The following is a 60,948-nucleotide window of genomic DNA, read 5'->3' as shown; positions in this document are numbered from 1 at the left end:
ATGCCCTCTGAGGGGCTAGGCGTCACCTTGGAGGTGGTGGCCAGGAGAGGGGACAGGAAGACAGCTAGCTCTTTGGAAGGCATTTTAGGCACCAAGAGGGGAGCCTCCGTCTCCTCCTCTCCTTCCTTCACCGCCTTGCTGAGTCGTCACGTGACTGCCGCTAGGATGATGCTGCCCTGGGAACGTTCACTACCCGCCAGGCGTTATGTTAACCGTGCTCTCGCCAACCCTCTCAGCAACCCCATGAGGTCCGTACAACCTCTTGAAAAAGGTCATGTAACCTCCCAGGGCATGCAGCTGGGAAGGAATCTCAGTCTGCCTGACTCCAAAGTCCATTCTTAGCCCCTCTACCCGCCAATGCATCCTGACCTGGGGCTCCCCAAACTGAGACCCGAGGTGGGGTCCAGCAGGGCCCCCCAGTAAGTGAAGGTCAGATACACCAGTGGGGTCAATCTTGTGCTCCAGAAGAAAGGAAAGCTGAATGTGGAGTGGGCAAATCCTGTACCCAAGTTCGCTGTGGCTCAGGTCTCGGGTTCAGGGCCCCCAGGCTGGTGAGTCCCCCTGTATCTCCTCCGCCCAGCCCTGAGCCCTCAGGGATGCTTTTAGAAGCTGTATTTTAGAGGATGTGGCTGCTGCCTGGGTTGCTCCACCCTGCTGTCCAGCAACAATCAAACCCACAGGATGCCCTGACAAGGCACAGGGGAGGGATTCTCCCAGCCCGACACTGGCACTCCCATCAGACGTGGGGCAAGGCTGGGGGCGGCACCAGGCCTGAAGGGGTCTCACCCAAGGAAAGCACCAGTGGTTCTCCAACACAGACAATGTGTCCAGCCTCATGCATGGACCACGAGTGTCACAGCCACTCATCTGTGCGGCCGCCCTTGGCCAGCAGCTCCACTTCCTCCTGCCATGTTCAGCCTCCTCACCTCACCTCCCTTGCTCTCCACGCCCCTGGACACTGCTTTTGCTCTGCCGTTGTCTGGTTGGGTGCCATTGAACAGAACACTCAATCTCTCTTTTCCTCTATTTTTTCAACTCGAAAATGGAAAGAATGGTCACCATCTTCCTGGGGGAGGAGGGGTGGGGTGAAGGAGTCATTAGAAAGAGTGGTCTGGTAAAGATTCAAAACCCACTCGTTATTTGCAAGAAAAGCTGCTGCATGGAGAAGGTCCTTGACCCAGGACACATTTTGTACAATTCTTTGAGGTCAGTTTTGTTTATTTTCCTGACTCCCCATCCCAAAAGGTCAGGGTAAGCCAACAGGCAGAACTGCCCTTTGCAGGGGTCCTCTCCACTCAAATTAATCTGACAACGCATTGGTCCAGCAGATTGGGAGGGAGTGTGTAGCCTTGAGGCTCATGGTGGACTCCCTGCAGGAGAGAGGAAAGGGAGCTTGCCCAGCAGGGACAGGTGTCACCCCCCGAGTGGAAAAGCCTTCTCATCCCTTTATGAGGTTGATGACACCTATGCTGCACTGTCTGGTCTTGTACACTGTCTGGTCTTGTACACTGTCTGGTCCGAGCTTTCCAAGAACCATGGGGGCCAGCCAGAGATCCATAGAAGGAAACAGACTTGATTGAAGTCACAGGCATCATAAGCAGGACGAGATCTCAGCCTTCCGTCTACATGATTCATGAGAATCCAGTGCATACCTCAGTCCTACACAGAGCTGCTGCACAAATCAAATGGAAGGGTGCATGAGAAGGCCCTCTGGAGGGGACGAAGTGCTGCACTATGCTGCCTACTAGGAATATAATGTGAGCCACCGTATCATTTTTTCTAAATTTTGTAACTGGAAGTTTGTACCTTTCGACCACACCCACTCATTTCTGCCCCTCCCCCAACCCTTGCTTCTGCCAACCACCAATCTGTTCTCTGTATCTATGAGTTCTGTTTTGTTTTTAGATTTCATATATAAGTGAAATCATACAGTGCTTGTCTTTCTCTTGTCTGGCTTATTTCAGTAAGCACAATGCCCCCAAGGTTCATCCATGTTGTCACAAAAGGTAGATTTCCTTCTTTTTTTGACTTAGTTGTGTTCCATTGTATATATATCCATTCGTCTGTTGATGGATACTTGTATTGCTTCCATATCTTGTCTATTGTAAATAATACTGCAATGAATGTAGGGGTGCATATATCTTTTCAAGTTAGTGTTTTCATTTTCTTCAGATAAATATCCAGAAGTGAAATTGCTGGTCATATGGTAGTTCTATTTTTTTTTAAGATTTTCTTTTTGATGTGGACCATTTTTTAAATCTTTTATTGAATTTGTTACAATATTGCTTCTGTTTTATGCTTTGGTTTTTTGGCCACAAGGCATGTGGTATCTTAGCTCCCCGACCGGGGATCAAACCCACACCCCTTGCATTGGAAGGCGAAGTCTTAACCACTGGACAGCCAGGGAAGTCCTTGGTAGTCCTATTCTTAATTTTTGGAGGAACCTCCATACTGTTTTCCATAGTGGCTACACCAATTTACACTCCCACCAACAGTGTAGAAGTGTTCCCTTTCCTCCACATCCTCACCAACACTTGTTATTTCTTATCTTTTTGATGAGAGCTAATCTGAGGTGTGAGGTGATATCTCCTGGTCATTTTGATTTACATTTCCCTGATGATGAGTGATGACGCTGAGCACCTTTTCACGTGCCTGTTGGTTATTTGTAACTCTTAGGAAATTTTTAAATTTTCTGGTAACTACATCTAAAAATGTAAAAAGAAAGGGATTTTAATATATTTTATTTAACCCTGTATATCTAAAATATTATTTCGACATGTAATCAATATAGCAAGATTATCAATGAAATATTTTACCTTCCTCTTTCATACTAAGTCTTTGAAATCCAGTGTTGTATCTTGCATTTCCAGCACATCTCAATTAGCACTTGCCCCATTTCAAGGGGTCAGTAGCCACATGTGGCCAGGACTGCTCTATAGGACAGCTCAGCATTATCCAATAGTGGTACAAGTAGCTCCTGTAGACCTTTCTAATCTGGGACAGCTATGAGCTTAAATAAGGCCAGCTCGGAGGACTTGCAGGACTCCTTAGGCTCAGAGAAGGTGAGAAACCAAAACAACCCAGCACTGACACTACCCAGAGGACTCCAACCTTGATTTTTCCACCAGAAAATTTTTCACAACAAAGATCTGATGTAAACCTCACTATAGAAAAGAGATCAAATTAGAGCTCTCCAGATGAAGGGGGCAAACCAGCCACCAAACTTCTCCAAGGTGTCCCCCAAAGCAGGCCCTCAACGTTTTAAGACCTGTACTCAGAAAACTGTAAGATACTGATGAAAGAAATCAAAGATGACACAAACAGATGGAGAGATATATCATGTTCTTGGATTGGAAGAATCAGTAGTATCAAGATGACTGTACTACCCAAAGTAATCTACAAATTCAATGCAATCCCTATCAAATTACCAATGGCATTTTTCACAGAACTAGAACAAAAAATTTTACAATTTGTGTGGAAACACAAAAGACCCCAAATAGCCAAAGCAATCTTGAGAATGAAAAATGGAGATGGAGGAATCAGAATCCCTGACTTCAAACTATACTACAAAGCTACAGTAATCAAAACAGTATGGTGCTGACACAAAACCAGAAATATAGATCAATGGAACAGGATAGAAAGTCCAGAGATAAACCCATGCACCTATGGTCACCTAATCTATGACAAAAGAGGCAAGAATATACCATGGAGAAATGACACTCTCTTCAATAAGTGGTGCTGGGAAAACTGGGCAGCTACATGTAAAAGAATGAAATTAGAACATTCTCTAACACCATACACAAAAATAAACTCAAAATGGATTAAAGACCTAAGTGTAAGACAGGATACTATAAAACTCTTACAGGAAAACATAGGGAGAACACTCTTTGACATTAATTGTAACAAGATCTTTTTTGATCCACCTCCTAGAGTAATGAAAATAAAAACAAAAATGAACAAATGGGACCTAATTAAATTTAAAAGCTGTTGCACAGCAAAGGGAGCCATAAACAAAACAAAAAGACAACCAACAGAATGGGAGACATATTTGCAAACAAAGAGACCGACCAAGGATTAATCTCCAAAATATACAAACAGTTCACGCACCTCAATATCAAAAAAACATAAGCAACCCAATCAAAAAATGGGTGGAAGATCTAAATAGACATTTCTCCAAAGAAGACATACAGATGTCCAAAACCACATGAAAAAGTGTTCAACATCACTAATTATTAGAGAAATGCAAATCAAAACTACAATGAGGTATCACCTCACACCTGTCAGAATGGTCATCATCAAAAAATCTAGAAACAATAAATGCTGGAGAGGGTGTGGAGAAAAGGGAACCCTCCTAAACTGTTGGCGGGAATGTAAATTGGTACAGCCAGTATGGAGAACAGTATGGAGCTTCCTTAAAAAACTAAAAATAGAGATACCATATGATCCAGCAATCCCACTCCTGGGCACATATCCAGAGAAAACCATAATTTGAAAAGATACATGCACCCCAATATTCATTGCAGCACTATTTACAATAGCCAGGACATGTAAGCAACTTAAATGTCCATTGACAGATGAATGGATAAAGAAGGTGTGGTACATATATACAATGGAATATTACTCAGCCATAAAAAAGAATGAAATAATGCTATTTGCAGCGACATGGATGGACCTAGAGATTGTCATACTGAGTGAAGTAAGTCAGACAAAAGGACATATATCATATGATATCGCTTATATGTGGAATCTAAAAAAATGGTACAGATGAACTTATTTACAAAACAGAAATAGAGTCACAGATGTAGAAAACCAACTTATGGTTACCAAGGGGGAAAAGGGGGAAGGGATAAATTGGGAGATTGGGATTGACATATACATGCTACTATACATAAAATAGATTAACTAATAAGAACCTACTATATAGCACAGGGAACTCTGCTCAATACCCTGTAATGGCCTATATGGGAAAAGAATCTAAAAAGAGTGGATATATGTATATGTATAACTGAATCTCTTTGCTGTACACCTGAAATGAACACAACATTGTAAGTCAACTACACTCCAATAAAAATTAATTTTAAAAAAAAGAATTCAATTATCACAGATTGAAAAATGCCAATGGACCCCAGCCCCCCACCCCACCCCAGCGTGGTGGTGACTTAGGGGCAGGACCACATAACTCTCTAACCTCTCCTCCATCAGCTCGAGGGCTTGGGGTGTAGTGCTGACAACCACCACTGAGGGTCCAGGGCTTTGCCAACCTGCACTTATGGGGCCTCACAACTCTGTAAAGTGTGATGATTGGGCTCATTTTGCAGAGAGGAAACTGAGGCTTAGAGAGGGAAAGTTACCTGTTTCAGGTCACAGAACTCGAAAGTGGAGGTGGGCCCTGACATCGACCTGTCCCATAGATTTCGCACTAGACCGCTGTGTTAGCCCCAGACAGCCCACATGGTTAGAGTGCAAATGCAGGTCAGGCCATGGCTCCCGATAGGACATTAAGATTTTTGAGTCTGAAAAAACACATGCTTCATAGGCTGTGTCATCCAGGCTTTGAAATAAATACATTTGCTCTGTAGTATCTAAAGCATTACACAATTTTAAAATATTATTATTATTTTTTAATTTATTATTTATTTATTTATATATTTTATTTATTTTTGGCTGCGTCGGGTCTTAGTTGCTGCACGTGGGCTCTTCATTGTGGCGCAGGGGCTTCTCCCTAGTTGTGGCGTGAGGGTTTTCTCTTCTCTAGTTGTGGCGCACAGGCTCCAGGGCGCGTGGGCTCTGTAGTTTGCAGCACACGGGCTCTAGTTGAGGCACACGAGGTCAGTAGCTGTGGCACATGGGCTTAGTTGCCCCGTGGCATGTGAGCTCTTAGTTCCCCAACCAGAGATCGAACCCCCATCCCCTGCATTGCAAGGTGGATTCTTTACCACTGGACCACCAGGGAAGTTCCCTTAAAATATTATTCTAAAATGTCTCATATGGACAGATATAGTTTATGAGGGACATAATTTAAATGCATCTACAGCCTAACACTATGTTATGAAGGAGTGTGGATTCATCTAACATTTACTGAGTGACTATTTTGTGCCAGAAATTTCAAAAATGTTATACCATGCTGATGCTAATTTGGAGAGAAGGGTAATGAAGCTCAGAGAGGGGAAGTAGCAGACAAAGTCTGAAAGCCAGGAAAAGAGACAGTCAGGCCAGCCACTCCTGTTGCTGTACTTTTGTTTTTTAATATTTATTTATTTATTTATTTATTATTTTGGACGCGCCAGGTCTTAGTTGCGGCATTCGGGATCTTTAGTGGCGGCATGCATGCGGGATCTAGTTCCCCAACCAGGGATCGAACCCAGGGCCCCTGCAATGGGAGCGCGGAGTCTTACCCACTGGGCCACCAGGGAAGTCCCCTGCTGTACTTTTTTTTTTTTTTCCAATAAATAAATAAATATTTATTTATTTATTTGGCTGCGTTGGGTCTTCGTTGCTGTGAGCGGGCTTTCTCTAGTTGCGGCGAGCGGGGGCTACTCTTCGTTGTGGTGCTCGGGCTTCTCACTGCGGTGGCTTCTCTTGTTGGGGAGCACCGGCTCTAGGCGCTAAGGCTTCAGTAGTTGTGGCACATGGGCTCAGTAGTTGTGACTCACGGGCTCTAGAGCGTGGGCTCTGTAGTTGTGGCGCACGGGCTTAGCTGCTCCGTGTCATGTGGGATCTTCCCAGACCGGGGCTCGAACCTGTGTCCCCTGCATTGGCAGGCAGATTCTTAACCACTGCACCACCAGGAATTCCCCTGCTGTATGTTTTGAAGGTGACTTTTCCTCCGATGCTGGGCTGCTTGTCCCTGAGAGGAGATGCTGTTTTCCCCTCCCAGAGATGGCGTTCTTTAGACACATGTCCCCCTCTCCCAGCGACAGGCAACGCCACAGCGTATCTCCGTTGTGGGCACTCGGAGATTCACCCCAAATGGGAATGGCAGCGCAAGACACCAAGGGCCACTGGAGGACAAGGGAAAAACAGCTTTTATTTAAAAAAAAAAAATCAAGAACATTATTCATGTAAAACTGGGTGTTAAACTGACCAAACTAATTTTTCACTCTACACCAAATAAGCATATGAAAAGAAGGACCAGTGTGTAGCTCAGGAAAATGGGCTCTTTGTAGCTTCTGTGCTCTAAGGAAAGAAAGGACACAAATGTTTTGGGAATCACAGCTCAGTGAATTTGATGTTATACAAGAGGAAGCATAAAGATGTTTCAGAATAAATAGATTTCCCTTTCAGGACACCACTGCTTTGTTGAGTTTGAAGGATAGTATGACCTCTGCAAAATAATCACGCATGTGCTTGGAACTCAGGTGAATGGGAGCTTGAATACCAGTTTGGTCACTTACTAGCTGAGTCACCTCGGAGAAGTTACTTAGCACCTCAGTTTCATGGTCTGTAAAATGGGATTAATAATAATACTAACTTCACTTGTAGTATGGTAAGGATTAAATGACATAAAAATAAAACACCCAGTATACCAGTTGGCTGGCATATGTTAAGTGTTTAATAAATGATAACTTTTATTATATTAATTCAAACGTACCAGAGAGCTCTTGCTGTCTCGACCACAAATGAGGAGACCACCCCACTGCCACAGGGAAAATGACATCTTGCCCCCCACAGCTGTTCCATCTGAGAGGGGGGCAGGTAAAAAGTAGCACAGAAGGTGAAATCCTGCTTCTTTCGTGGTGTCTTCCCCACCTGCTCGCTCCACACCCTTGCTCTCTGATCCATTACCCTCCCTAAAATCCTGGCAGTTGGTAAATTGCAGTGACTTTTTCAACTGCAGCTCACTCTAACTCCCCAGCGACACTTCCGGGGGCAGCAGTGACGCCTCTATACTTCTTCGTGTCTCCCCCATGTCCCAGCTCTGGGGCAGTGCACACCCTCTGGACTTACCGTCTTGGCATGGAGGATGGACGCTGGGCAACACGGGAGGGGCTATCTTTAGATCCCACCCCCCAGAGCTCTCGCCAGCCTCCAGCAACCCTGGCAGGAGGCTTTATCATCATCCCAGGGTTCCTTGTTCCCCTACAGCCCAGGGGGCCACCATCGGTCATCTCAGTGATGGAGAGAGAATGAAGGCAAGTGCTCTACAGATGGCCAAGGACCTGCAAAGGTAGGGCAGCTGTGTGCCTATCTACTTATCATCACTAAGTGAAGAACACAGTACAAATAGTCACTGGGTGCTACTCCACAAGGCATTATCTGCTGGGCAAGGTTTCTTTGGGTTGATCTTTTTTTTTAATTTATTTTAATTTTTTAATTGAAATATAGTTGTACAATAGTATATGTTACAGGTGTACAATATAGTGATTCATAATTTTGAAAGGTTATACTCCATTTATAGTTATTATAAAATATTGGCTATATTCTCTGTGTTGTGCAATATATCCTTGTAGTTTATTTTATACATAAGAGTTTGTATCTCTTAATCCCCTACCCCTATACTTCCCCTCCGAACCCCTCTTCCCACTGGTAACCACTAGTTTGTTCTCTATATCTGTGAGTTGTTGCTTTTTTTGTTTTATTCACTATATGTATTATGTTATATTCACTTTTGCTGCTGACACTTTGATATTAGCTCAATGAGACCTGTGCATTAGACTTCTAACCTACAAAGTGTAAGATAATGAATTTAAAGCACCAAGTTTGCAGTAATTTTTTATAGCATCAATGGAAAACCTATACATATCCTCAGCCAATTCACAAGCCTCACCCCATGCAGATGCCCACTCCAGGGGTGAGGATTGGGAATGCAATGAGAGATGGGCATGGTCCCTGAATGGGGTATGAACAAGGAACTGTGCACGTTCTTTATCAACAATAAACTGTGGTTTTCATTGTCATAAATTTTTATGCAGCTATGTCCAAATAGCCACTTCAAAATAAAAGAGTCCCACCATCAAATTGGCTATACAAGAAAGCTGGTTAAAATCAGCTCCTTCAGAATATCTGGCTTAATAAACCAGCCTATTCAACATTCAATTTAACTGAAATATAAGGAAGGGTCTTGATAGGCCACCTCATCCGTCACCATGCCTTCAAGTGGATCCAAACCAGACCAGTTTTGTGCCTGGGGCCCACCCCTGCCTGACACTACCACTTTAACTACCAAGACTTTTCTTTCAGTTTACAAGGTCCATTCAGCTGGGACCAGCTTTTGAGAAGTTACAAAAAATTCAGCTGCCATTATGGGCTCTAGAATCAGCTTCCTTTTTCATGTTCCCTTTTGGTCTCTTGGGGAAAGTACTGGGGGCAGAGTCTGCATAAGGGCAAGCCCCGTGGAGGTCTCTAGGGAAGCATGACTGCAAGTGGATGTAAAGAAAATTACCCACTGTGAGTTAAGTAAAATAACCCATCCCAACGAGCACTGCAGTTCAAGGTGAGTGAGGGGATTGGAAAGCATTCAAGGAAGTGTTAAACTGCAAAGTACCTGTAATTGTTTCCTAAATGGTCTCCCGCTAAACAGCTCCAGCCCTACACCAGCCATTCTCCATATAGTTGCTGGAGTGATCTGTCCTCACTATCCTGCTGAAGGGACAGACCAATTGAGGAGCTGCAAGGACCAGAGTAATAGCCCCTGAGGTTATGAAACAGGGCACGTCTTTCTGTCCCCTGGCCACGTGGATTCAGGGGTGATTGTAGACAGCTGGCCAAAGCTGGATCGTTTTCTTTCTCTCTCCTCTCCTCTCTTCTCTCTCTCTCCCTAGAATTTGCTAACTGGAGCAGAGACACACAAGCTGGAAGGTGCTTGGAGCCCAGTCAGCTTTTGCCACCTCCTAGAGAATGACCACGCAGACCACTGCAGCCTTAACCACAGGCTAAGACTTTTCCGACCCAACCTCCTCTGCTTCCCTCTTTCCTCTGCAGAGGTTGGAGCTGCATTGCAGGCCAATGGCTCTCCCAGCCTCCTCCTCCAACTCCCCGTCATTTTTCCTCACAGCTGTTTCCCCCAATACGTCTCTTGCACGTCTCAGACGCCATGATCTTGGCATCTGCTTTTCCGAGGACGGAAACACACGCTTCTAGAATGCCCTACATTCTAGATTAGTCGGTTTGCTTTTTTGTGGGCCCGTCAATTTTGTTTCTCTACCATCTCGTTTTTCCTGTTAATGGAGGAGAACTGTAGAGGCTTGTCTGCATTCAGATTTAATCTTTTTTTCTTTCTGGCAAGACTACTTCCTAGGTGGTGCTGTGTACCTCCTCTCGTATCCTAGAGAGGAGTCCTCATGGCAGAGGCCCCCAGGGATCGCTGGTTCCGCACTGTGCCCAGGCCAACTTGTTCAGCTCTCCCTATGATACAGTGGTGGGTTCTCCCAGAATCCTTCTAATACACGCAATTACTATTTTCTTCTAGATATTTTAAACTTTTAATTTTTCTGTTTCTGTTTATGATCCATTTGAAGTTAATTTTTGTATATGGTGTGAGGTAAGGGTCAAAATCATTTTTTTTCCCCAAATGGATATTCTTCCAGAACGATTTGTTGAAAAGTCTATTCTTTCCTCATTGAATTATTTTGGCATATTTGTCAAAAAATTTCAACTCCCTATGTCTGGGGCTGTTTGGGGATTTTCCATTCCAGAATTGTCCTTATGTCAATACCACACTACCTTGATTACTCTGGCTTTATAATAAGTCTTCAAATCCTTCAACTTTGTTCTTCTTCTCAAAACTGTTTTGCCTATTTTAGGTCATTTGAATTTGCATATACATTTTAGAATCAACTTGTTGATTTCTACAAAAATAAACTGTTAAGATTTTATTTGGTTGGCATTGAATCTATAGATCAATTTGGAAAGAATTAATATCTTAACAATATTGAGTCTTCCAAAGCATGAACATCATGTATTCTCCATGTATTTAGCTGTTTTTAAATTTCAGCAATGTTTTATAGTTTTTAGAATATACATAGTACACATATTGGGTTATAATGTCATGGTTTTTGATAATCTTGTAAATGCCATTAAATTTATTAATTTTCTGTATTATTGCTAGTATATAGAAATACAATTGATTTTTTTATATTAACATTCTGTTCTGTAACATTTCTAAATTTGCATATTATTTCTATGGATTCTTTAGGCATCCACATGTATAGCATATGTGTATAATCATGTCAACTGCAAATAAAGAGAGCTTTATTTTTTTTAATTTTATGACATTAATTTCTATCTCTTGCTTTATTAAGCTGTCTAGGACTGCCAACTCAATGCTGAGTAGAAGTGGTGAGGGAGGAGATTCTTGCTTATTCCTAATCTGAAAGGAAAAGGATTCAGTCTTTTGCCATTAAATATGACATTAGATGTAGAATTTTCAAAGATGCCCCTTATCAGGTTGAGGAAGTCCCTGCCTATTTCAAGCCTGCTGAGAATTTTTATCATGATTGGGTGTTGGATTTTGCCTAATACTTTTCCTGCATCTATTGAGACTATCAACTGGCTTTTCTCCTTAATTCTGCTAATATGGTAAATTACATTAACTGAATTTCAAATGCTAAACAAATTTTGTGTATCAGTCAGTGTTCTCCAGAGAAACAGAACCAATAGGGAACATATATATACGTGAATGACTTATTTTAAGGACTTGGCTCACATGATTGTGAGGCCTGGCGAGTCCAAAATCTGAAGGGCAGACTCAGGCAGGACTTGGACTTCTTCTCTGTGAAACCTCAGTTTTTGCTCTTAAGGCCTTTCAAGTGATTGGATGAGGCCCACAAATATTATCAAGGGAATCTCCTATAAAGTCAACTGATTGTAGATGTTAACCACATCTATAAAATACCTCACAGCATACTTAGTGTTTGATTATATCACTGGGTAGTATCTATAGCCTAGTCAAATTGACTACCATACCTTGAATTCTTGGAATAAACCCCACTTGGTCATGATACGTTATTATTTTAAAATACTACTGGATTTGTTTTCCCAACATTTTGTTAGATATTTTTGCATCTGTGTTCATGATATGAATATTGATCTACAGGTTTTTGCTTTTTTTTCTTTATTGTTTTGTAATGTCTTTGTCTGATTTTGGTGCCAGGATAATGTTGACCTCATAAGATGAGATGGGTAGAATTCTTCCTTTCTCTATTTTAAAAAGTTTGTGGAAGATTGGTATTATTACGTATTTTAGTAGAACTCACCAGTGAAATCATCTGAACCTACAGTTTTTTGGGAGGAAGATTTCAAATAAAGATAAATTTCTTTGTAGGGAAATTCAGGGTTTCTATTTCCTTTGAATCACTTTTAATAGGTTGTAACTTTCAGTGAAGTGGTCCATTCCATCTAACTTATACTATTTGGAATAAAATTGTTTATAATAATCTTTTATTATCATTTAAACATCTGAAGTATCTGTAGTTATATCCCTATTTCATTCCTGATATTAGTAATTTGTGTCTCTTTGTGTGTGTGCATGTAAATGATATATCTTTGTTTTTCATTAGCCTAGCTAGCAATTTATCAATTTTATTGATCTTTCCAAAGTTCTAACTTTTAAAAAATCATCTATTTTACTATTTTTGGCCCATTTTCTGTTTAATTGATTTCCACTCTTTATTATTTCCTTCCTTCCGCTTAATTTGTTCTTCTAGTTTCTTATGGTGGAAGTTTAGATAATTGGTTTTTCAGACCAATTTTCTTCTTTTCTAATATAAGCCTTTAAATCTGTAAATTTCCCTCTAAACACTGCTTTAGTTGCCTATCACTAATTTTGATATGCTGTACTTTCAGTTCAAAATATTTTCTAATTTTTTTTGTGATTACTTTTTTGACCAATGGGTTATTTTCAAATGTAATATTTAATATTTAAATACATTAGGATCTTCCTTGTATCTTCCAGTTATTAATCTCTGATTTAATTACTTTACAATCAGAGGTCATAGTCTGGAAGGCAGCTGTCCTCACCACTATACCGCCAATGCTGGTATGAGAGATCATACTCTGGATGATTTCAATTCTTCTCATTTTACTGGGACTTATTGTATGGCCCAACACATATTGTATCTTGGTGAATTTTTCATGTACACTTGAAAAAATTGTGTATTCTGTGGTTGTTATATATGTGTCTGTGTGTGTGTGTGTATATGTTTTAATTTTGCCTTTGGTTCTGAAGGATTTTTGTTATTGTTGTATATTAACTTCTAGCTTGATAGTCCTATTTTTCTTTTTAGCACTTTAAAAGATGTGGTTCCATTTACTTCAAGCTCGCATATTTTGGGATGATAATTCTGTAGTAATTCTTTCTATTCCCCTGTCTATACTTAATATGTCTCTTTTTCTCTGTTTTGTAGTTTTTCTCTTTATTACTGATTTTCAGCCATTTGCAGTATGGTTTGGGGTGTCTCTGTGTGTATGCTTGTCCTACTTGGGATTCATTAAATTCTTGTATCTGTGCATCTATAGTTTTCATTGAATTGGGGGAAATTTGGCCATTATTTCTTCAAATATTTTTTTCCATCCCTCCCTCTCTTTTTGCCCTTTGGGATTTTGATTACTGGATCAGTTAATATTTTCCCACATGACACTGAGGCTCTGTTCATTTTTTTCCCTAATCTTTTTGCTTCACTTTGGATAGATTCTAGTGCTACCTTCACATTCACTTATCTCTGCAGTGTGTCATTTAATTTTAATCTACTTTGATGAACTTTTCATTTAAGATATTGTTTTCTCTCTGTAAGTTCCCTTTCTCTCTTCTCCACATTTTACTTTACATCCTTGAGCATATGGACCATATTTACAATAGCTGTTTTAAAATCCTATCTGCCAATTCTATCTATTCTGTCATATCTAGGTTGGTCTATTTTCTCCTGTTTAAGTCACATTTCTCTGCTCATTTGTATGTCTAGTAATTTTTGATTGGTTGCTGAACATTGTGATTTTTATGTTTAATGCTGGATTTTGTAGTATTCCTGTAAAGCATGTTGGACATATTCTGGCAGGCAGCAAAGTTATTTGTGAATTGGTTTGCTCTTTTCATGTCTTGTTTTAAAACTATTTTAGGGCAGACTTAGAGTACCCTTTGTTTTTAGATTAATTTATCCCCACTTCTAGTGCATGGCCCTTCTACAATCTCTGATGAGAGGCCACATATTCAACATGGTCTGCACCCTTACTGGAGAGAACTTGAATGATTCCTGGCCTTGTGTGAACTCTAAGAATTGCTTATCTTACAGCTCCCTGATAACTGGAGGTTATTCTTCCTTGGAAGTTGTTCTTGCCCAGCACATTAAGAATTCACCCAACACATGTACAGATTTGTTTTGGGCCAAAGACTTAAGGAGTTCCTATGCAGAGTTCCTTTCTGGAACTCTGCCCTTTTAATTCTAGTCCCCTTTGCCTCCCCAACTCCAAATTCATTCTCTTCACCTCCGGAAGACTGCCAGGCTCTGTTTGGATTGTCCCCTCCCTGTGCTGCCATCTAGAAATTGTCTCCAACATACTCAAGGGGAATCCTAGGCACCTATCTGGAGCTCTTTCTCTACACAATTCCCCCCTGCAAATTCAAACTATCTTTTTCATCCCCGAACTCATTCTCTTCAGCTCAGTGAGACTCCTTGCAACACAGTCTAAAAAATGCCTCAACTCAGAAATCCAAGATTATAAGACTGTTACTTCACTTGTTTCCCTTCTCTCGAGATCAGAGTTTTGCATTGACTGTTGTCCAAAGGCTATACAAGTTGCTGTTACATATATTTTCTCCAGTTTTCTAGTTGTTTATAACAAGAGGGTTGAGTCTAGTCCTGATTACTCTATCATTGCCAGAAGCAGAAATCTTGTTTACTTTTAACAATTTCCAACTATGAAATTGTGTGGTCATATGCATAGCCCACCTCTTCTACTAGAATATAAGCTGCGTGAGGGTAGCAACTCTGTCTGTATTATACACTATGAAATTCCCAGTGCCTAGCGCCAGGCTGCAACCCAGTAAGAACTATGAAGAAAAATATATATTATTGCAATCCTGGAGCTAGATGTTGACATGAATCCGTGGAGGGAGGCAAGATGAGGGGATGGAGGGAAAGCAATGGAGCACACGGCACAGAGAGAACGACCAGGGCCCATGTGGTTGCCAGACTTGCATTTGGACCTCATTTCCAGTCTGGGCTGTCCCTGTGACACATGCTTTCCATGCTTGGACTTGGACACTTTCACAATAAAAGATTGGCAGTAAATGCTTCAAGATGCCAGTATTGTGTTAAAGCAGTAGACTATGTTTTCTACACTTTCTGTAGTGTAGTTAGAACATTTAGAATAATTTTTAAAGATCCTTGCACATACTACTGTGTATAATTTTACTGCAGATTCTTAGTTGGGGTAAACTTCAGGTTGCTGTGGTAAAGGCACTGGCCAACTGATGAAATCATCTTCTCCTCCGCAGAGGGCCCTGCCCAGTCTCACAGCCTGTGTCATCTCTGTTCCCTAAGGCACAGGGCATCAGGTGTCACTAATTCCCACCCCCACTCTCCTCCCAATCTGCTTAGTTGCTCCACCAGCTATTAGAGAAGTGTCTGGATTGATTCAGGGTTTAGAGATGTTGGCTGATGTGCAAATGCAGAGTCACACAAATTAAAAGCAAACAGAGCCAAGCCACAAAAGATCTAACCAGTGCTGGCCAAGGGCCACCTCTGACCTAACACACCAATTAAACAAAAGAGTGTCTCACATCCTGCCTGATGTGAGATATCAGTAACAGACCTAGATGACAAAAGATGGCAAACTTGTTTGTCAAAAGGCATCTACTGAAACATGACCACCACCAGTCCACTCTAGAGCTCTCTGCTATATTTCTTCCCTGCTACCCTTATTTCCACCTCTGTTCCTCCCACAGGCAATCATTCCACTGTTAAATGTCTTATTTTGTGTGCATGTTTCTAATTTATGCAAAAGGGATTATTCTGTATCCCATTGTTCTTGCTTTTTCTCAGTAGTTTAGTTGTTCAGATCCACCCACGTTGCCATGTGCACATCCAATATGCTGCTTTTAGTAACGATCCATGGTGTGGGTCCATCACATTACATCAAACCATCTTCCCAATGACAGCAGCTACCTAGCCTCCAACTCCCACAAACAGTGCGGCAGTGAACAGCCCTGTACATAGTCCCTTAAGTACCTGTGTGGGAATTTCCATAAGACATGTCCTGGAGGGGAACTGCAGGGTCCCAGGACATATGAACACTTAGTTTAGCAAAATAGCACCAGATTACTCCTGACACATGGCTGTACAGCTCCTCTATCCCAGGGTTTCTCAACCTTAGCACTATTGACATTTTGGACGAGATTATCCTTTGTTCTGGGGCTGTCCTGTGCACTGTAGTATGTTTGGGAGGATCTCTGGCCTCCACCCCCAAGAGACGAAACGGCATACTCTCCCTCAGTTGCGGTGACAAAAAAAAAAATGTCTCCCAACACTACCAAAGGTCCCCAAGAGGGGCAAAATCACCCCCAGTTGAAAACCAGTGCTCTATCCCCTTTCTGCAACACTTGGCATTATCCAGCTAATTTTTTCTCTGATTACCAATTATTTTAAGCACCTTCTCATATGCTTGACAGTTTTTAAGGATTTTCTGTAATGTTAATTCTGTTAAGGTTGCTGGTCTCTTTTTGTTGATTTGCAGGAGTGCCCTCTGTATTCTTGATATTTGTCCTTTATTGGAGTTGACATAGCAAGTATCTTCTCCCATCCTTTCCACTAATTAACTCTGTCCACAGTGCACTTCACTGACAGAAATCCTAAATTTTCATCTATGAGAGTCATCAGTATTTTGCTGTATGGTTTGTCCTTTGGAACTTTTATTAAAGAAGTCCTTCCTGGCCCTAGGTCACAAGATATTTCCCTCTATTAGCTTTACACATTTACCTTTTATAATTTAGTCTTGAATCCATATGGAGCCCAACCTTCTATGTGGAATTGTGTAGGAAACCACTTTTGTATCTCCTACAGTGAATCCGCCTTTCCCCTGCCAATTTGTGATGCCACTTTGATTGTAAACTAAGTCTCCTTATATGTGTGGGTTTGTCCCCAAGCTCTGCAATAATCTAGTCCTGCACCAATACCCATAAACGTGTTTTCATAACTGACAGGCAAGGCCCCCCCTCATTCTTCAGTGAACTATTATTTTTCCACCTAAAATTTAGTGTAAATTTATCAAATTTACCAAAATATCCAACCGCCATTTTTGTTGAGGTTGCACTAAATTTATGAAATGATTTGAGGAAAATGAACATTTTTATAATATTAAGTTATCCCACCTAGGATTATTCAGCTTTTCTTCTACATCTTCTATTTCCTTTTTTTATAGTTTTCATTAAAGACGTCTTTGTATACTTGTTGAAGTTGATTCCTGGGTACTTTATACTTTTGACTGCCATTATGGGCTGATTTCTTTTTATTTATGCTTCTAGCTGGTATTGCCGCTCTTGATTTTTGTTATGTTAATCTTACATTCAGAATTGCTCACTTGTTTTCTGCCTGAGTTTGGGTGGGGTTCAGAATCACTGATTCCCTCCTGGGGTGCCCCTCTCTTTGGGATCAAGGCACCCAGAAGGCTGATAAGTTCATTAGAAGATTGCATAGAAGCAGAGGATCAGACCAAAGAAATTTCTAGAAAAGCCCCACAAATACCCCCAACCCACGACCGAGAGCATTCTCGTCCCCCAAATTCAACATCTTCCCTTCGGGTTGCAAAGTGTTGAAGACACCCAGATATATCTTGTGTCTATGCTGATAGGTCCCTCTTGCATAGAAACACTTTTTTTCCTTTGGTAGCTATGTTGGTACCACATATTGAGCTACCATAAAAGTTGCCAAACCTATGGGCTTGGGAGCTACTTTGTCAAGTAACTCCCAAGGAGTCACTTTCCTCTCATAACATGTGCACACAGTGACCCAGTGCTTGCTGGCCCACAAACTTCATCAAATCACCCTAGCCCAAAGAGGCAGCAAGTACAATCACTTGCTCACCCAGAAATCTGTGGTCCCCAAGGCAGCAAGGCCCCACTGCGCACGATAATTCAGGAGAAGTCTGACAGCCTGAATCCCCATTTTCTTGAGGGGATATTAGTTTTAAAAATTGACATCTAAAAATTCTCATCAATCTACAGCTGGTACCTTACCACCGGCACCTTAATGAACAGAATAGATTGATGGGCCATGCTTAAATTTGCATGTCTTCCAAGAAAAATCAGGTTCAACCACATTGGAGGTGAAAGCATTCGGGGAGGTTGCACCTGTTCTTCTGAGTCAGTCACCTGATGCAATCAGCTGGCCCTGGAAAGACATGCCGTGCTTTCCATGTCACCGGAAGGCTGTATGAGAGCTCTCCGGGGTAAAGCCCACCTCTTCTGCTAGGGGCCTGTACACCTCGGCTACTGCTTCCCACCAACGTGCAGGGGGCCCAAGGCAGGACTGTGCAAAGTGGGCTTGCTGAAGGGGTTTCAAGCTGGCTTTCACTAGTACGAGTCCTTTTCTCCTCCTCTGCGTGCAACAGCAATCATCCTAGCAGGCTTCCTGACCCCAGCAGAGGTCCCAAAAAGACACGTCGAGCAAATTTTAAATGGCTTTATTAAAGGCTGTTAATATAAAATACAACCAGTTATGAGTAGTCAGTAAGAAGTTTTCATTTTTGAAAACATATATCAAAGAAAGGGAGGCTGCTGTGACACCCACGGGATGGGTGCGGCTGGGTGCCACACCCTGCTGTTCCCAGAGCGGGTGGCACTCCCAAACCCAGAGGGCAGGGGCGGCGGGGGGCAGGGGAGGGGTCCCAGGTGAAAGAACTGAGACTGGTCTCTAGCCTCCTGGTGGAGATTTTCCAATGACGGTCACCCAAAGCAAGACACTGAATCCTTGTGCTGAACCCCAGGGGCAGACAACAGGGTGGCCAGAGGGAGGGGATGCAAAACCACATTAGGCTTCAACCGAAAAGTGTGCGTTTTTAAAATCATAACTATAAACTTCTGGTTTTAGAAACGCCCTCTTGATACATGGCTAAAAAGGGGGGCAAAACGTATAAGAGTTTAATTTTTCCTTTACTTGGACACACTAAACACAGATTCCCAGGAGGACAGTGAAAGGAATCATCTTTGCATAGGCTGCCCGGGGTTAAGAGGAGAATCTGCAGGGTCAGGCAGGATGGAGACCCATGAGGACGTGTCCTCCAGGCCTTCACCTCTCCCTCTCACACTTCTGTACTTCCGAAGGCAAAGCAAAGCAACACAACTTTAGAACTCCCTCTAGGATTTCCCAAGTTGTGGTTTTACATTTAATCTCAGGAGGCTGTACCTCTATGAAACTTTAAACACTGTTACGGATAACTGAATACCATTGGGTACTGGACCCCAGATGGTGTTAAAGAAGGTAGAAGCTCTCAATAGTTCCCATGCCCCTCAGCTCCCAGGAGAACCTGAAGGGAATACTGGGTCTTATGAGAAAGTGGAAAAGAAATCAGAGTCATCTCCCAAAAGAACAGACAGGTCACCTTGGGCTAACTGTCCCAGGATGCAGATCTTTCTTCCCTGCTACACCAACACCAAGGAATGCAAACTCCCTTTTAGACATCATTTTTTCTTACGGGGACCCTGCTGGCAAGCATGGGTTCTAAGGTCACTGCCCTCAAAGCTGGAAGTGAGGGCAGGTGTCGAGCCCGGCTCCAAGGCTCAGAGGCTGACCTGCAGGGTTGGCACCTAGCCATGCCTTTCCGGCTGGGATTTCGTTTTCCCCTCATCACCGTGCTAGGAATCTTTTTTCCTCTTGACTGTTTCAACTATGCTTAAACAGTACAGAAGGAACATGTATTCACCACAATACCGTCAGTCACCAAAGGAGGAAGGTCAAATGCAAGACCCCAAGGGGCCAAATGAGGTTCAGGGACAGAATGCAATTGGCAGAAACCAAACCAAAAGTTGGCTAGGCCACAGCTTTGGCAGAAACTTTCCTGGAAAAAACAGGTCGCCACGTGCTTTACCTTGGAGCCAGATAAAATATTCTAAAAATCATTCCAGAAGGTCCTATGAAACAGAAAGGCATCTTAAAAAGACACACTTTGATACTGAAACTAGGTGCTCGCTGGCAGGACTCGCAGGGATTAAGGCGTCAGGTGAGGAGAACACAGTGAGAGGCAACGTGGAGACGTACTGCAGCCTCGCGCCACCCGGGGCCACTGGGTAGCGGCTCCCCGCCTGCCCTACCCAGCCCCGTCCTCCTGGGCAGCCTCGGAGCTGCCCTAACGCCTCTCCCCAGCAGCGGGGACCACAGGTCAAGCGGCCAGCCGAGTCCACCTCCAGGAGATGCTGTTGCCATGACCACGAAGGTCTCCAGGGGACGCCGCTCGGGCCATGCAGAAACTCGACTCCGCTTCTGCTGGCGGTCAGGGTCGAGGGAGGGTCCACCGTGATGCAGCTTGACCAGTCCTTGGGATGAAGGACAACCAGTGCCCCTGCCAGCGTCACGCTGGAAGGTTCTAACACGACTAATCAGAAGAGGCTGGTCTGCCAGCAACGCCCGCAGGTGCCCAGGACAGGAAACACCCAACAGTCCCCACAAGTAGCAAAGAACTTCCAAAGGGAAACTGGTACAAACCCAAGAAAAGTGGTAGCCCTACAACTGCTATATCTAGGTACAAAATAATGTAAAGTTACTACAAAACTTTTAAACATGCAACTCGTTAATAAACAATGATGAATAGTTTGAATAAGTACCACGGCAGCTTAAAGACGACCTCCACCATGTGCCAACAATCTGTTTCCTGGAAATGACGTGAGAATGAAGGGTGGCACATGATGCAGAAGTGTGGCTTCAGCAAGGGAAGCCTGGACAGCTGGAGCGTGGGGTTGAGGACTCCCGCCACGTGGGGCAGGTCTCCCCATGGGCACAGCCAGCACCCAGCACCATTATTGCTGAGGACAGCCACCCACTGAAAGGAGCCCCGGGCATTTGTAAAAGGGAGGGTATACAGGAGAGGAGATGGAAATCACTTTATGATTTTTGTGACAGGGTTGAGAAAAATCTTTCTCTGAGGAGGGGGAAAATTGGGTGGAGCTAGAACAGAACCTTTATTTACAAGGTTTACTGAATTCCTAAGAGTTTTAAAAAATTCCAAATGTAAAACTTCTGTTAATCAAATCGCTGAAAATAGCACAGGTATCTGGTCTTAGCAAAAAGGGAAAAATCTGGAAAGCTGGACAAGGCAATATTTACCAGTTTTCAAACGGTTAAGAAAAGAGTGTACAGAAACTAGCAAAAGACACAGGGGAACGCTGCCCTTCTTCTTCTCCTTCGCCACACCACTTTGGAAAACATTTGGGGATTACTGGTTTGTTCTGTCTAACACATTTTACCAATTGTCCAGAAAATCAAATCCTGTCTTCAAGATGACATTACTTGAGCTGACCTGTAGAAGGGACAAAAACACCAAAATAAGGCATGAGGCTAAGTCAGCATAATCTAAAAACAGCATCTCATTTAAAATGACCCAAATGAAATAGTCTGCTTCCGTCTCAGAGGCTCCCTGACCTCAATTTGCCTCAGTGCTGGGAACCAGAAAATTAAATAAAGCTCAATGCAAGCCACACTCCGCCAGGATCTAACACGTACCCCTCTCCATCCCCAGGCATGTCTGAGGGCAGCCTGTGGAACCTACCCACAGAGAAAAGGAGAAAAACGTAGCTTTTCTACTTTCGAATGATAGGCGTGTTTAAATTTAGTCACTGTGGAGCGAGAGAACAAGTTACAAGTTTCATATGCACCTAATATGAAACACACACACACTGACAGACGAAACAAAGTAAGATAAATTACCAAGTTGAGGGAGAGAAAAATACGGAGAAAGGATGCAAAGTTTATTCTTTTCAGATGATGCGGAAGGTTCCGGAGTGATCTTCCCTAACCCAGGGCCATTCTTCAGGTCACAGACTGCCCGCTTACAAGACATGGGGTTGGTTTAAAGGGCCGTCTGCGAGCACAGGCCGCTGATTCAGACACATTTGCACAGGCTTCCGCCAGCCGCCTGAGTTGAGAGGCCCGTCTCCCGGGTCTAACACGAGTGCGTGTTTCCCTGGTGGCCGCAGTCTTCCCGAGCGAGGGAGCCTTGACCCTGTGCTCTCCACACACCGGCAAACAGAAGATGCTGACGCGGAGGCCACGGAGCTGAGCGGCTTCCTCTGAAGCACGTCCCAGGCCCAGGTTTGCCGCCTCTCAGACTGAGCCAGAGCTCGAAAAGCCAAAGGCGCTCAGGCACACGTTCCTTTTTCTGGTTTCCTACCAGTGTCTTACGTGCAGCAGCACTTCAGGCTATGCTGTGCACTCAGAAATCTGTTCTTTCAAAGGGTTTCAGGTGCTCTGTCCTACTCACAGCCCCCAAGCCCACACCCACGCTTTCCTGCATCTCTTTACAATGAAGACCCTCACGTAGCTTATATAGATGCTTCCTTCGGAGGAAGACCCCACTGCAGAGTGTCGGAGAGAGAGCACCAGGCAGGAAGATTAGGGAGGAGATGGCGCCAGGCACCAGAGCGGCAAGGGAGGGGCCCAAAGTGCTGGCCTAAGATGGCGGGAGACCCTGAAAGGAGGGACAGGCTGGAAAGTTGATGTGGAGACAATGGAAGGCAGAGGGCCTCCCATCCCAGGGCTCCCCTTCCTCGGGAGGACAACTGACTAGGTCATCTGCCTAGAGAGGCGTGGACATGCCTGGAACCCCAATCCAGGAAACACCCAGAGGATGACCACAGCTCAACAACAAAACCCACAGCCAGGGGCTGCCCTGGTGGCGCAGCGGTTAAGAATCCGCCTGCCACTGCAGGGGACACGGGTTTGATCCCTGGTCCGGGAGGATCCCACATGCCACGGAGCAACTAAGCCCGTGCACCACAACTACTGAGCCTGCGCTAGGAGCTCGCGAGCCACAACTACTGAGCCTGCATGCTGCAACTACTGAAGCCCTCGCACTCTGCAACGAGAAGCCACCAAAATGAGAAGTCCGCGCACCACAACGAAGGGTAGCCCCTGCTCGCAGCAACTAGAGAAAGCCCGCGGGCAGCAACGAAGACCCAACGCAGCCAAAAAAAAAAAAAAACACCCACAGCCAATTATAACTGGACAAGGGATTTGAATAACTATTTCCCCAAAGAAGATATACAAATGGCCACTGAGCACACAAAAGGATATTCAACCTCACCAATCATTAGAGACATGCAAATCAAAACCACAGTGACAGATAGCATTCACACCCATTAGGATGGCTGTTATCAAAAAAGAAAAAAGGAAATGAGCGTTGGTGATGACGTGGAGAAGTTGGGACCCTGTGCACTGTTGCTGGGAATGTAAGACAGTATAGCCTTTGCTGGAAAACAGCACGGCAGCTCCTCAAAAATTAAACATAGTATTACCACAGGATCCAGCAATTCTTCTTCTGGGCATATACCCAAAAGAATTGAAAGCAGGGACTCGAACAGATGTTTGTACACCCAAGTTCATAGCAGCATTAGTCACAATAGCCAAGAGGTAGAAACAACCCAAGTATCCATCGACAGATTAGTAAAATGTGGTGTACTTATACAATGGAATATTATTCAAAGGTCGTACACACGCTACAGCATGGATGAACACACAGTACAGCATGGATGAACCTTGAGGAGATTACGCTCAGTGAAATAAGCCAGTCATTAAAGGACAAATACTGTACGAGGTCCCTAGAGAAGTCGAATCCATGGAGACAGAAAGTAGAATGCTGGGGACTTCCCTGGTGGTGCAGTGGTTAAGAATCCGCCTGCCAATGCAGGGGACGTGGGTTCGAGCCCTGGTCCGGGAAGATACCACGTGCCGCAGAGCAACTAAGCCCGTGCGCCACAACTACTGAGCCTGCACTCTACAGCCCGTGAGCCACAACTACTGAGCCCGCGCGCCACAACTACTGAAGCCCACGCGACTAGAGCCCGTGCTCCGCAACGAGAAGCCACCACAATGAGAAGCCCACGCACCACAATGAAGAGTAGCCCCTGCTCGCCGCAACTAGAGAAAGCCCGCGCGCAGCAACGAAGACCCAATGCAGCCAAAAATAAATAAAATAAAAAAATTTATTAAAAAAAAAAACACAGCCTCCCTCTGAAATACACCTACCTATTTATTTATTTATTTTGGTTTTGGGTGATCCTTAACGAAACATTTTCTCTTCTCTTTGCTGAGTTTTCTCAAGCAACGCAGACCAGCTGGTAAAGACAACAGTTGGTGCGCCACAAAATGGGGAAAACATGGAGAAGCCACCCACGCTGCCTATTCCCTTGTAGGGCCCTTTCTTCACGGCACACTGCACCTCAGCCAGTGAACCTCTCACATCTTTCTTTTCCTTTCCCTCCGTTCCCAGAAAGAAGTCCTTTCTTTAGGACTCCTCCCTGGACACCTAACCCTGTTTTGCTTGGAAATGAGAAGCGGCCCATCATTCCTGAAGCAAGTCTCCCATGGTCCCCAAACAAGCACAGCTTCTCTCCTGGCAGAGGCTTGGGGTCCCAGCCACTTCCCCCATGTCCCTCAGGACATCTGCAGGTCCCTTCCTCACCGACACTGCAGCCCAGCCTCCCAGGCCCCTGCGTGGAGCCGGCATCCAAATCCCACCCACACTGCCGCCTTCCCCCTCGAGTCCTCTGCTCACTGCCCCCTGCGTCCCTTCCGTCCCTGCCCTCACACAACTGCGGAAGGGCAGTGGGCATCTGGGACACAACCACAGAACAGGCAAACAGGTCATGGCACCAGACGGCTTCACAGAACACGTCCCCTGCCTGTGTGTTGGTCGCCGAGCTGAGTGACAACCCAGCAGACCTGAACCCAGAAGTCCTCCGAGGGATGGCAGAGGAAGGAGAAAATGGGGGCATCTGTGGTCCGCCCACCCACGTGAGGTGGCCCTGGTCACTCGGGAGGAAGGAGCCCCTGGCCTGAAGCAAGGCACCCACCTGTACAGGCACGGGTTCCGAGAACAGGGCACCCTCTGTGTCCTCCACGGCCTCGGGAGAGGGCGGCTTCCCCACAGGCTCAGAGGCGGCGGCTTCGCTCAGCGGGCTGGTGCAGGCCTGGGCGGGCTGGGGTCTCTCTCGCTCCACGCTGATGCTGGGCAGGACCCACTGCTCCTGGCGGAGGCTGCTGGACTTTTCCACCTTGGCCTCCCTGGCCTTTGGGGCGGGCTCCTGCCGGTAACAGACAGGCAAGACCTTTTCTCCTTTCTCCATAGACTTGATCTGGCTGGGGGTCAGCGACTGGAACTCGGCCTCAGGGCCCTCCCCCCGGGACCGCTCTGCATTGATCTTCCAGAAGGACACTTCCTCTTCCTTCCGGGCGGCAGGACCCAGAGCATCCAGGCTGGAGGACTTGCTGCCCTGGGAGGGTCGGAGGGCCTGCGAGCCCTGAGGAGCTTTGGACAGTGGCCTGGGCTCGGTGGCAGTGCTGCAGCTCGGTTCTTGGATGGATAAGGAGGAGACGCTGAACTCCATCTGACTCTAGCGGGATGCGGGGAGGGAGGGAAAAAAGAGAGCAACACATTCGGTCAACGGGACAGGTGTGCCAGCCCACACGTCCCCCCAGTAGCAACAGCACTGCCTGTCGTCCATTTGCTGGCACTGTCTGTCCTCGGTGGTTATTTTCAGGACCGCCATCACAGCCCTGAAACACGGCACAAGCTTTGAGAGCTGTCACATCCTGTCACACTGGAGGCTACGAACAGCTCAGACCCCTGAATCTGACTGACGACTAAGGCCTCTGCTTGGTGAGCAGATCACCCACCCGCCTCTTCAGGAGGGATTCCCGCCCCTTCCTGAGGAGGGTGACTGCCCCCCTGGGGGTGACAAGGAAGGGTGCACAGTCAGCATGACAGCACTGCAGTGAGGGTCAAAACCCAGAACCAAGTCCCCACCTCACGGGCCTCTGCCTTCCTGACTGACAGCAGCCAGCAAGGGTGAAAGAAAAACCAACAGCCAGACCCTGCTTCCCTGGACTAAACCAAGAAAGTCAAGGGCAGGCCTGTGTGTGGCTGCAAAGATGTGATCTCCCTCCCACGCCTCCATCCCACACTCCGCCCGCACGCCCGCTGCACACTGCATGTTTGTGTGCCCCAAATTCACATGTTGAAGGCCTAACTCCCGAAGTTAGTATTTGGAGGCAGGGCCTTTAGGAGGTTTCGGTGAGGCCATGAGGATGGAGCCCCCAGGACAGGATTAGTGCCCTGAGAGATGCTCTCTTTCTCTGCCATGTAAGGACACAGTGAGAAGGCGGCTGTCTGCAAATCAGGAAGAGGGTCTCCCCAGGACCAACCCTGCTGGCACCGTGATCTCGGACTCCCAGCCCCAGAACTGTGAGAAGCAGATGTCTGTTACTGGACGCCCCCAGTCTGTGGTATCTGTCACAGCTGCCCGAGCTGACAAGACAGTCTTCCTCTCCCGTGATCTCCTTGGCGCTACCCTGCTGCTCTCAGCTGGTCCTGGCCCCGTTAGCTGGGGAACCCCCGAGGGCAGGGCAGGGTCCACACCCCACATCCAAGTGCCCCAGAAACACTTTCCTTGATCTGATGCTGCTAACCACTGTGACCTCTAAAAGTGGTAGGGCTGAGCTGTCCTGACCAACAGACCACTGAGTGGACACCTAACGCCTCTTTGCAGTGGAGCACCCTGGAGGGTGGCGTCCCCAAGCCCTTCAGAGCTAGCAATCTGCCGCCTCAGGCATTTCTCAAATCAAACTGGAACATTCCTCTCTTCCTCTCCACTTCTGCTCCCTCATACATTCCCTTCCTCTTCTTCTTTTTAAAATAAAAGTATGAAAACTACATACTAAAATTTGGGGAATCAGAAAAAAATCATTCATAATCTTTCCTTCTTCCCATAATCTCCATTAGTTTGTGTATTTTCGTGTAATCTTTCTCAGATACGTATTTTATGACGTTGCAGTTCTGTTATGCATATAATTTTGGGTATTGTTTTTTCACTTAACCAGAAGCATCATCAATGGTGTTATGTGGTCTTTGTAATCATTAGTTTTAATGGGCACAAGATATTTCATTGAGTGGCTGTCCCACCATCTACTTTCCCATTTTCTTTTTATCAGTTTGCTGCTTTTAATTTCTGTTGTTATAATTAAGGCTGTCAGAACATCTTCATGCATACAGCTCTCCCCCATTTGGAGTTCATTTCTGCAGACAGATTTCCAGAAGTGAAGTACCAAACTACAACAGGTTTAAACCTTTCTTTTATTATGGTTTTGGGTGCATACCAAATTTGTTTGCCAGGGGCTGCCCCGATTTCTAATGCCGCCAGCTATATATCAGAGTAGCAATTGCAGCCACTGCTTCCGTGTTGTCACTGAGTATAATTTAAAACTGTGCTAATATGGTTCTCTACTACTTTAATGCATAACGCCTTCACTTCTCTCTGGCTGAGACTTTTCCTAAAAGCCCAGATTCTGATGGCCACAGGTCTCTCCTCAAGATGATGAGGCCACAAGAAACTCCAGCTCCAAACACAAGCACAGGCTGCCTTGAAGCTCAGGGTTATAAGAAATAGAACCCAAGAAAAAACATCAAAGCCCATTCAGAGCCTCAGAGCATAGCGCAGCAACAGGTGTGCAGAGGGCAAAGCGGAGAGAGACCTGCACAGAGGGTCTGTGCAGACCGGCACTCCCCAGCCTGAGACGCTTGTCTGCTCGCCTCCTGGAGCGGATGGGGGCTGGTGCTGAGGCTCAGGCTTCGGGGGTCAGACCCTGGGAAGAGGACTGGGCCTTCATCAGAAAACAAGAAAAATCTCAAGTACACAACCTAACCTATCACCTAAAAGGATTAGAAAGACAAGAACAAAAACCTAAAGTCAGCAGAAGGAAGGAAATAATAAATATCAGGGAGGAAATAAATAAAACAGAGATTAAAAAAACAAGAGAAAAAATCAACAAAACCAAGAGCTGGTTCTTTGAAAGGGTAAACAAAATTGACAAACCTCTAGCCAGGCTCACCAAGAAGAAAAGAGAGAGAACCCAAATAAAATAAGAAATGAAAAAGGAGAAATCTCAACTGATACTGCAGAAATACAAAAAACCATAAGAGAATACTATGAACAATTACATGCCAACAAATTTGACAACCTAGAAGAAATGGACAACTTTCTAGAAACTTACAGACCACCAAAATTGAATCAAGAAGAAATAGATAATTTGAACAGACTGATCACTAGAAGTGAAGTAGAATCTGTAATAAAAAAAATTCCTACAAACAAAAGTCCAGGACCAGATGGCTTCACAGGTGAATTCTACCAAACATACAAAGAAGAATTTATACTGATTCTTCTCAAACTCTTCCAAAAGATTGAAGAGGAGGGAACACTCCCAAAGACATTCTATGAAGCCGCCATCACCCTGATACCAAAACCAGACAAAGACACCACTAAAAAAGAAAATTACAGGCCAATATATTTCATGAATATAGATGCAAAAATTCTCAACAAAATATTAGCAAACTGAATCCAACAACACATAAAAAAGATCACACACACACACACACACAAAAAAAAAAAAAAAAAAAAAAAAAAAGATCACACACCACAACTGAGTGGGATTCATCCCAGGTTCACAAGGATGGTTCAACATATGCAAATCAATCAATGCACACCACATCAACAAAAGAAAAGTCCAAAACCACAGGATCATCTCAATAAATGCAGAAAAAGCATTTGACAAAATTCAACATCCATTCATGATTAAAAACTCTTACCAAAGTGGGAATAGAGGGAACATATCTCAACATAATAAAAGCCATTTATGACAAACCCACAGCCAATACAATACTCAACGGTGAAAAGCTGAAAGCCTTCCCACTAAAATCTGGAACAAGACAAGGATGTCCACTCTCTCCACTTCTCTTTAACATAGTATTGGAAGTCCTAGCCACAGCAATCAGACAAGAAAAAAAAATAAAAGGTATCCAAATTGGAAGGGAAGAAGTAAAATTGTTACTATATGCAGATGACATGATACTATATATAGAAAACCCTAAGGACTCCACACAAAAACTACTAGATCTAATAAATGAATGCAGCAAAGTAGCAGGATACAAGATTAACATTCAGAATCAGTTGCATTCCTTTACAGTAACAGTGAAATATCAGAAAGGGAATGTAAAAAAAAAAAAACTTTTAAAATTACACCAAAAAAAAAAACAAAACCTAGGAATAAACCTGACCAAGGAGGTGAAAGATTTATACACTGAGAACTATAAAACATTAATAAAGGAAATAAAAGAGGATTCAAAGAAATGGAAAGATATCCCATGCTCTTGGATTGGAAAAATGAACATTGCTAAAATGGCAATATTACCCAAAGCAATTTACAGATTTAATGTGATCCCTATCAAATTACCCATGACATTTTTCACAGGACTAGAACAAATAATCCAAAAATGTATATGGAACCATAAAAGACCCAGAATTGCTAGAGCAATCCTGAGGAAAAAAAAACAAGGCAGGAGGCATAACTCTCCTAGACTTCAGACAATATTACAAAGCTACAGTAATCAAAACCGCGTGGTATCAGTACAAAAACAGGCATACAGATCAATGGAACAGAACAGAGAGCCCAGAAATAAACCCACACACCTACAGTCAATTAATCTTCAACAAAGGAGGCAAGATTATAAAATGGGAAAAAGACAGGCTCTTCAGCACGTGGTGCAGGGAAAGTTGGACAGCCGCATGTAAATCAATGACGTTAGAACACACCCTCACGCCATACACAAAAATAAACTCAAAATGGCTTAAAGACTTAAACATAAGACAAGACACCATAAAACTCCTAGAAGAGAACACAGGCAAAACATTCTCTGACATAAATCGTACCAATGTTTCCTTAGGTCGGTCTCCCAAGGCAATAGAAATAAAAACAAAAATAAACAAATAGGACCTAATCAAACTTAAAAGCTTTTGCGCAGCAAAGAAAACCATTAAAAAACCCAAAAAGGCAACCTACAGAATGGGAGAAAATATTTGCAAATGATGCGACCGACAAGGGCTTAATCTCCAAAATATACAAACAACTCATACAACTCAACAACAAAAAAACAAATAACCCAATCCAAAAATGGGCAGAAGACCTTAACAGACATTTCTCCAAAGAAGACATATAGGTGGCCAGTAGGCACATGAAAAGATGCTCAACATCACTAATTATTAGAGAAATGCAAATCAGAACTACAATGCAGTACCACCTCACACCAGTCAGAATGGCCATCACTAAAAACAAATGCTGGAGACGATGTGGAGAAAAGGGAACCCTCCTACACTGTTGGTGAGAATGTAAGTTGGTCCAGCCACTATGGAAAACAGTATGGAGGTTCCTCAGAAAACTAAAAATAGAATTACCATATGATCCAGCAATCCCACTCCTGGGAATATACCTGGACAAAACTATAATTCAAAAAGAAACATGCACCCCTATGTTCACAGAAGCACTGTTCACAATAGCCAAAACATGGAAACAACCTAAATGTCCATCGACAGATGAATGGATAAAGATGTGGTACATATAAACAATGGAATACTACTCAGCCATTAAAAAGAATGAAAAAATGCCATTTGCAGAAACATGGATGCAACTAGAGATTATTATACTAATTGAAGTAAGTCAGAAAGAGAAAGACAAATATCATATGATATCACTTATATGTGGAATCTAAAATATGGCACAGATGAACCTATCTACAAAACAGAAACAGACTTACAGACATAGAGAACAGACTTGTGGTTGCCAGGCGGGAGGGGGGAGGGAGAGGGATAGACTGGGAGTTTGGGGTTAGCAGATGTAAACTACAGGATGGATAAACAACAAGGTCCTACTGTATAGCACAGGGAACTATATTGAATATCCTGTGATATGCCATAATGGAAAAGAATATAAAAAAGAATGTATGTATGTGTATAACTGAGTCACTGCTGTACAGCAGAGAGTGGCACAACATTGTAAATCAACTATACTTCAATAAAAAAAAAATTTTTTTTTTAATCTAGATATCAAAAAAAAAAAACCATCAAAGCTCAGGTGCTGGGGCTCAGAACAAATGCAGACTCTGAGCGCGTCCAGGGCACCAGGCACAGTTTTCTTTGTTGTTGGGCTTTTCTTCTAAAAAGTTTTTATTCTACAACACAGAAAATGGAGGTCTGGAGCAAATGAGTGAATTGTCCTAGGTCGCTAGTCCATTAAGAGCAGCTGGGATTTCAATGTGGAGCAAGTGATTCCGAGGCCTGCAGCTGTGCTGGGCATCACACCACATCTAAAAAGCCAGTGGCCGCCAGGGACGATGTCCATGTGTCCATGTGAACACCAGCGATCCTCATACGTGGCAGGATTTCTGTATGTCAATGACCTAATCTGATTTTTAAAGGGCTGTTTCTGATTTCATTCTCAATACTCTGCATATTTCCAAACTCCACAGTAAAATACAGGGAGAATGTGGGCACAGAGATGATGAGTTCTTTAAATAAGCAAAGTGCTAGAAATAGCTTGGAAGTGGGGGCTGAGCCTGAGAGAACAGAGTTGAGATTGATCTGGAAATTGCAGGGTAAAGAAAGCACTTAAAACTGAGCGGTTCGTCAAACACTAGGCTCTTTTAGGATCAGCCATGTCTCCAGTGGGGAGAAGCTCCTGGAAAGCTGGGCTGAACATGAGTCTAGGCACAGGGCAGCACTGGGCCGAGCCAAGGACGCTGGGGAGAGAAGTCAGCCGCAGTGGTTCCAGGACTGCTTCAGGCCCTCGACCAGGGCACCGACCAGCACTTAGCTGGAGTGACAACCTGCAACAGAACCACGGAGGCTTTCAGGGCTCCTTGGGCCACCGGAGCCCTCGTGACAGCCCCTCGGGGAGGGTGACGTCTTGGTAGAAGAGAGGGCCAGGCTGACAGGGGTGGCTACTTGGTTTGGGGCGCTCTGGGGTGAAAACGGGGAAAACAAGAACTTACAGAAGAAAAAACGTTCTCGTGTATCAGCGTCTAAGCCTTTTTGCCCAGGCCTCTGTTGTTTTCCATTCTGCAGATAAAATATGACTACAACCCCCTTTTAAGAAACGGTCCTCCTTGATCAGCTGCACTGGGGAGGGTCTCTTTCTTTCCCACTCCTCGCCCCAAAGGGCAAAGGTTTGTGGTTTGTGTTTAAGACACATGCCTGTTGGGAAGGGGCGGGCAAAGAAAGAAGAAGAGGGGCAAAGGGTCCTTTTTCCTGACCAGAGTTCATCTTACTTGGCTCCAAGACCCCAGAACGCCAGCAAAACTGGAGCAGGACATGGTGAAGAGGGGCCCCTGGTCATTTTCAAAGACACGCTGTTGTCCAGATCACACAGAAGTGGCACCTGCACTGCAGCCCCCTCTGCGCTTTAGGAGAGGTTTCATTGCTCTTTGCTCGGTGACTCTACCCTCCCCGGGCCGCCCCCTTCCCTCCCAGACCAGGGTTCAGCCCGGTGACTCTGCTCCCTCCCGTGCTTTCTCCCGGGAGGTCCCCTAAGCCCCAGGTCCCCTTTAGAGGTGCCTCCTGCTCACCGGCCCAAGGCCACAGCTACCTTCTTCCCTGAACCTGTTCCTCTCAGTAAAGGGCAAATCCACCAACGACCCAACCTGAACCTGGACTCTTTTCTTCTCTAGTAAAAATGGAGTATTCTTACTCCCTGGGCTGTTGTTTTAGAACCAGGCCCGGCACATAGTAAGTGCTCAGTAAACGCAGGCTACTGGGCTCTGCTCCTGTTCTGCGTGGTCAGAGGCATCTAAGCTCCCCGGGGGGTCAGCAGTATTCCCACTGGATCCCCTCTGGGCACTGGCCCCTCCCCGCCTTCCTCTGGTCACCAGGGGCGTGGTGCCCGTGGCTGGGACACGCGGGCCGTGTCTGCGTCCGGAAGTAAGCGCGACTCTGAAGCCCCATCCCGGCCCAGTGTCTGGCGTGGAATCTGAGCTGAGACACTCCCCACAGGGATGTAGTGCAGCCACTGTGCTGTCCCTGGACCCCCCAGAGCCTGTGCTTCCCACGGGGTCTCTGACCTCACCTTCGCCCGTGGCCCTGAGGCTATGCAAGGGGGCCCTTGGACCCTGGAGCAGATCAGTGAGCAGGAGGGGACAGCCCTGCCTCGCGACCTGACAGGCCAGCGGAGGGACTGCGTCTGGAGCCTGTGATGAACGCCAGAAAGTCAGGAAGTTCCCATGCAGTCTTCTGATTTCTGGAAGAAGTCAGTTTTTCCAGGTGTGGACAAAGAGCTCTCGGGAGCCCGGTCCCCTGCGCCAAGCTGGGCCCAGCAACAGGATGCCGTTCCACGTGAAGAGCAGCCCCCGGCTCGGTCAGCAAGTCGGAGGGGCATTCAAGTCCGCGGTCTTACCCGAGATGGCTGAGATGGAAGAGCGAGGGGTACTCAGGAAGCCCCCTCCCCTCCTGCCAGTGACGCTGACGGCGCTACCCTCTACGTCCCAGGCGCCCTGGTTGGTATGCACTGAGCCAGGCCTGGGTGTCAGCCTCCCCATGTGGGGAACTGGGTCTTAGCCGGCCACGTCCGTTCTAAAAACAGAAAGACCACAACTGAGCCCAGTGTCTATTTTTGCGTCCCACTCACTGGAGAGGAATGTGTAATATTTCAGTAAAGGAGGGTGCAGGCGGCCAAAACTAACTGTTGGGCTTGGCGGCCTCTGGCAGACCTAAATTGTTGAGATGAAGGCTGCAGAAACATGGTCAGAAAACATAATAGCTTACTGGAGCAAATCCTAATAAATTCACAAACCATTTAACATTTATCCTCCTCCACCTCCCCCGCCAAAGGAGGAAAAGGAAGAAGAAGAGGGGAAGGTACGAAAAATTTTTAGAACCTCAAAATTAGTAGGATGACAATCTGGTGGGGAAGAGACAGCACGGCCTAGCCACTGAGACTGGGGGTGTCAGAGCCTCCAGGCCAGCGGGGCACGGGGGACAGAGTCTGGGGACCACCCGCCCCTAACCCCGAGGCCCCAGGGGCTAGAGAACACTCCTGTATTTTCACCAGGGAGCCAGGCGGACAATGGACAGTGCCCAGCTGTTGGGCCCCATGGCAACGAGCCTGGGGACAACCCAACAGACACCCAACAGACAGTAGGTGTGAGGGAGCCTGCGGTTATAAGGCCAAGGGAAGAATAGGAGCCTCTGCCCTCCAGGTGCTTGTCGTCTCACAGGGACAAGACACACCGACAAAGAACACCACCGGTGACATTAACGTGTGGCCGTCTAGCGCAGAGCTTCTCAGAGGGGACACAGAAGGGGGAGACTTGCGGACACTGCAGCAAGGGGTGAAGCACACGGCCCTGGGATGGGACATCTAGCTCACACCCCTCACTCTGGGCCTCCGTTTCCTTATCTGTCAAAGGGCGCGTTGCGGGGATTAGCCGAGGAAATGCCCCCAAGGTGCTCAGCACAGATCAGGGGCCCGTGGGAGCTGCCCGGCTGTCACAAGAGCTGGGAGAACCACCGGAACGGAATCTGCTGCGGGTCTGGGGGCAGGTGAGACCTGCATGGGTGGCTGGGGGCCAGGGGGCTGGGCAAGGCGCCGAGGCAGGCGAGACTGGTGCCATGGGGCAGGGCTGCGGGGCTGGAGAAGAGACCGGCGGGAAGGACCCTTGGGGCCAGAGCAGCAGGCTGGGCCCTGGGCCGAGGAGCTGACAGGTCACTGCACCTACAAAAGCCAGGAAAGGTCCAGAGCAGGGGGCCACAGGCCTGCTCTGGATCTCAGGAAGGTGAGTTAGAGACAGCACGGGGGAGGGGGAGGGGGAGGGAGACTTCACTGCTGGGCAGAGACAGGGTCTCCGTGAGGGCCCCAAGCAGGAGTGATGCTGTGATGGGAGCCAGGCGTGGCTCCATGGCCCTGCGCTTCTCAGAAACTTTTGGCTGGCGGTGAGGAGGGACAGCCAGCCAGAGCCGTAACTGGGAACCCAGGGAACCCTCCACGTACGGACATCCTGACGGAACACCCTTCTGTTCCGTGTGGGCAAGAGATGCCTGTTAGCCACAGACAGACCCAAGCTCCAACCTCTCTTCATCGATTCAACCCGCCTGCCCGTTACCGCCGCCCCTGAGCCCCGGCATCCCGGCCCACAGCGCGGGCAGCGACACTGACCTCCTGGGTGAAAGCATCTGACGTGCCTGCCGATCCCTGGCGTGGACCTCAGCCCGTGGAGATGCGCTTGCTCCCAGGCGCTTACTTCTCCTCCTGAGGAGGGGCTGAGAGCTCTCCCTACTCCAGGAGTGATCTGTGTTGACCCTCGGAGATCAAGGAGCTGATCCCCACCCGGCTTACTTACGATCCCCAAATAGGCAGCCGAACCTCGGGTGAAGGACTCGGGTAGACAGGAAGGGAAAACCCAGACAGCCTGGGGGGAGGCAAGCACGGTGGGTGTGGCGTCCCCAGAGTCCAGCCACCCGTCGCTAGGGCCTGACCTGCCCCTGCAGGAGTCTCCTGTAAACCCCCCAGCCCAGAGGGGCGGCAGCGCGAAGAGTCCTCTCCTCCCGACTCCCCTCTGTGGAGCGTTCCAAGTGCTGAGTGCTTTCCTCGTGGAACCTCAGGAGCAGGAAAGAGGAATCCGCCGTGGGGCCCTGCAGGCGCCCTTGCCCCCAGCACACCTGCCAAGCTGACGGACGAGGGGAAAGATGACGACCAAGGGCACCTCGCCCGGCCGGGACGGGCGCTTCTGCCTCGGAGCCTCCCTTCCGTGGGGAAGAGGTCAGAGCGACAGAGGCATCGGGCCTGACGCGGCCTCGGCAGGAGGCGACCCAGGAGGGGAGGGCAGGCTGGAAGACCGAGCAGGGTCCGAGGAAATGGGCAGTGCGTGCCCGGCACCGAGGCCTCTCCTGGTCAGAGCTGCCTTTCAGGGACGGACAGCACCAGCTCGCCCACCCTCTTGCAGGTCTCTGCAGGGGTCCTTGGCCACGGGCTGGCCCGAAGGAAGGAGCCCAGACAGAGGTGCAAAAATTGGGAAGAAATCCCAAATCCCTGAGATTCTCGGCTCTGTGCCCGACAACCATCACCTTGGGTCAGGCTGACCCTGGCCTCAGCTGATCGACTGGTGGCTGAGAAGTCAGAGCTGAGAAAGAGCTAGGCACTTAGTTAGTTGGCTATCATTAAATGTCTGCAGAAGCGGGGACCTCCCCGATGGTCCAGTGGTTAAGACTCCGCACTTCCAGTGCAGGGGGCGCGGGTTGAATCCCTGGCTGGGGAACTGAGATCCCACATGCCGTGCAGCACGGCCGAAAAAAAGGAAAAAAAAAAAAGTCTGCTGAAGTGAACAGCTGCAGAAGGCATGAGACCGTATCTACCAACGCGTACGTAAATATGTGTTATGTGAATGAAGGAAAATGATCGTGTGGCTAAAGCGGTCCTCCTGTGTGAGTTCTGCCCCCAGGCGCGGTCATCCCCACGCTGGGCTCTTTGCCGAGAGCAAGTGTTTACTCACCTCTGAGCCTTAAGCATAATGTCTGACCCAGAGTGGAAGGATAATCAATGTCCGCCGGATTTTTGAAAAAAATCAGTGAATGATGTCATAGAGACAGGAAGTAGAAGGGTGGTTGCCAGGGGCTGGGGGAGGGGGAAAGGGGGGTTTCGGCTTAAAAGGAACAGAGTTGCAGTTTGGGAAGATGATAAAGTTCTGGAGATGGATGGTGGCGACGGCTGCACGACAGTGTGAACGCACTTAAGGCCACCAAACTGCACACTTACAAATGGCTAAGATGGTACATTTTATGGGATGTGTATTTTACCACAATTTAAAACTCAAAAAAAAACCATCAGTGGATGATAGACAATCAAATGAAATGACCCGCTGTCGGGGCTGTCAGAGCGTGGAGTCTTTGATTCAAAACGGCACAAATTCTCCGCAACTGTCCATCAGGAGCTGCGATCCATGTCCTCACACCCCAAATCCGGGCTGGACTGTGCCTCGATTTGACCAGCAGAACTAAGCAGAGGGGATACTTCGGTTCCCAAGCCTCAGCCTCGGAAGACCCTGTCGGCTTCCACTCTCACCCGAGGGAACTCTTCCACCAACACGTAGCTCGCTGGACACATGTGGCCCCAACTGGACACGGAAGAGAGGGTACCCTAGAGCAACCAGCTCCCATCGGCCATCAGATGGCTCGTGAGCAGTCCCCGGCGAGGCCCACAGAAGGACAGCCCGGCTGAGCCCTGCCCAGACCACTGGACCCCAGAGGCAGGAGCAAAGAAATGGCTGCTTCAAGCCGCGAAGGAGTGAGGTGCCTGCCATGCATCAAAGACGTCAAATGACAAAGAGCCTCCAGCCTTGCAGTTGGAGGTCAGGGCCACCCTGCCCTGGCTAACCCACCTCCTGCATGCAGCTCTCCAAAGAAGTTCTCATCTGTCTTTCAGTCCTAAGGAAGAGTGTGACAATGCAGAGAGGTGGGCACTCGCGCTTCAGCTGGGGAGAGGCGAGGGGTGGAACTCCGACTCTTGATGACAGAGCAGGCGTAAGGCCCTTTGGTCTCTGGAACGCTCTCTATTTTGCCTCTACAAAGTTCTGACTTTAAATCACGTAAGTGTGATTTTGAGAGCTCAAATCGAAAGGTGAGGACACAGCCCACCTGTTCATGAAAGAGGCTGCTTCTCTCATTGAAAGGGAACGTGAAATGAATTGGGAAATTAGGTTTGACATAAATACACTACCATGTGTAAAACAGATAGCTAGTGGGAACCTGCTGTATAGCACGGGAAGCTCAGCTCGGTGCTCTGTGATGACCTAGATGGGTGGGATGGGGGGGTGGGAGGGAGGTCCAAGAGGGAGGGGATACAGGTATACATATAGCGGGTTCACTTCATTGTACAGCAGAAACTAACACAACATTGTAATGTAACTATACTCCAACGGAAAAAAAATGAAACTGAGAACTCTGAGCCACAAAGACTATACCTTCTACTAAAAAAAAAAACAAAAAAAAACCCAAGTTAATTAAAATGAGCAACACATATTGACTTAACTTTATCAAGCCTTCTCAATTTCTGCAGGTTCCTCAGGGACCTGGATGGTATCTGTGGACAATCAACTCCAGCACAAGCATGACCCGTGCTGGACTGCGTCAGCACACCTTGTTCTAGAGACCTTTTCCCGGCACCTGTTCCCACGCTGAGCCTCATTCTCAGCAGCCGCCCCAGGCGCTGCCCCATCCTTGCCCCAGAATGTCATCTGCATCAAGTTAATAACAGATGAAACATCCCATCCCACAAACGGCTGACTCAGGAACATTTAACAAGGTAAATTCTTACGAGAGTAGATATCCTCGTGGGGGGCACGATGGACTTAGGGCTCGGGGCATTTTAACTAATTCGACTTCTCTGTCTTCATCACTGAGACATCATCAAACACAGGGCCCAGTCCAGTAACATCTGTGCTGCCTTCTGGGCCACTGTCTGCGAGGCTGTCCACTCCCCCCTGCAGACTACCCATCTGCCTAGGATTACAGTAAGGCCCCTACATACGAACGAGTTGTATGTAGGTACCCAACTAACACAATGGGTTATCTAGGACTGTACTGTAACAGGTTTAAAATAGCTTTCGCACAAATAACACATAAAAAACAAACAAAAAATAAAGAAAACATTTTTAATCTTACAGTACAGTCCCTTGAAAAGCACAGTAGTGCAGTACAACAGCTGTCACACAGGGGCTGGCATCAAAGAGTTACTGACTGGAGCCGGGGGAGAGGAGGTGGGAGACGGTAGAGCTGAAGGATCGTTACCAATAGGAGACGGAGGGCAAGCTGCAATTTCACTCACGCCTGACGTTGATGGAACGCACGTTCGCATCTTTGAAAGTTTGCAACTTGAAGGTTCGTATGTAGGGGACTTAACTGTAGTGCTTCTCAGTTACCCATCTGGGGAACCCATGGAAAAGGAATATTGATGGCCCTGGCTGAACGTCAATGTGGTGAGGTACTTTCTACCCACCTCCAACTCCCTTTGCCCTGTCACTGGACGAGGGATTTACGAGTGGGTCTCGGATCTCGGAAGCTGCAATCCCAGGCTGCTCCTCACCCTCCCTGGCTGCCTCCCAGCCACCCTCACCAGTTCAGCCACCCCTTAACCAGTATCCAGATCCTGAAGGAGACTCCAATTCCAGGCACAACGTCGTTGCTCACCCTGCCCTCTGCGCAGACCTAGGTTATTAATCTGCCACGGAAATTAAAAAAAAAATCACGCACGCAGGATGCAGGTATTTGCATCTTTATTTTTAGGATGTTTAGAACCTGACGTTCTGGATCCCTGAAGGCAGGGGTCTGTGCTTGTGGGATGAGCGTGGTCATCTGCATTAATGCCACGTATTCGCAAAAGCCACCTCTCAACTCTCACGTAAGAGTCACCTCAACTTTCACAGGCTTCCTCATCCTAGGGCAGCTCGCGTCACTTGGGGCAATCAATCAGCGAACCAACCGCGCCGCCTGTGGGCAACACCACCGGCTGTCCTGACCCATCTGAGCCCTCGTCAAATCCTTCCTTTTAAGACACAGACCCCCACGTGAGGGCCTCGCAGGTGGCTTGTAGACCCCCTCCCACTGCCGCATCCCGCTCTGACCCACCCTCCCTACAGCCCCCTGGACCCCGCTTCTACCGGGATGAGCAACTGTAGGCACAAGTGAAAAACCAAGAAACAAGCCCCTTCAAGTGTCAGAGCTTGAAAGCCCTGATCCAACCTCAAGCCTAAGCCCTATTCCAGGCACACAGCCGTCCTGGTCAACCCCATTAGGGAAAGGACCCTCCAACACACAGCAGAGAATGTTCTAGAATTCAGAGAATCCTGGTCTTTTTCCTTCTTTTCCTTGGGTTTGAGACACCTGCCTTTTGGTCATTTTGTGCTACTTACTAATGCACTTGTACTGGGACAACTAGGGAGAATGAGGAAATGGATAAACCCAGCTAAGCTTGATACTGTTAAGCAACTTTGGCAACAATAACACTAACAGCAATAAACGAATGACTGGGGACCAGCATCAGGGATCCAGGCTGGGTAGCACTTCTGTATCCACTGGCTAGTCCAGCTTCAAAGGGTACAAAGGGCACTCTTCCCCTCCTCCCGTCCTCCCTCAGGACTCTGCCTCTGAGGTGACTCTTGCAGGCAGTTCTGATGCATCTGCAGCCTTGTCTCCACATCCACCCACCTTCCTGTCTCGGCTGCCCTTCTGATCTCACTTTAATAAAAGCAGCTCCTAACCACCCCGCCCCACTGCTTTCCCAGGACAGGGGAGCCCCGGGCAGAGGGCACCCCGCCCGCCCGCCGACCGTGCCCAGCGCGCCGACCGCCACGCTTCCATCCATCACCAAGCCCAACGCAGCGCAGGCCCCGCCCCTCCGCCTCTCCTCTCCCACCAGCAGGGGGCGCATCACCCGCAGCCCGCGGCCTTCTGAGCCCAAGGGCTGAACGGAAAATACCTAAGGACGCCACGCTTTTTAAGAAGACAAACAAATCTAAATTTAACCCAACTTACCCTCGTTTCCCAGGAGAAAGGGGCAGAGTGCTCATCTTGCCAAGTTATGTCCTGAAATAAAAATTCAAGAATAAATCTGAAATCCAAACCCAAAGGGACCCCGCGCAGACAACCACCCGAGGCCATGGGGGAACCAAACTTCAGCAAGAAGAATCCCAAGTCCTGGCTCAAAACCAGCCTGAAGTTGTCGCGCTCTGCAGAGAATGTGCTGACCTTCTGGGTCTGGCACCCCCCTCACCTTGCTGGCCGCGGCTGCCAGGCACGCCCGTCCCCTGCCAAACAGACATTCGATGAATGCCTGGGAGCCCCAGGACGGACTCGATGACAGGGAGGCTGGGGAGAAAGGAAACAGGGCTTCCGGGCTCAGGTCTCGGCCCTGCCAGCGACGAGCCACACGGCCAGGGGAAGATGACTTAGCCTTTCGAGCCTCGGTTTCCTCATCTGCAAAAGGAGAACTGCGCTTCCCCTGCGGGGCTGTTGTGAGGATAAAATGAGGTAACAGAGGAAAAGAAGGTCGGGTGATCATCTGCCAGTCACCACGCGTACTGTCTGAGCATCGTCCCCCCATCCCCCTAAGTGCCTGCCAGAGATCTGAAAGGCAGCGATCAGCCTATCAATGAAGAAAACGCCAACTGAATGCAACTGCCTAATTACAGTGAAAACTCTGAAATCCTTCTGACCCTCACAGGCAGAACAGGAGAGAAGGAGCCCTTCAAAACAGTCACTGAGAATCTGACCTTGGATCCACTGACCTGAACAAAGGTTTGTAAGATCGCCTTTCCTAGGCCACCCCTCCAACCCTCCAGCTGTATTCCTATACTAGCAAATGTCTCATGTGTGCCCAGCTTCTGCTGGGGAATCATATTTTCTGAACCAAAAACTGGGACATCCTGGGCGATACAGACTGAAAATGGGATAAAATATTTTGAATTGAGACTGTCCTCGCATAAAGCACCCCAGGTACATGATGTCTTCGCGCCCACAGGCACTCCCTAGCCCCAGAGCTAGGTTACCTGGCTCCCCTCCCCCTCCTCCAGGAGGGGGACCAGTTCTGCAGAGGGTCCACTTCCTTCAGTACCGACTCCATCCCCAGCCTTGGCCTCTAAGCTATGTCTCCTATCACTCCTGGCTGTCAGGCAAAACTTTAAAAATGAGAGGGAACGTGGGCCACTACGCTCCCATTGGGAATCTCAGTTAAGTCCAAGTGTACTCCTCAACTTACAAACTGTGTCCCTCCAAAAGTAGAAATGTGAGTTAACAAGTCTCGGCTGAGGGGTCTCCTGCATCCAGGTCTCTGTGTGTGTGGTCAGGGCGTGGGAGAAGAGCGCAGTTGAGCTCAATGACCTGAAAGTCCTTAAAATTCTGTGATCTCAGGACCCTCTAAGTTCCTCTTAGAAGCAATGAAACAAGAAGGACTTTGTTTTCACGTGGGAAAAATAAAGGAGGCTGATGGAATGTATGTTCCCTTTGTTCTAGATTTGGACCTGTGGAAAAAGGGCAAAGGGAAACCAACTGGTAAATGTGCTCCCTCCATGGGGAGGCGGGGGGGGGGGGGTGGAACAGCCCAGTGGCCACCTCAGGGGACAGAGGAGGCGTGTGGAGATTCAATGGGCAGGCAGAGGCAGAGAAGGGACCAGGGCCACGGGCCAAAAGCAGGACACGCCGGAGCTGGACACCCCTTCTCATGTGATATGATCGATCCTCTGAATATTAATTATGCAGCTTGAGTCCCTCTGAAATCTGCAAAGAACACAGTAAGAAGGTTTTTGGCTTTGGAAGATGAATGAGTGCAAGACTCTGAGGAACAAAGATGTAGCCTGGAGCTTGGTGAGCCAGCAGGCTCCAGTGGCTGCAGCCCAGATTGGCTGAAATTCCAAGGGGGCTGCAGACAGAGGGGTGCACTGTGATTTCTCCCCAACTTGGTGTCAAGTCAATAATCTTTTGTTTGCTCCAGCAAGAAACGGAGTCAAGGGGCAAATTCCTTAGATTTCTGCAATTCTGAGCTCATAAAAAAAATAATAATAAAGCACTTAACAAAAATAAACATGCCAAACAAAAATGTGATTGAAGCTCTGATGTCAGCCACTGGCTGCACACTCCAGCCACAAAGAGCGTTGGGGGCAAGCACAGGCTTTCCAGGCAGTTGGATGCAAAACGGCATCAGGATTGCAAAGTTCTAGAAATGGACAGTGGTGATGGCTGTACAACACTGTGAATGTACTAACTGTACACCTAAAAATGGTCAGCACGGTCAATTTTATGTTATGAATATTGTACCACAATAAAAGAATCTGAAAAGGCTATATATATTATATGATTCCAACTATATGACATTCTGGAAAAGGTAAAACTATGGAGACAATAAAAAGATCAGTGGTTACCAGGGTTGAACAGAAGAAGGGCTGACTAGGCAGAGCACAGAGGATTTTCAGGACAGTGAAATACTCTGTACCATACTGTAATGATGGATACTTTTCTCAAAACCCATAGAATGGACCACAGCAAGAGTCAACCCCAGTGGAAACTATGGACGTTGGGCAACAATGCTGTGTAGGTTCATCCATTGTAACAAATCTTCCACTCTGGTGGGCGTGTTGGTAGTAGAGGGTGCACACGTGTGACAGTAGGCGGTAGGTCAGAAATCTGTACTTTCTACTCACTTTTGCTGGGAACCTAAGACTGCTCCAAAAATTAAAATCTGTTCTTCAAAAAAGTGTCCCCTCCCCCCCCAAAAAAAAACCTGACACAGGTAACAAATGCTAAAAACATCATTTCCTAATTACTTTACTCCCTCTTGCTATTATCTATGCTCTTGAGGTTACTTACATCTGTTGCCCCTGCAAGATGGAAAGTGCCATCTATAACACCACACAAGGGGGTCCCTGCACCTCCCTGACCGGCTCTGATGCAGTGAGCTACCTGGGGGCTTGGACAGCCCCTGGGGGAGCATCTCCATGGCAACCAGCAGGTGCTCCACATCAGGGCTGCCCCCCTCACTGCCCTGGAGCCAGATGTTAAACATTTCCCAACACACCACAAGCTGCAACCAATATCAAACACACTGAAATTCACTACATTCTACACTAAATGTAACTGCTACTCTTAAATTTTTTAAGGATTTTGGTAATTTTGCTTTGGACATTATTTGGTGACAAGTAACTCATCTATAATTGATTGATTCCTCTGTAAAAGTCAGGACTGCTCCAAAATTATTCTAAAATGAAAAATTCTGGACTTAGAATTCATTTCAAACGTGAAATGTTATAAATATTAGCCTTTCCTCTTCATGAAGTTGGAGACTAATGGGCCATTTATTCTTTTATAACGTTCTTTCCAATTTTGGGGCCAGTGAATTTCATCGTGTCCCAAGCGTGTGAGGTGGACAGCACCTGCAAGTGGCACTGCCCACAGCGGGTGTCCCTTAGTGCGGCCACAGGTCAGCCTGAGCAAATGGAGCCAGGAGCACGGGCGTCACAGAGCAGCTCTGAGCTCCCCCTACACAGAGCCAGGCCGCTAGCAGCTCTGAGCTCCCCCTACACAGAGCCAGGCCACAGAGCAGCTCTGAGCTCCCCCTACACAGAGCCAGGCCGCTAGCAGCTCTGAGCTCCCCCTACACAGAGCCAGGCTGCTAGCAGCTCTGAGCTCCCCCTACACAGAGCCAGGCCACAGAGCAGCTCTGAGCTCCCCCTACACAGAGCCAGGCCGCTAGCAGCCCGCAGACGGGAGCGGCACCTTTCCTGCAACTGTCAGAAGAACTGCTTCTGAGACCCCTGCAGCGCTCTGAAAGTCTCGCTTCCACTCTGGGCCTCTCTGAGGGATAGGCTGAGGACCATTCTGCAACCTGAACAAACTGCACCTTCCTTCAGATGCCCTCTCTCTGGCACACGTGTCCCAGGTAGCCAGAGGGGATGACCACCTCCTGGGTCCTCACTGGTCTTGGGTCCACGCCGGCGCCATTCACAGGCACCAGACTCAAGACTCTCTGAAGAGCACCCCTAGCCTAGAGGTTCTAGGTCTAGCTGTAAATCAGAATCATCTCGGGGCTTCCCGGGTGGCGCAGTGGTTGAGAATCCGCCTGCCAGTGCAGGGGACACGGGTTCGAGCCCTGGTCCAGGAAGATCCCACATGCCGCGGAACAACGAAGCCCGTGCGCCACAACTACTGAGCCTGCACTCTAGAGCCCGCGAGCCACAACTACTGAGCCTGCGTGCCACAACTACTGAGCCTGCGAGCCACAACTACTGAGTCCGTGTGCCACAACTACTGAAGCCCATGCACCTAGAGCCTGTGCTCCACCACAAGAGAAGCCACCTCAATGAGAAGCCCGTGCACCACAACGAAGAGAAGCCCCCGCTCACCGCAACTAGAGAAAGCCTGTGCGCAGCAACGAAGATCCAATGCAGCCAAAAATAAATAAATTAATTTAAAAAAAAAAGATTCCACCAAATGAATTAACAAGTTCATCTAGAAGGACAAGAACTCCCACATTAAAAAAAAAAAAAAAAAGAATCATCTAGAGTGCTGTTTTAATAAGCAGAATCTGTGGGCCCCACCTGACAGTTTTAGAAAACCAACAACTCCCTAGGTAATTCTAATGCAGCCATTCCCCTTGGGCAGCTTACCTACTTCAGTCCTCCACAGGACACCTGACTGCCTCTTCACACTGGGGACACTTGGCCACACAGGCTGCACTTGCTGACCTCCCAGGCTCAGGGACCCACCTCTGTCTTCCCAGGCCACCCCACCTGCCAAGGTGGCCTCAATGAATACTGCTAGGTGACTCTCATCATCCCCAAATAAGGACTTCTACTAAACCAACCTGGGTTCAGGCTGCTCTCACGAGGGGCCCAAGGTTTTCTGGGCCGGCTCTCACCCACCCAACTCTGGAGCAGGCAGAATCACGTTCTGTGCATCAGTATAATCAACCAAGGCACACAAACGGTCTCCTAAAACACGGCAAGGGCCCAGCAAATCACGTTTAAAGGCCGCTTTCATTTCATTCTTCCCAGAGTTCAAAGATTACGTAAAACTACTGGAACAGCATTTCTAATCATGCCCTTAGTATGTAACCATAAACAATAAACACTCTTAGGTGGTAGTCAGAATATGGTGCACTGTTTGTTAAATTTCTCCTGCCACCTAGAGGGCTGAGTCTCTAAAAGTTAGAATCCCAACCATTAAGCTCCCCAGAAATAGATCTGATTTTTCTTGAGTGATTCAGAAACAGTGCTCACTGGAACCATATATTGTCACTGTCGTCCGGAAGTCCATAAATGAGGGGAGTTTCTGGTTGATAGACAGTGGCATCTTGGCTTAAAAGTAAGAAATGTACTGGGCATATACCCAGAGAAAGCCATAATTCAAAAAGACACATGCACCCCAAGGTTCACTGCAGCACTATTTACAATAGTCAGGTCATGGAAGCAACCTAAATGCCCATCGACAGATGAATGGACAAAGAAGATGTGGTACATATATACAATGGAATATTACTCAGCCATAAAAAGGAACGAAATTGGGTCATTTGTAGAGACGTGGATGGACCTAGAGACTGTCGTACAGAATGAAGTAAGTCAGAAAGAGAAAAACAAATATCGTATGTTAACACATATATGGGGAATCTAGAAAAATGGTACAGATGAACCGGTTTGCAAGGCAGAAATAGAGACACAGATGTAGAGAACAAACGTATGGACACGAAGCAGGAAAAGCAGGGGGGGCGGGGGGGCGGGGTAGGGGGAGGATGAACTGGGAGATCCGGATTTACATGTATACACTAATTTGTATAAAACAGATAACTAATAAGAACCTGCTGTGTAAAAAATAAAATAAAATTCAAAAAAAAAAAGTAAGAAATGTAAACTCTGAAATACTCTAAGCTAGAGAAATGAAGCTCAGATGGCAGGGCCTGCGGGAGCAGGACAGACGACGCTGCCCTATGTTGCTGACTGTCTCATCCCTCAGTGATGTCGGCTGGCCGGGGCCTCCTGGCACATCCTGCATGCAGCACCTTCTTCCCGGTGATCTGGTTAGTGTCGGTCTGTACCTCAAATTCACAGGAGCATATTAAAAACAGAAGGGAGGCAATCATGCTCCTTGGGATTTCACCAAATGAGTTGAAAACTTAGGTCCACACAAAAACCTACACATGGATGCTTACAGCAGCTTCAGTCATAAATGCCAAAACTTAGAAGCAACCAAGATGTCCTTCGGTAGGTGAATGGCTATGAATGGCTAAGTAAACTGTGGTCCATCCAGGCAGTGAATACTGTTCAGCACTAGGAAGAATGAGCTGTGAAGCCATGAAAAGACGCCGAGGAACCTTCGATGCATATTACTACGTGACAGAAGCCAATCTGAAAAGGCTCCATGATTCAACTATACTCCATGATTCAACTATATGACATCTGGAAAAGGCAAAACTGTGGAGACAGTAAAAAGATAAGTCGTTGCTAGGGGCTGGAGGGGAGAGAGGGATGAACGGGAGGCACGCAGAGGATTTTTAGGACAGTGAAGATACTCTGTACAGTACTGTAATGATGGAATTGTGTCCTCATACATTTGTCCAAACCACTGACTGTCCAACATCAAGAGTGAAGTGTAAACTCCGGGCTCTCGGTGATCATGATGTGTCAGTGTCGGTTCACTGGTCGTTCACAAATGCACGGCTCTGGTGCGGGTGTTGGTCCTGGGGGAGGCTGTGCACGGGGTGCAGGGCTATATGGGAACTCTCTGGACTTCCTGCTCAATTTTTGGGAATCTAAAGCTGCTCTAAAAAATAAAGTCTACTTAAAAAAAGGGAGGAGTGAAGAAGAAGAATATGCTCTTTTTTTTTTTTTACCAACTGGTTATTCTTAGGGACTATTGTTTATATGTTTATGGAATCGATGTTTTCCCCTTTGACTTGTAGTATATTTAATTCTGCTGAGATCAGAGGGTTGCCAGCACCGGAAGTACAAAAGGGCAGTTCCAACAACAGAAAAGCAGTTATGATTTAACTCCTGGGCAGGTTCCACCACAAATACAAATACAGAAACGCAGGCCTCCTCACACCTCAGCAGAAACATGCCAAGGTAGTGATGGGAGGATGGGTGGGGGACAGGTCTAAGGAAATGAAGAGGAGAACGAGCCAGAAGTTTAACAGACAGGTCTGGCCTTGATTTCTTTTTCTGAGAAATGGGTACTTTTTCTGGTACTAAGGAAATCTCTCATTTTAGAGTGTAAAAGTAACTCCCGTCAATTATAAGATGACTCCAGACCTGCCAACAGGCTTCCCAGCTCTGGCCCCTCCCTCCCTGCAAGACAAGAAGCGAGTCGTTTCTTTGCAAAACCTGTTCCCTGGTAGCCGCTGGGCCACACACCCACAGGGGCCAGGGGGAGCCTGTGTTGCTGCCTCAGCTCCCAAGGCCACCTGTTCAATACACTTCCCCCACCCCGAGGAGCCCCAGCTATGCAGAGTCCCAGGCCAGGTGCTACTCTGGGCAGGGGACCATCTCACCATCTCAACTGGATGGTTGAGGATGGCCGTGTTCTCAGCTCCTACCTGGAACCAGGGCACAGACGCCAGGCGCAGGGCCACGAAAAGCCAGGTCCACCCTGTCATCTTTTCTACAAAATGCATGCATCTGCCAGACAGAAGGTGGGAATCATAATTACACATTCCGCCTTTCTTAAAAAACAAGTCCAAACGCTGAGAAAGGAACTCTCAAATTTCTCATTTTTTGTGCCAAAGGCTGAAAAATAAAAGCCAAGCTGCTGAAGTGAACGGGGAAGAGGTGACCTCACATGTCACAGGTCCTGCATCAGGAAGCCACATAACCAACCAAACTCAAATCTAACGAAGACTGAATAAGTGAGGAAAGTTCTGGAAGGACACTACCAATTTCTGCTTCATAATGCTGCTTCTTTCTGCATTGCTTGAAACTTTTAACAGTAACATACAGTGTCGTTATTTTAGAAATTGTATACCCATTTAATTAGTTTATTTTCAAACACAAACAGCTGGCCAGCCTGGACCCTAAGGAGGGAGGGCAAGGTGGCCCTTGGCAGGCAGCCCCAAGGGCATGGACTGGATAACAGCGGCTCAGCGAGGTCTGCTGGACGGGGGGATGCCACACTGACCCCCAGCCTCCTGAGCACTTCAGGGAAAGGTGCCTCGTCAGCCGGATGGGCAATGGGCATGGGAAAAGCCACGGGGGCCGTCAGAGGCCTGCAGAAGGTATCCGGGCGTCAGGGAGGCCAAGACTCAGCCCCAGAAAAGGAGGTGAAGGCCAGGTGGAGTAAAAGTGCAGCCAGCAAGCCTCCAGGTTCCTGCAGGAGGGGGAGGGATGCAGGTGCTAGAGAACACCTCCTTCTGAGAGCAGCGGGTCATGTTAAGCTGCTGAACAGGGGACAGAGATGCCTGGCTCCAGGGCTTAAAGCCTGTGTTCTACAGCACGCGACATCCAGATCAGGGTCCCCGGGGCCGGCATAGGGAAACACCCTTCCCGCCCAGCCCCACCTACTTTACAGAGAAGTGAAACAGGCAAGCAGGTCCCTGAGAAGCCAATACCCCGGCTGCCCAGACTTCTGAGTTCACTTGCTTATGGCCTTTTGGGAGCCAAGAACGTGGCATAGAGCTCAGAACTCTGTGACTCTCACTAACGTGCTCAGATCAGTGGAAGAGTCTGGGAGTAGGGGCAAGGGGCAGAGAGCGACGCATGCCTGAAAAGTCAGGGTTTTCGTTTTTCGGGTTTTTTTGTTTCTTCGTTTTTGGTTTTTTTTTTTTTTTGCTATTTGATAACAGGAAGCGGCAGAAGCAGACAGGGGTGATGGCTAAATCCCTCTAAAATGAAAACTTTTCATCTCCCAAAGCAAGCCATTCCCAAAACTTTTACTGCTGGAAGAAGAACGCCGTAATTGAGAAGCACAGGGAAAGTCAGACTGCTCAGAGCATCCATTCGCAAACATGCTTCAGTGTTCAGACCAAGTCCTTGACCCAAAGGGCAAGCCTCAACGTCCATGTCTGTTCCAAGCAAGGCCTATGAACCCGGGAGAAGTCCAGTGAGCTGCTCCCTGGTGGAGGGAGAACCCCGCCCTAAGAGGGCAGCCCGGCTACGGCAGGACCAGAACCGGGTATGGGGACGCCAGCTGCTCCTCTTCTGTTGCGGAGAGATTAACTGTTCCACCGGCAGCAGCTCTAGATTCTCTGCACAAGAGGGGCCTGGGGAGATGACCGGGGGGCAGGAGGGGCCGGCGGCCTCGCACTGAAGCTGTACTGAGATCATATGTTCACGTGGAGGGATTTCGAAAAAAGCTGGGGAAGATCAGGGGAAGACTAAGCGTCCCTAAAGCATGAATGGCTCTAGTGTCTAACACACTGGGCTTTGGGAAATAGGCACTCAATTGACTGCCAAGGTGGTAAGAACCAAGAAACCGACAGGACCCTTCACGGCTTCAACGCGCAAAGGCAGCCAGCCTCCCTCTCCTCGGCAGGCGCGTCCTCCGAGCAAGGGTGGATCTGGGCCTGGACGCTGGTCTCCTCACTTTACAGAGAGCGAAGGTAAAAACGAACACGCGGATGGCACGCTGCCACACCTGTCCTACACAGAGCGGCCCCAGCTGGGCAACTTGGACGCGTGAGCGGAGCCCTGAGCCCAAGCAAGCTTCCACTCGTTTGTTCCCTCAAGGCGTAACAATGACTAGATGGCAGTCCCATTTGAAGGCCATATGGGCATGATCTGATGTCAAATGCTGCTGCGTGGGACACAGAAATGTTACTGGCGATGAGGGAGAGAGTACTCAAAGAAACAGGCGACGTCCTGGTCCTTCGGGGTGGCCGAAAGGGGGGCCCAATCTGAGGCGGGTGTGACTGCTGATCAGGAAACAGGGCACATCACGGCCACACTGTGGACAGAGCAAGCCCAGCTTTCAGTATGTGCCCCGAGGCCCATCCCTAGAGCTCAGCAGGGCAGAGCTCCTTCTCACGTGGGACTCTATGTGGCCAGCTCCAGGCTTAGCAACAGGAGGAATTTATTGATTTCATGACAGTGATTTTCAAAAGAGGACATGGAGAGACAACAGCTAACAACCTTCATATTCTCACCAGCAGCAACCATGTTTTAATCCCACAGGCCTTTCCTAGACACTGTCTCTACTATCATCCCATTAATGTTCTTCCCGTTGTAGGAGCTCAGAGAGGTTAGGGGTTCACCACAGTCAAAAGGTTAGTAGATGGAAGCCAAAACAAACCCAAGACTCACAACCAAGCCCAGGCGCTTTCTATTACAGCCTTAGGAAAGGCCCTCAGAACCCAGTATCCCAGGTGGTCTTTCCCAAGTATCTACGGGGCCCACCCTGCTTATCATCCAAGGTCAGATGCTGGCTAAAGCAAGAGCTGGGGTGCACCTGAGCACCCGTCCTTCAGTGGGCCCACGGTGGATGCTGGCAGTGGCAGAGCTAGGAGGTGCATCCTCTGTTGCCAGATTGGCCGTGGAGGCCCCAGGGACTACATCTGAGGACAGATCAAACAGGAAGGGACAGAGTGCCTGACTCAGTCTGGTTCAGGGCCCTTCTGGACAAACCTGGGGCCACCTATTCAGGCCACTCTGTCCAGCAGCCTACCGAGGGGTCACCCGCCACATCCGCCACATTCCCTTATCATCGCCCCTTGTGCGCAGGAGCCAACCCTCCTCCAAGTACAGCCCTCCTCTTGGGCACGAGACCACCAACTCCACTTTGGTGCCAACCTCTTGCCAAGTCCAGGTAACACATTTGAAACTCCCTAGTGGGATGAAATCACACAGCCGCTGCAGGAGGGCAGGGGGAGACAAAAAAAAAAATAAAGCTCTGGGCAAGGTTCCTCTGTACCTGTCCTCAAACTCACTGTCTCTCCGCCATCCGTGCTGAGAGGTTGGTCGGAGGCATTCCAGGACGAACTCGCAACCCGTTTTGCAAAGCTGAGTTCAATTCTGAAAATCAGGGCTCCTGGGCTCCTGGAAGGACGTGCAGGCCCCACAGCAAAAAGTTCTGTTGGCCGTTAAATCGCTTTGCGTTTACAAATTCGCAAACAGCTCAGTCCGGCACCCAGTTAAGGAATCGGAGCACAAAATTCACTTGGCCACATCGTTCCTTATCAGCCACACCGGACCCTTATATGGCACGGGCTTTTGGATGGTGAACGGGCATGTGGATATTCTTAGCCGGACAGCAAGCTAAGGGAAAATGACAGGGACCCTGCAACATCTGTAAGTACCTGCAGGTTTATTTCTTCTCACAGTTTATTTATTCGTGACTTTTCCAAAGAGGGGCTGCCTGCTTTTCCATCACCCAAATCTGAGCCCCAACCCTGCGAATGTCTTTAGAGAGATGCATATTTTCACACTAAAAATGCTTCAGCTCTGGGCTTACATCTTAAACCTATATTCTCATCTCTTCCGTTACCACACCCTCGTTTTTTCCTGGCGAAGCCTTCAGAGTTTAAATTCCATGGAAGACTCTTCTTTTAATTCTGTCAGTATAAGGCAATGTTGGAAGCATAGTTCTGCCCTCTCACACTTCCCCCACGTGAAAGCGGGTTTATGACCACAAACATTTTGTATTAATAAACGTCTCAACACACCCACGCCTGAAAATCAGATTAAAACTTCATCCTCAACTAGAATTCCTTCCACAGTCTACGACTTCCTTGGAAAACCTCTCCAAGCCCAGCCCCTCCTGCCTGCAGCCTCAGAGCTCTCAGGGCTGCGGATTTCCCTGTATACTGCTGGCTCCTTTGGACTTTGACCCTCACCACAAAAGTTGAGTCTGAAAGGCCAAAGAGCCGCAGATTTGGCACCAAACAGGTTTTAGTTAAACACATTTCCAGGAAAAGGCCGACTTTCGGAGAAGCACAGAACACTCAGGCCTTTGTGACTTAGTATGGGTCACCCCTGAGTTTTTTCTAGTTTCAGTGCTTCTTCCTCCACGATGTCCGGCCCTCTAGAAGTCCCAGCAGAGTGTATAGGTCAGAGGCCCAGGCATGCCCTTATATGTACCAAAGGCTTGCGACAGCTCATTTGAACGGATCCCTCGTTTTTCACTGGAAAAAGGAGGCCACCATACTCATTCCCAAAACTAAGCAGCACATCGGGCTCACTCGGAAACATCTTAGGGCTTTGGGTTTTGCCTCCTAGTCTTGGAAGGCACCTCTTCCTTCTCGTTGCCTTGCTGGACAATTTCACTCTCCGCACACAACTCATCACAAATATTAATATTATTACGTATAAAAGGCTGACTGCCTTCCCTGGCAGGCCTGGGGTGGGTATTATTATTCCCGGGGGGAACTGAGGCTCTAAAAGGTTAGGTCACCCACGGCCAGAGAGCTAAATGGCAGAATGGACCAGAACCCAGGCCTGCCTGGCTTAAAATCCCTTGCGGTTGACACTTTGGTCTGACAAGTCTCGGGTCCCCTGCGGCCCGGCGGGGCAGCTCTAGATGGAGGGTCTGGAATGACCTCCTTCCTTCTCTCGGCGGTCCTCCACGAACTCCCCCGGGGAGCCCCCCAGCCCCAGACCTCCGGCTCCGGGACGCCCCGGCCCACCCACCCCGGTTCCTGCGCCTTCTCCTCTCCAGCCCCTGCCCGCGCGCCTGGCGGGGGCGGCTGCTAGCGGACAGGGGTCCGCCCGGCCGGGGGCGCCTCGGGGGGCGGGGGACCCCGGCCCGCTCCGCACCTACCTCGTCCCCGAAGCGCACCACCTTCTGGCCCGTGGGCCCGCGCAGGCCGGGGAAGCGCGCCAGCTCCTCGGGGTCCCCGGGGTCCCCGGGGTCGCGGGGCGCCGGGGCGCTCGGCGCCACCAGGCACCGGTCGATGATCTCGTCCTGCTGCGCGGGCGGCAGCCGCGCCCACTCGGGCCCGTACTTCTCCCGGATCTTCTCCTTGTCCTGCATGATCTTCCTGGCCATGGGGCTCAGCGACGAGAAGTAGGTGAACCGCTTCCGCTCCCTGTCGTCCAGAGGCCGGTTCCCACTCATGACGGCCGAGCGCGAGGCCGCGATCGCCGCCGCCATGGACGCCATGCCCGGCCTGCCCGACACTCCCCGCCCGCGCCCCGCCCCGCCCCTCCCCGCGAACGGCGCCCTTCCGCGGCCCGGAGCCCGGCGCCCAAGGCCCCAGCGACCCCGCCTCCCGCCCAGTCCCTGAAGCCGCGCCCCCCGTGCCCGCCCCACGCCGGGGACCCCGCCCCCCGCGCCACCGCCCCCGAGGGTCCCGCCCCCTGTGCCCCGCTGCTTCCGGGAACCTTGCGCTCCTCGCCCCTCTCCCCCCGGGAGCCCCGCCCTCCGCGCAGCGCCCGGAGCCGCCGTCTCGCGCCTGCTTGCGTCCTCGGGATTCCCCCCTCTCAGGGCTTCCCGCGGGGCCCCCGCTCTTCGGGGCTCCCCTCGGCCAGCGCCGGAGGTGGCTGGCGCGTCCCCAGGTCCGCGCCTGGCAGCCTGACGGGACTGCTGGGGGTGACCGCCATAGCGCCACGTGGTCACTTGTTTGACAAAGGAAACTTTTTTCTCCCTCCGAAGTGCGGCATTTCTGGACCGAGCCACCGGCCGCCTTATGCCCATTGTATTCCCTTTCCCTGCCGAGCCATCTTTTTCGCTTTCTTTGAGCTGTCCCAAACCTGGGCCAGGGTCCTGGCGCGGTGAGCTGATGGAAGGGGGCTGGGGGTTCGGGGCAGCGAGGGCGCCGAAGGTACGAGCTGGGGAGACTGCACTGGTGTCGGGAGTGGCGAAAGAAAAATCAGTTTCCGTGCCTCCTAAAGAGAGGAGTGAGATGAAGTGCCGGGTAGCTCACAGGGCCTTTCCCTAAAAGGGAGCGCGGAACTGCCGGCAGGCATCTGGGGCCGGCGGGCTGGTCCACCTGCACTTCGTTTTGCTTTTGCAGGTGAAGACGTTTTCCCCGAGCCGGCCGCGGGGCCTTTACTTTCTTTTGGAATCTCAGAAATCACGAGAACTCTAGGCGGCTTGATGTTTGCAAACCCACTGAAGAGCGGCAGAAAGTTTTCATAGGCAGGTCAGCCGGGCCATTTTGAAGTGTGTCCCAGAGCACAACGATTAAAATTATACAGAGCCCTCATCTGCTTTACTTTCTGGCTGATTTGACTGTAACAGGTCTCAGGTGAGAATTAAATGTCCACATTTAAAACGAAAAACTGCGTTTCAGCTGTTACTTAGGGTCATTGCCTCTGAAGTAACTCTTGAATAATTCTGAAACTTACATAGTGTTATAAACCAGTGTTACCTCAAATAATAACAATAAAGCACTTGGATAATTCTGAACACAGTCATAGAAATAACTTGCAGCGTTCTTTTTTAAATGTGAGATGGCCTTATCTTCTGGCCCAGAATTCCTTAGAAAATATTTTTAGAATGCCATGAATGTGACAAGCTGTGCAATAAAACATATTGCTTTCAACAGTGTTATCAGCATACCATATTGAAAACAGTGGGAAAAGCCACCAAATAATAGCCTGGATTGCACAGTATTTGAAGGTCTATTTATGAGGCCAGGAGGTTGAGTTTTTTGGTACTATTCTATCTCTAGATAAGTCTATTTTATATAGGCTCAATACACCAACCTGAATCCTACTTTCTCACCTCTAAGACTTGTTTAATAAGATGGGTGATGTTTAAAGATGTATTCTTGAAATTTAATTAACATCTTCAAGGTTGCTTTGAAAGTCACATAGAAAGGGTTCTGTGCTGTTAGAAACTTGGTTGCATGTGGTTTTCACAGCAATTGCAAAAATAAATGTTGATTGCAAAAAAACAACCCAATTAAGTGTTTCAGATCAAATATAATTTATTACTAGAGAAGCCATAATATAAATATAGTATGAAATAAATCAGGGACATCAGCCAAAGTATGTAAAATCCATGATCTCGGTGATAAGGGGTAACTAAAAGAAAATTTCTTCCAGATTAAAAGAAGACACTCAGGGGAATTAAATGGCTCTGACAGATGACTTTGCTGAAATTAGGAGATAAATGGGCAGATAGATAGACAGATAGATAGATATTCACTCCAGAGAAGAAATAAAGATAGCCCAACTCCAAATATGTAGTAAGATAAAATAGTGGGATGATTCTAGTGCTAAGCATCTTCTTAGGCAAGACTTTGGATAGAGGCAGGTTGCCTTGTCCTTTGTGGATTTGGTTTCGCCAGTGGGCTCTTCACAAAATGAAGAGACAAGCACGTGGTCACTGACCCTCTGAAATGCTTTAAAACCTTGCACTGTTCCAAAGAGCATTCCTTTATTCATCAACATTTTATTGAGGCATTTGGTGTTTGTTCCTAGAAGGCTTTTCTTAGAAACTAGGGAGACATAGCAAAGAGTGCTTTAACTAAGGTTTAAACTGTCTCGGTGTCTTGAACTGTGGAGCTCTTTCTTGGCCAGTGGCATTTCAGCTATTTTTCTCAGAAGAGTTCTTGAGTCCCCACCAGAATGTAAACTCCACAATAGGGAGATCCTTATTTGTCTTGTTTACTCTTGGGAACAAGCATGTGCCTCATTCAGCGTTAAGGGTTCAGTGAATATTTGCTGAATGAATTATGAATGAAGAAATGAATGAATGTTGCATAGTTTACATTATTATCCCCTCTGTACAGATAGAGATACTGAGCCATCAAAGGGAAAAAATTCACCTGAGATCATCCCGCATCGCCCCTCATGTGATGGAACGGAGAGTCACAAAACAGAGGTTCCTTTGCCTTTTGTTAAATCTCTAACATTAGATTAATGTGTCTAAGGTTAATTACTGGATTATTCATAATAAACTGGGTTTATGGCTACAGTTTATTAAAGCTTCCAAATTACTCGTTAGTAAAAGACAGCACTAATTTTTTCAGTATCATAACTGAATACCCGAGATGATCACCAACATTTCCATTATACGTCTGACATCTCGGCTAACAGTTGCCGGCCTGGAACTCCTCTCCCCAGCTCAGCACCTTTCTTAAAAAACCTATTGACAGAGACGCAAACAGCAAGGCCATCCCCCAGGGTTGGAGGCTGCCCTGCAGGCACCTCTGGGAGACCCGGGGGCTGCCAAGATTCAATGGCTTTGGGGAAAAGCCCAGAGGCAATGAAGTCGGGTGCACCTGAAGTGGGGTGCCGTGGTCAGGCACCTGGCCACCACAGAGGTGCTCAAAACCTGTTGAAGCCTCAATCCCTTCATTTTTGATACAGGGACAACTATACCAGCCTTCAAGGGTAGCATGTCAAATGAGGGGTGGGTGACACGTGTGAAAGGCCCTCCCTCAGCCAGTTAGTACAAATGTCTGTTGAATGAATTTGTTGTCCCAAACAAATCATTTGTGAGCCCACTCCCCCCATGAAGACCCTGCCAGCTCATGGAAAACCACAGGGCACGCATTCTAGCCCTGCTTCTAAGAGCAGAGTGACCAGCTGTGACATTTTGCAAGCCGGTTATTGAAGCTCATGGTGAAATTCCAGGCACTGTGGCAAACAGATGACAGTTTTGGGAAGGGAATCTGTTGGTGACATAGCAGGCAGTCGGCTGGTAGATAAAGCCAGCCTTCCTTACTGACGCTTTCAGCTTGGATGCAGGCAGGCTCCCTGAGGACGATGATTCATTCCTGCATCTGGTACTGGTTATTCCAGATGCTGCCCTGAAAGAGGACTGTTCTCTTTTCTTCACTCCCACACCCAGAAAGAACAGGAGATGGAAGAGAGTTGGCCTGGTGCATTCAGAAGACTGACTTCCCTGTATGATTGTAGGGCAGTGTTCTTGACCAAGACAAAAAAGAGATGCAGCAAGAAAGAAAAGACAAGGAGATGATTGTACAAATCTACTACGGGCAGGAAATGTGCTTTGAATATTTTGAAGGGTTGGGTTATTTTTGCAATTGTAGGGAGAGTTTTCACTGACACAGCCATGGTCTGTCACCACGTCCGGGCAGGTGTGAGGCACTCCCTGTGCCTACAGGAACAGAATCACCTTCTCTGGGTAAGGCCGCATGACCCACGTGAGGCTCAGAACTGGGTCCTTCCCTGTCAACACCATACTTTACATAGCAAAGACAACCGGCTTAACTGCTCTGTGAAAAATGCTGAAAGACCTCTTGAAAACAAGAAGACCCTACCTGTCCAAAATTTTCCATTTAGAAAAGCCTCTGCGATTTTTAGTCCTTCGTAAGAATATAAATAAGTCCAGCAGCAATTGTTCACTTTTTCCCCTTCACCTGAAATTCCCACCCCGCTGTCGCCAGCTATAGAAATTCCATCCTTAAGACCTAGCCCAAATGAAGTCCTCAAGATCACCCACACCGAAAAGAAGGTAGGTAGGCACAAAAGAGACAGTTTGTCTCCTTTATAATTTGATCTCAGGTAGACCTTTTTATTTTAATATTTATTTATTTATTTTTGGCTACGTCAGGTCTTAGTTGTGACGCGAGGGCTTCTCTCTAGTTGCGGCGTACGGGCTCAGTAGTTGCGGCACGGGGACTTAGTTGCCTCTTGGTATGTGGGATCTTAGTTCCCCAACCAGAGATCAAACCCGCGTCCCGCGCATTGGAAGGCGGATTCTTAACCATTGGACCACCAGGGAAGTCCCCCTCAGATAGACTTTTGTGTCCTGGGAAGAACAATGCCAACATTTTTGGCATTGTACATGTGTGTTATGGGCTGTAGGTCAAATTCACATGTTGAAGCCCTAATTCCCAATGGAATGGTATTTGGAGGTGGGGTCTTTGGGGGCTGATTAGGTCCTGAGGGTGGAGCCCTCGTGATGGGATAGTACCCTGATAAGAAGATACAAGAGAGCTTGCCTCTCTCACTGTTCCCCACCGTGTGAGGACACCATGAGGCCATCTGCAAACCAGGAAGCAGGCAGACACCGGATCTGCTGGCACCTAGATCTTGGACTTCCCAGTTTCCAGAACTATGAGAAATAAATATTTGTTGTTTATATCCTTATAGCAGCCTGAACTCAGACAATGTGGAAATGGCTTCAAATTCGTATAAAATCTTTGGCTTACTGAGAGTGTATAGATGTAGTTAGAGAGAGGATGAAGGAGATAAAAAATGGCTGATGGAGAGGAGAGATAAAAGTATGTGGCGGGCTTCCCTGGTGGCGCAGTGGTTGAGAATCTGCCTGCCAATGCAAGGGACACAGGTTCGAGCCCTGGTCTGGGAAGATCCCACATGCCGTGGAGCAACTAGGCCCGTGAGCCACAATTACTGAGCCTGCGCGTCTGGAGTCTGTGCTCCGCAACAAGAGAGGCCGCGATAATGAGAGGCCCGCGCACCACGATGAAGAGTGGCCCCCCACTTGCCGCAACTAGAGAAGGCCCTCGCACAGAAACGAAGACCCAACACAGCCATATATAAATAAATAAATAAATAAATAATTTTTTTAAAAAAAGTATGTGGCAATGGGGACTTCCCTGGCAGTCCGTGGGTAAGACTCCACGCTCCCAGTGCAGGGGGCCCGAGTTTGATCCCTGGTCGGGAAACTAGATCTCGCATGCATGCCGCAACTAAGACCCGGTGCATCCAAAATAAATAAATAAATAAATAAATAAATAAATACACATTTTTTTTAAAGTATGTGGCAATGATTTATTGATTGAGAAGTAAAGGGAATTCCTCTCTCTCTGTTCCTCTAAACAATCTGCTCTCAACTTCTACACACTCCCAGATGCAGAATGTGTTTTTCTTCCTTCTGTTATTCTCTTCATGTCAGCTGCCCTGACATTTGTCAAATGGGCTCCTGGCTCTTGGCTTGTGGATGTCACCACTTTGAGATCTGTAGATGGTTGTCCATCTCCCTGGGGGAGTTCAGTGGAACCCCCTGGAGCTCTCTGCTCCACGGGAGACACTAGCCAGCTTGCTCCTTACCTCTTTCATCGTTAGCCAGAGCTCAGGCACTTGGTTAAAACTTTATGAAGTTAAAAAGACTGACTTTCGGGGACCATAGTATTTTCACTCTATGGTCCCTGTTTGGATTTGACCTATGTCCTTGAATCTTTTTACCTTGAAATATCAAAATACCAAGATGCTATGGAGAATGAAAATGACTATGGAAAAATGAAAACAGTTGTCTGTTAAGTTTCTGTGATTGTATTTTATTTTTTAATTTTTGTGAACTTGTTGTTTAAACATTTGATACATTAAAATTGTCAAGTACTGTGAGTCACTCACGTTTCCAAACAGAGAGTGAGATGCTACTGAACACTGAAAATATGAAATATATGTGCTGTTGTCAGTGAACCTGACCCCGTCTAACCTGCAAGACAGGAAGTAAAGGAGAGCAGCTCCCGCCTTTGGGTAAATGACAGTCACTGGCCAGTGCCCAAGGGGAGCCCTTAATAAATACTTGTCAAATGGATGAGAGGTGAGTGGAGGAGGGAATCTCACCAACAACTTGGCCCCCATCATGTTGTGATACAGCTCACAACTTCATCCTAGAGGTCAACTCAGAAAACAAATTGTATCACATTCGTAATGGTCTTCGACGTATCTCTTCATCCTTTTCCCAATGTCCCCACTATACTCCAGGTCCCATCATCCATCCTGGCGTGGCCGGCCTTCCCAACTCCAAGCCACTCCCTCCAAGTTGCCTCTGCCAGCCTCCTCCTTCACAACGCCTCCAGTTGGGTGTCTCCCATTTTTTTAAATTGTGATATAGTTGCTTTACACTGTTATGTTAGTTTCTGCTGTACAGCGAAGTGAATCAGCTGTACGGATACATACATCCCCTCCTTCTTATACCTCCCTCCCACCCCCCCATCCCACCCATCTGGGTCATCACAGAGCACCGAGCTGAGCTCCCTGTGCTATACAGCAGCTTCCCACTAGCTATCTGTTTTACACATGGTAATGTATATAAGTCAAACCTAATCTCCCGATTCATCCCACCCACCCCTTCCCCCCAACCCTGTGTCCATACGTCCCTTCTCTACGTCTGCGTCTCTATTCCTGCCCTGTAAATCTATACCATTTTTCTAGATTCCACATATATGCATTAATTTACGGTATTTGTTTTTCTCTTTCTGACTTAGTTCACTGTGTATGATGGACTCTAGGTCCATCCACGTCTCTACAAATGACCCAATTTCATTCTTTTTGCCACCACTTTAGACCCAAACTCTCTCTGGCAATCACCTTCAACCTCGTTCCTAGCTCCGTGCCCAGCCGTCTGTTTGGTTAGGAAGTCTTTCTTCCTCATGATCACCTGCCCAAATTCTACCTATTCTTGAAAGTTGGGTTTAAATGCCATCTCACTGACCCTTACTGCATCCCCTCTCACTGTAGTGTGGTTAGACCGTAGCATCGATGCCCACCAGCACACCGTGGGTATTGACCTGAGTGACTCCGAGGAGCCCATCGTGGTTACACAGGTGGCTGCATGCCCGCCTACGGGCGAGCCATCCGCCGGGAGCT

The 60,948-nt window shown here is 47.7% G+C and overlaps 1 protein-coding gene across 2 annotated transcripts; it reads right to left on the bottom strand.

Annotated features, from left to right (window-relative positions):
• Positions 1–18,596: 18,596 nt before the first annotated feature.
• On the bottom strand, positions 18,597–53,587 carry C1H1orf198 (chromosome 1 C1orf198 homolog). Of its 2 annotated transcripts, XM_061182705.1 has the most exons (4): positions 53,231–53,587; positions 40,538–40,588; positions 24,992–25,531; positions 18,597–21,441 (listed from the first exon to the last, which is right to left on the bottom strand). In XM_061182705.1, exons 1-4 carry the CDS (start codon positions 53,570–53,572, stop codon positions 21,385–21,387), a joined length of 990 nt encoding a protein of 329 aa, XP_061038688.1. In that variant the 5' UTR covers positions 53,573–53,587; the 3' UTR covers positions 18,597–21,384. The 2 variants fall into 2 exon arrangements, with proteins under 2 accessions (XP_061038688.1, XP_061038696.1); XM_061182713.1 differs by lacking the exon at positions 40,538–40,588.
• Positions 53,588–60,948: the final 7,361 nt, after the last annotated feature.

This window comes from Eubalaena glacialis, chromosome 1 (genome assembly GCF_028564815.1).
Source record: "Eubalaena glacialis isolate mEubGla1 chromosome 1, mEubGla1.1.hap2.+ XY, whole genome shotgun sequence".
Lineage (NCBI taxonomy): Eukaryota > Metazoa > Chordata > Mammalia > Artiodactyla > Balaenidae > Eubalaena > Eubalaena glacialis.
Note: the sequence above shows the minus strand (reverse complement) of the source record. Positions and strands in the feature narration are given on the sequence as shown.

Excerpts from the sequence above, each read along its gene's own strand:
- C1H1orf198 (XM_061182705.1), bottom strand. The coding sequence starts at position 53,572 with ATGGCGTCCATGGCGGCGGCGATCGCGGCCTCGCGCTCGGCCGTCATG. Across the intron at positions 25,532-40,537 it reads CTTTCTCCTGGGAAACGAGG|AGTCAGATGGAGTTCAGCGT; the intron begins GTAAGTTGGGTT and ends GCATCCCGCTAG. Across the intron at positions 21,442-24,991 it reads CGGAACCCGTGCCTGTACAG|GTCAGCTCAAGTAATGTCAT; the intron begins GTGGGTGCCTTG and ends TCCCTTCTACAG.